Consider the following 72,089-nt stretch of genomic DNA (forward strand, 5'->3'; position numbering starts at 1 on the left):
CAGGAACACACCATCTCCCATCAAAACGAACACTCCCATCTGGATGAATAGAAAACCTGGAAGCCGTTCCACTCTCTACCTTTGACTTCCACTCCTGAATCTTAGGATCAAGCTCTTGCTTACTTTTGATGTTCTCATACAACTCTGGCTCGATCGTCAAATCCCCGATGGTATCCCCCTCTCGAATCATAAAGATCCCCAAACTAGACATCTCATCCCTCAACTTCAGCAAGGACATAGCTGTACATAGCGAATGAACGCTCTTCCTACTCAATGCATCTGCAACAACATTAGCCTTACCCTCGTGATAGATGATCTCCATATCATAATCTCCAATCAGCTCCATCCACCGTCTCTGTCGCATGTTAAGCTCCTTCTGAGTGTAGATATACTTTAGACTCTTATGATCAAAGAACACCTTAAAAGTTGCTCCATAAAGGTAGTGTCTCCAAATCTTAAGAGCGAACACAACCGCACCTGACTCCGGATCGTGAGTAGGGTAGTTCTCCTCATATTGCTTCACTGTCTCAAGCATAGGCTATGACCTTCCTCCCTGCATCAAAACACAACCAAGACCATTCTTTGAAGCGTCGGTATATACCTCAAAGTTCTCACAACCCTCTGGCAAGGCTAGGATAGGAGCTGTGGTCAAGCGTTCATTTAGGGTTTGAAACGCCATCTCACAACTCTCATCCCAAACAAATCTGACTTTCTTCCTCATCAAGGATGTCATAGGTCGCGCTATGGTAGAGAAATCTTTCACAAATCTTCTGTAGTAGCCTGCAAGGCCTAAGAAACTTCGAATCTCAAAGAACATTCTTTGGCGATTCCCACTTGGTAACGGCCTCAATCTTACTAGGATCCACGGATACCCCCTTCTTAGATATGACATGGCCGGAAAAGCCACCTTCTCTAACAGAACTCACACTTGGATAGCTTGGCATAAAGCGATTATCTCTCAAAGTCTGAGAACTATCCTCAAATGCTCCTCATGCTCTTCCTTAGTCTTAGAATAGACTAAGATATCGTCGATGAAAACAACCATAAACCTATCCAAAAACGGTGTAAAGATCTGATTCATCAAGTCCATAAAAAGCTCGCGGCGCATTGGTCAACCCAAAAGGCATCACCACGTACTCGTAGTGACCATATCGAGATCGAACGCTGTTTTGGGAATATCCTCATCCGCTATCCTCGGTGGTGATACCCGACCTCGAACAATCTTGGAAAACACACCGCTCCACTTGGTGATCAAACAAGTCATCAATCCTCGCGAACGGATACTTGTTCTTCATCGTGACACGATTGAGCTCTCGGTAATCAATGCACAATCGCATACTTCCATCTTTCATCTTTACAAAAAGAACTGGAGCTCCCCACGGTGACACACTAGGCCTGATGTAACCCTTGCCTAGCAACTCATGTATCTGCTTTTTCAACTCTGCCAACTCCTTAGGTGCCATACGGTAAGGTGCTTTAGATATAGGACCCGCTCCCGGCTTAAGCTCCACGCTGAAATCAACATCCCTCTTGGGAGGCAAACTCGGTATTTCCTCGGAAACACATCTTCAAACTCTCCCACCACAGATATCTCGGAAGGCATCGGTGACTCTACTCGGTGATCTCTCACATGACAAAGAATCAAGGGGCACTTCTTCCTCAAACATGACTTTAAAGTCATCACAGCTATGAACCTACACTTAAGCTTTACCACAAACCCTATATAGGACACTCTAACACCCTTGGGACCCTTTAAGGACACCCTCTTTTGCCGACAATCTATCCTGGCATCATACTTACCCAGCCAATCCATCCCGACAATCACCTCGAACCCATCCAAAGGAAACTCTAACAGGTCTATTGGTAAATCTACCCCTCCAACTACCATGGATACCCCTTATACGAGTTTGAGACAGACACGAGACTCCCCTGAAGGTATGAATACATCATCTTTTACAACCTCAAACTTTCCCAAACCCATAGACAAGACATGACTCTTAGACACAAACGAATGTGTAGCCCCAGGAATCAAACAAAACAAAGAACGGTACATTATGAACAAGAAAGGTACCGGTAACTACATGAGCATCATCCTGTGCTTCCTGCTTGTCCATCATGAAGAGCTTTCCCTTTTTTTCTGTCCTCCACCCGAATCTGAAGCATTGGAGGTACTCGGCTTGGGCCGCAGAATCCGAGTGACGCTATTGTTCGCGCGATAAGATCCACCACCACCGCGGTTGAACCGCCCGGTTGCCCTGTCCACTTCTGTTGCCCCATGAACCTCCCGGTCGGTTACTAGCGAAACTCGAGTCGGCCCCGAGAAAAATTCCCGACCGAGCTCTGAACCATTCGGGCTTGTAACTCGTGCATTCCCGTCTTTTGTGGCCTATCCCACCACGGTTGAAGCAAGTAAGGTTGGTGTTGTCACTCACAGCCCGACCCCCATTCTTTCCCCAGCCACGAGATCCTCCCGAGAAACCACTCCACGGAAAAAGCCTTAGCATGGTTAAAATTCCCTTTCTTGTTGGTTGGCTGACTGTTGTTTCCACCATCATCCTTCCTCTTTTCTGCAGCAGTCCTCTCATCGATCTCTCTTGAGAGATCTACCATTCTCTCAGCTTGACCCGCTCTCAAGTACACTTCCTTGAGGTCAGTAGCAACCCCGGCTGGCATACGACTCACGATCTTAGCAGATAAACCCCTCTCAAAACGGAGAGCCAAACCTCTCTGTCCTAGCTGCATATCTTCAACATAACGAGATAGCTCCAAAAACCGATGATAGTAATCGTGATGTCATCTCCTCGGTCATGGTGAAGGAATCAAAGTCGGATCTCATCTTGTGTCGGATATGCTCCGGCACAAACCGCTTCTCTCATAGCACTCTTCAACCGGACAAGGAATAGCTCCTTCCGCACGGTAGTAAGCTCTAGCATCTTCCTTGACATTTTGCCACCAAACTGCGCAGACTTCACCTCTTAGGTAGTACACTACCTGCTCAACAATCATGTCCTCGGGGCACTTAACCATTTCCATGAGAGCTTCAATCTCACGGTGCCACTTCTCGAGTAGCTTTGGTTCACCTACCCCGTCATATGTGGGAGGGTGGAAACGAGCAATGTTGATGCTAAGTTGTGTTGCATCCATCGACTTCTCGTTCCCTTTTCCCACATTTTCGAGAGCTTCAAGGAGAGCCTCTTGTTGCTCAATCATGCGAGCAACCTCATCAAGAGTCATCTCTGAAGCTTGGATCTGCGGGGAGTTATTTTGGGCGCATCTTGAATCGACAAGAAACACGGAAACGTAAACACAAAAGCCTACCACTCAAAACGTAGTAACCTCCGCCAAAAGAACACTCGGCCGAGTATACAAACATACTCGGTCGAGTATCCTAGATACTCGGTCGAGTATTTCGACTCCAGAAGCGAACTTCAAAAACTCAAAAACAACACTCGGACGGGTAAAACAACACTCGGCCGAGTAGACACTACTCGGTCGAGTATACCTCTTACTCGGTCGAGTGGTCACAAACAGTAGCTACTGCTACTCACTGTAAATCAATACTCGGTCGAACTCTTGGTTACTCGGCCGAGTGCTCCCTACTCGGTCGAGTACCTGCCCTGCTTGGCCGAGTTACAAAATAGACGGGTATACAGTATAAAGTTCCCCTATCATGCTCACTATTCCCCGCAGCAAACGCATAATATTACGAGTTTAAATGCCATGTTATAATCACATCAGCATGCAATTCATATATCAAGAACTTTAATGCCACATTAGAATCATATCAGCATACAATTCGTACATATGCTAAATCCAACATGACCAACATTCACAACCCGTCTCATCTACCATTCCTCCCATCACAACATTTAGGAACTTCAACACACATACTTTCAACTATCAACTTTTACCAACATGCATCTTCACATACATGCACATACAAAACCTAGCTCTCATCACACTTCCCCATGTTACCGGCTCGAGTTAGTGAGGGCCAATTTGCGACTCCGGGACGTCTCCCGAGTCTTTGCAGTAGCTCCAAACAACTTTCCCCGGGTTCATTTTACTTAGACTCCTTAGGTTCATTATATTCATTTGTTTAGGTGCCGAAATCTTCGGCTCTGATACCACTTTGTAACACTCCCTCATACCAAGGTGCCTTACCAGGACCACCCTACCATGAAAGTGTGTTACCATCTCGGTTGCCCGAGGTTAGTATATATATCAAAAGCGTCTGAACAGAGCACATTTATTAAAGTACTGTAAAGTGTAAAGCTTACATCATCCAAACTCAAATACTGTTTTAAACAAAATACAACTTCAAAGTCTGTCAAATAAAGAAATCCAACTAAGACTCGGACGGTGATGCTATGACTCGTGATTGCACTCCTCCCACGCCAGTCCCCAAGCTCACACTAGCAATACCTGTCAAGCCTGCTCACCATCCCCGAATGGATCACCGCAGATTCCACAAACAACAACGGGGTCAGTATTACTCAACAATATAAGACAGACAAACGATACAATCAAGTGATCATCTTCCAATTCCAATCTTTGTTCCCATACTGTAACCGACTACATACCAAAGTGTGTAGCCCTGCCAGATTACCCATCGCAACAGGTAATCCTCGCCGCCAGTGGGTGACCGCAGCCGATCCCACCTAGTCCAGCTCCTCAAGGAGCGACAAACAATCCCTGTCCCTTAATGTGCACATCCCCTCCCGTGGCGGGTTCCACGGAGGGCGAACTAGGATGTGAAGCCACTCCCGCAAGTGACTCCACCACAATCACAATCACAAGATATCACAGCCATCTCAACACCCTTACACCAACATCATCACCACAAACTCCATACTCCGATGATCAACAGATAACAATAAACACAACAACATGTCTTACAATAATAAGAATGGCGAGTAGGAAACCCTACCTTAGAAATCAACAAAGTGGAAATGAACTTGCACACTCAGAAAGGCTCCTCTACGAAGTCTTCTCATATATCATAATCATATCACACAATTACACATTGCACAACCCCCATATTCCCAATTCCATAATTATAAAGAACCCCAACGAATACAACAACATAGAATAAAACTTACCAAGTGAGGGATGAGGGATTGTACGTAAGGACTCCGAAGGTTTCGCAAACAACAAAGCAATTGGGTGATTAAGGAGTGATTAAGGAGAGATTAGGGTTAACGTAAAATGATGAAGTAGAAATGATGTTTTGAAAACTGACGCGGGATATAAAATAAATCTTAAAGGCTCCCTAATCAAACCGTCAAAATAATACTCGCCAGACCGAATACTCGGTCGAGTAAAGTTATACTCGGCCGAGTATCCTCTACTCGGTCGAGTATTCACTATACTCGGCCGAGTATTCATCGGCAGAACCAAAACAACTCATAACAATAGCACTACTCGGCCGAGTAGGCTCTACTCGGTCGAGTAGTCACCAAAGAAAATCCGTAGTGTCACACCTAAGGAGTCCACCAAAGGGTTGGCTAGTACTTAAGCTGACCACATACTTCTAATAGTACGTCAGGAGGTCATGCCCTAACTTGGATATAAACCCACCAAGCTAAGACACAAAGGCTATTAAGCCGCAAACATATACTCGTCAAAGACTATAATGGCCTATCTATGACGAAGGCCGAAATACTCACCTAGGACCTAGTCCCAGCTTGATTACTTTAGCCCACATCACAACAAGACAAGTAGGACACCTAATTAACCATAAGAGGGGCAAAGAGTCCAAACTTGCACACACAAAAGATCATACACACCTTATCATATGAAAGGCTACGCAAGAGCATATTCGGCTGACAATCCAACAATATCTCCAATATCAATAATAATCCAAATTCCATCTAACCAACAGTACCATAATCCATGAGAACAAGCTAAAATGGCAAAGAGGCAAGAAGACTCAAATATAAGGCAACCAATTCATCCAACAACCAAAATATGAAAAGACTATCATACTCAAGGACAAATCCTCGACCCTAGTCCCGCGATGGGTCATCGGTCAAATCGAGGCTGACCCGTTTAAACCTAGTTTGACCAAACTCGTTCGGTCAATCTGGCCCAGCTCAGAGTCTTGGCCTACTTTGGCCCAAATCACAAAATTCATCACGATATCATTCTCATGCCATTTCCAATTTCTATCATGTGAAAAACTATCAACATAAGGAAATATATTCCAACTTACAAAATATCCAATTCAATTAAATTCTCGCGTAATAATGATTACCCACATGCCAAAAATACCAAAATACATAAATACGCAAACAAAAGACCCAAAACATCAAACAATAGACCCAAGACCCGACCCAAAGTGACGGGTCAAAGTCCGGGCCGGACCCACCGGGCCTACCGGGCTTGTCGGGCTGTTTTGGGCGGCTTTTCCGCCCCTTTTCCCTTTTTCCTACCAAAATCCGTTTCAAGCTCAATTTAATACCATCTCAAGCAACAATCAACAATACCCATTTCGTTTCAATACTTAAACATGTGAAAAACAACATATTCAACAAACTTTAACAACAACAATTCATGTGAAAATTAAAGTTAACATGTTATTAATCACATAAGCATCCAACACATCATAAACAACACTAATGTGACATTAAATCGTCGAGTAACTCGGAATAGTTACCTTAAGCTAGCAAAGAGACAAGTAATAACTTGAGAAAGCTTTTAAAACCCAAAATTATGCATCATCTTCCACAATATATGAGTCTCCTAACTCATCTTCAAATTCTTCACCTATAAGAACAACAAAAACACAATTATTAAGCTTAAATTCGAAACTCTAAAACAATGTGTCTTAAACAAAAATTGGAGGAAATGAAAATAAAGCTTACTAGTAGATGAGGATTGAAGAGAGGATTCCAAATATATAAGTTTTATGCAAATTGGTGGAGAAATGAAGGATTTATGGAGGATTTAGGGTTTGTAAGGAGGATTTTTAGTGGGTTTTTGGTGTTTGAGAGGAGGAGATAGATTGAGAATGGAGGAAAATAAAAATTGAAAGAGGGGACAAATGGGGGTAGGTGGTCGGTCCAAATGGTCATGGGAAGTGGTCAATTGTTTACGTTTTGGGTTTGCTTCGACGGTAATTAGAAATATTCGTCGAACGCGATTTCCGATAATATTAAAGTTCTTAAACACGATTTTACTAAAAGATTAAGTACTCATATGCCCAATATCCAAACTCGTTTACCCAACGACCGTAAGAAATGGGAAAATCCCAATTTTACGACTTTTATCCGAAATCTATTTTATCAAAGGAAAAGATTTAAATATAGTTTAAATCACTTTTAAACATTTCTAAACTATCAAAAATAATTACATTTCTTCAAAATAAAATAAGATTATATTTTATCAAATAAATTTTATTTCAAATAAATTAATATTAAATTAAAATAGATTAAAATATTACTTTTAAAATATAATAAAGGACTTCAAATTTACGGGGTGTTATTACACTAATAATTATTACATTACTGAAAAATTTAGCAACTTATACTTTATAATTTAATATCAATTTTATTTTATTTTAATGAAAAAATCATAATTATGAATTTATTTAAAAAATTAGAGTTTATTTATACAAATATATTCATTGAAAAGATAATAATGTAATGAAAGAAAAATTTATTTATTACCTTATTTAGCTAGATGCTTTTTAGAGGGAAAACTAAGAGAATTTTTATTCTCTTAGTAGTAGGGGGATTACCTTATTTAGCTAGATGCTTTTTGGAGTAAAAACTAAGAGAATTTTTATTCTTTTAGTAGTACGGGGGATGAGTTTTGATGGGAAATGAAAATGAATTATAATCATGGACAAGTTTTACCTTAATTATTTAAATTTAATATCAAATACTTTTATAAAAATAAAATCGAATATTTATAACTATAAAATATATATTTTTTATTAAATTTATATAACGTGTCACGTGTCCTAAATTTCATGGGATGCCGTGTTACGTGTCCGTGTCGTGTCCGTGTCCGTTTTGGTGCTACCTAGTTTACTAGCTCAACACTACTATCTGTGATTCATTTGAGCATTAATCTCCAATCCTCCACATTCCCCATTTTTACACCTTAAACCCTAAAACCCCTCTTTCATCACACAACACCATGAAAAACCTCTCATCACATATTTCTCGCCGCCTTCTCCGCCACCTCTCCACCACCGCAACAACCGCCGCCGCACCATCATCAGCAATAACTATACACAAAGCAAAACATAAGCTACAAAAAGAACACGATCCAGATAAAGCCTTAGAAATCTACTCCTCTGTTTCCAACAACTCTACTTCTCCACTCTCGTCTCGCTACGCTCAACAACTCACCGTTCAACGTCTTGCCAAAGCCCGTCGTTTTGATGACATTGAAACCCTAATTGAATCCCTCAAAAATGACCCCAAAATAACCCAAGAACCCTATTTTTGTACCCTGATTCGTTGTTATGGTAAAGCTGGTATGTTTGATAATGCCATTAAGTTGTATGATCAAATGGAGGAACTGGGTACGCCTCGATCTTGTCTTTCTTTCAATGCTTTGCTTGCTGCAGGGAATAATTCTCTGGTTTTCGACCGTGTTCACCAAGTGTTTGATGAAATGCCTGAGAAATATGGGTTTGATCCGGATAAAATTTCTTATGGGATTTTGGTTAAGGCGTGTTGTGAGAAGGGGGAACCTGAAATGGGGTTGAAAATTATTGAGGAGATGGAGGGGAAAGGGGTTGAGGTTACGGCTGTGACGTTTACCACTGTGTTGGATTCGTTGTATAGGATTGGGAAAGTGGATAAGGCCGAAAGGGTTTGGGGTGAAATGGTGGAGAAAGGGTGTGTCCCTGATGTCGCGGCGTGGAATGTTAAGATTGGTCATGCTCATGCTGGTGAGCCTGAGGGGGTGATGGGGTTGATTGTGGAAATGGAAGGGGCCGGGTTGAAGCCGGATACCATTAGTTATAATTACTTGTTGGCTTGTTATTGTAGGAATGATAGGTTAGATGAGGCTATGAAGGTTTATGAGGACTTGGCGAAAGGTGGGTTTAGGCTGAAAGCGGCTACGTTTAGGACATTGATATCGTATTTGTGTAAGAAAGAGGACTATGCGAAGGGGTATGATGTGTTTAAGAGGAGTGTGTTTCATAATAAGATTCCGGATTTTGGGACTCTGAAGGTTTTGGTGGAAGGTTTGGTGAAGAAGAAGAGGAAGAAGGATGCAAAGGGTTTGATTCGCACTGTGAAGAAGAGGTTTCCACCTAGTTTTACGAATGCTTGGAAGAAGGTTGAGGCTGAACTTGGTTTGCTTAATGAGGAGGGTTCGGCCATTGACGATGCTCCTGCAGTGTAAGAGGTGCATGATAGGGCTCCTCATTAGAAGCTGAGGACAAGGAATCACTGGAGTAGATACGAATGCGAATGTTTGCATCGTTATGTTTTATGATTTCAGGCTTATATTTTTCTGAAGTCCAGGAGAAAAATAAGTGATAAATGTCCCTGTCATCAAGTTATGTTTAATTTTCCTGCATTTGAATTTTGATGTTCAGTTCTAAGTTATCTGTTTTAACAATTTTGCTCCTCAGTGCTCACCAAGAGCAGGAACGTGAAAAATATTGTGACAGACGGTCGCATTCAGAGAATTTGGTGTTGTGCAAAGGATATTGAGCCAAGGACTTCGCGCCTTTGCCATGAATAAGAGATTCTGTCTTAGTGAAAAGCTGATATGTAGACTGTAGTAAATCGTTTTTTGTTCCTTTTGCTGTTTGATTTTTTGGCATAACTAATCTTTGATGCATATTGTTGCTCTGCTTTGTTCTTAATGCCCATTTTCTTTGTGTTGATTGATTGATTTTTTGTGCGATCTATCATACACAGGTCCTCTGTCTGTACAGTTAGGCAGGCTAGGACATCTTCGGTGTTATCGCTGTGGATGTTCACCTTCCCAATATCGGTACTCTAATTTTTTTGGCTGATGTCTGCCTCTTTTGCTTGTTCTGACTGTCTCTGTCGGTTTAGATTTTACTGTTTTCATGCCTTTGTCCTACCAATTAAAATTCAGTCTCCAGCATTTCTCTGCTGTACAGAGTTCTGAACTACCGTTAACAAAAAAAATCGCGGTGCTTCAGAATGTTTCAGGCTTTAGTGCTTTACAAACACTTGTAGTGAACTGTTGTCAATTTGTCATGCCTGAGTGACAAAGAAAGAAATCATAATCAGAATGCTGCATTTTGAGGGTTAAATAGTTTCAATCTTTCCGAATCTCAGAATGGCAAGAGGCTTGCCCAGCACTTCTGTACAACTTCATTCAGCAATCTCGCATGAACAACAAAAGCCAATATTTGTGAGTCAAATCACTTTTGGTTTCGAAACCATTGATTTATCACCACTGACCGCTAGATCCCATTAATTATTTCGAACCACCGCCACCTCTGGAGATCTTGTATGTGTCACGTGAAGGTATGCCTGGGTGGGTTGTCGGTGTGCGGTTGTCGCGAGGAGAAGCGAGGCTGTAATAGAAGTAAAAAATGGTGGTGGTAAACTGGTTGTGGGGTTGGCTTGCTTTGGTGGTAGTGAGGGTGGTGTAGGTGGTGGTACGGATGTGACTTAAGGTGAGGGAGAAGATGGGTAATGCCAAGATGGTAGGAAAGGTGGGTGAAGGCCAGAATTAAAGTTAAGGAGCAATTTAGAGCTGGCAAGCCTAACCCGATCCGAACCCGAGCAAACCCGGTAAGACCCGAAAATATTGCAACCCGAAACCGACCCGACCCGAACCGATGACGACTCATAACCTGACACGACCCGATTATCAGTGACCCGAACCCGACCCAGACCCGAACCGATATTGAACCGACCTGATGCTGACCCGATTAAATTGATGACCCGACAATTACTAAGCTTAATTTGATCAAAATGAAAATGATTTTGTGTTTAGATTGATCTGTTTGACTTAGTAATGAAGTAATTAAATCAAATAATATGTTAAAAACTAAGTTTAATGGTAAAAAATTGTAGCAATGCGATTAAGTAACCGGACCCAATAATGACCCGACCCAAACCTGACACATTATTTGACCCGAAATGACCCGACGCAATAACGACCCGGACCCGACTCGACCCGAAAAGGCATGCTGACCCGATATGACCCGACCCTCTCAAACCCGACCCGACTAACCTGATTGCCACCTGAGCATATTAGTAATAAGGGTAACTTGGTCTTTCCACGACTTACAACATATCCAAAATTAGAAACGTAAACAATCAAGTAGAACAATCTAAAATAGAATACGTAAACAATTCAATGGAACGGAATAGGTATGATCCAAACTCATCATCATTAATTTCTCTAATGCAATAGCCAAATCTGTTGACATGGCATTCTAATGTATTAGCACTGTCCTATGTGGCGGCTAATTAGCCCCTTTAGTAAAAAAAAATAAAAAAATTGCTAATTGCTGATGCTAATCGTCCAGCGTAAGGAATGGTATATGGAATATTCCATCCATATCCTCCCATAATCAATTGCTACGGAGTAAAAAAAGAAGTAAATAACGACTGAGTGCGAAATTTCGGGAAGTAATATATGGAGCAACGGCTAAAATAGTAAGTTTTAACCAAGGATAATTTTCTATTATTTATGTATTTATTTGATTTCATCCATCAAAATTCTTGGAGATTAAAATTAAGTCAATTAAATCTTTTGCAAATTATATATAGACTGATATGCACCCAAAAATATAGCCAAATTGATATCCTTCCAAAAATATAGCAAAATTAATATCCTAGGAGAATCACTATAAAATCCACATGAAACAGAGTCATCTCCATCTTCCTCATTCATAATTCCCAAAAAATCGAAAACAATTTTAAGAATAACGTTATGGCTTTCCTTCAAACAACATTCAACAATTACAACTCTTCAACAATCCTATTCATTAAAAGAACAACCACAGTGCTGAGTTGTCAGCACGTGGTTGTTCCTTTGACTTTTCAAAGCAAATTTATTCTCCTTAATTTCAGGGACCACTAACTCATCTGATTTAATTACAGAGCAACATTCATTTGATTTGATTACATAGCAACGTACAATAATCTATATACAATACAAATTGTAAAGAGAAGCATCTGAACTACAAATATAATAATTACCCACCAAAGTAAAATTTTTAATTTAAAAAATTAAAAAATAAAAATTACAGCAACATAATTAAATATTATTACAAATTACAAATTCATAACCAATCACACCAAATACAAAAAATCGAATTCCAATTTCAGCAAGTATCATGCAAGACACATCTCAACCATATTTTACTAGGCCTTAAATTTTAGTATGCAATATAATTTATGTATGAATAATATTCCATGAAATTCCGATAAACTTAATATAATATATATAATAATAATATAAAATTACATATATATAATATAATATTAAAATAAATGTCCCCTCAGATCTGGATAGAGAGCCAATCATCATCGGGTATTACTCGGAGCAAAAAATACGGCAACAACTATCAAACAACAACCCGCTTTCGGATTGTAGCAATGACAGGCTACCCGGTATTCTCTACTACTACAAGTAAAAGTTTATGGCCCAATATCGTCATAAAAAAATTAGATCCAAATCGGAGAATGCAAATTAGTTTAAGTCCAAATTGGAATCAGAATGGACCCAAATCCAACTATGGGTAACAGGCAAAAATATCCATCCCATAAAATATGGGTGATCCATTACCAAAAAACCCTAACCAAGCCTCACGTTTTAGGCAGTTGAGCAGGAATCCACAACCCCTGAAACTGCCCCCATAACTCTTCCCACTTTCTTTTCAACCACCATTTATATATTATTTTATATATTATAGATATATATCTTGCTTCTTCATTTCATCTGCCAAAACAAAAACGTGAAACTTATCAAAAAAAAAAAGGAAAATACAATGGCAACAACTATGGTACCAACATGTGTGAAAAAGATGGAATTATACAAAAAGACATATGAAGTCACGGTTCGAGTTCTTAGAAAATGGATTCGGGATTCAGATGAAAAAGATGTTACAAAAAGAACAGTGTACGGGATGGAGTTCATTTGTATTGACAGTGAGGTAAATTCCTTTTGCAATTACAATTTTTTTTCATTTCCTATATATAATATCAAACACGGTCTAACAAATTTTAATCCGTGTAGGGTGAATTAATTCAAGCAACTGTGGCAAACACGCTTGTGCGGATTTTCAAACCACTTATGCACGAAGGAAAAATTTACACCATTTCAAAGTTTCTGACGGAAAAAAATCTAGGAAAAGATAGAGCAACATTTCACAAATGCAGGATTGCAATGCAGTTTACAACAAGAGTGAAAGAAGTTTTTGGCCACGAAATTCCAACTCAAGCATTTACATTCGTAAGTATCGAAGATATTATTCATGGGAATGTGGAAGATGAATATTACATAGGTGAGCAGATTCACTACTTTTTAAATTATGCCATCAAAAAAATTTAATTAAGAAGAATAACTAATGCTTATCTTATTTTCATGTGAAGATGTCATCGGTGTAATAACTCAATTTCACGAGTTTGAAGAAAAGAAGGGATACAAGAAAATGTGCATTGACCTAATGGACGAACAGTGAGTTATTTCTTACCATAATTCACTTTATTTACATTATATTTTTTAATTAGTTCTCATTTTTTAAATTGCAAACATTTGAAAGGAAAAGGAGGCTACAGCTAACGGTTTGGGAACGGTACTTTCCCGAGATAGCTAGGCTACAAGAACAATGCAAGTCCTTAGAAGAGAAACCAATTTTGGTCCTCAAATGTGTCCAAAGGAAGGAATGGTTTGGTAAGTATCAATTTCCTCAATTTCCAACAAAAGAATCAGCATGTATTTATAATTAAATTTCTTGCCCTATTGTCTTATAAATTCCTTATTTACAATAGGATACGTGTCTATTTCAACCACAAGAGGGGCGACAAAATTTGAAATCAATCCAAACATTCCAGAAGTAGAGGAGTTCAAAAACAGGTTGGTTACCTATTCTATTTATAAACAGTTTTTGCACTACATTAAGTTCTAAAAACATGCACTATATATCCATGTTTGCACTACATGTAAAATGTACATTAAATTTTATGAAAAACACGGGTTGCAATAAACAGATTGCATATATACTGTACTGTACATCTATTATAATTAGTGGCCATAGACTTCAAAAACGGGTTTCATATGCCATTTATAAACAGTTTTTGCACTACATTAAGTTCCTAAAACATGCACTATATACCCATGTTTGCACTACATGTAAAATGAACATTAAATAATACGAAAAAATGTAATGTACATGTATAATAATTAGTGGAATTAGATAGATTTTCCAATTTCCCATGAACAATTAAATGAAAAAACAGATATAAATAAATAGTCAGATGCACAAAAAATTTCCCATTTACTTGAATTAAATGGCTGCTCATAAACTACACTATGAACAGAATTTTGCACAAAATATATTAGTTGGAGACTTAGTTTTCGTCCCATACCTCATAATTAGTTTAATTTTGTAGAATCAAGGCCAATTCAAATGATGCTATTTCTGGTCCAATTGGGCCCCCATCAAAGGCGAGTAACATCCTCGCAGGTGCAAAAATAAAATCATTAGCTTCAATCCAGAAAACAAACAAGGTAAAGAATTTATTCCGAACTTCCCAAATTTATTACAAAGCTCACAAGTCGTGCCATTTTTCTAATTGATGACGCTAACATGAATTAACATGAATTTACAATTATAGGCCGGATATTATGTGACTTTGGTCTACATAGAAGAAATGAACTTATCTGTGCATTGGTATTTCAACTCATGCGGTAAATGCCTAGGAAAAGTTACTCAAGAAGCCGATCAGCTATGGTATTGCAAAAAACCTGGGTGTAAAGTTGAAAATATTGGGGTCCCCAAGGCATGCCCAAGGTAATTTAAAGACTCTCACGAAAATTTTGTTGCATCCAACAACAACTAATTTATTTTGGGGATGCAAAAAACAGGTACCAAATGAAAGTTGAGGCAACAGATGGAGGTCAAGTTAATGTTCAACTAATGTTGTGGGACGCCCCAATCTCCAAAATTGTTGGCAAGCAAGCATCAACAATATTAGAGGCACAAGAAAGGGTACATTATTATCAATATAAAATTCGTTTTTATTTTTTATCGCAAGAAATTGACTAACTCACAAGTGTACAAACAGGAAGGAGACAAAGATGCAGTGCCACTTGAATTTAGAGAAATAATGGATCGTGAGTTCATTGCCAAAATCTTTGTGGACCAAGAGTATAATATTCGACAAAAATCAATTTGCTACAAAGCAACCCAATTGTGTGGAGACAAAGACGTGATACAAAAATGGAAAGAACTTGCAGAATGCGCTCAGGTAAATTTTTTTATTAGCAGCAACGTTAACACAAAATTTTATGCCACTTTAAAATAATAAAACTAACGCCTAAAATTCTGATCGTGAAGGCAGCGGATAATAGCCAAAAAAATTCAGCAATAACTATTTCAGGAAGTGAGATCAGCAACACGGAGCTCATGTTATTAGTAAGTAAACCACTCATCATTATTTATTATATATTCTACACACTCGATAGATTACACCGATATGCTTTCACCAATTATAATGCTGATATTATTATTGTGCACTCAGGAAAACATGAGGACGCATAAAGAAGAAGAGAAAGAAAACACACCGATAAGCAAGTTGCCTCAAAAGCGAGCTTCCTTGGAATATGACGGCTTTGAAATAACTGAAGTAAGAGAAATGTCAGCAGATAAGGGGTCATCAAGCAAATCAAATATTCCAATCAAGAATATTAAGATCGAGAAATAATCTCTTTACGTCGATAGAAAGTCCTCATTTCGAACTATGCTCTTTATCTTAAATGTAATAGACTACGTTTAAAGACTTTTTAGAAGTTTTCGTATTTGTTTTCCGTATTTAAGTTTACATGTACTAGACTACGTTTTGAACAATCTCTACTACGTTATTATGATGTTGTTTGTATGTTTGTTTTTAGTAGTGTTGTTTACGGTGAATTCAAGAAATATTCAGATATAAAGAAGTTGTACTTATCTTAACAAATTTCAATCCAAGATATTCACTTGATTTGGTTTAACAATTACGAATAACCTGTAAGAAAAAAACAAAGGACAGTTAGGATTACAAGAAGATCAATATAAAAAGCTAAACAACGAAACTTACAAAGCAAGTGCAATCAATGAAAAAACGAAATAAAATCATTTATAATCAATTTATGACCTGAATTTCCAGTACCAACGTAAAAACGACAGAAAAATGACCAGACCAGACTTGGCGAGGAGAACCCAAATTATTAGCAATAAATTTTAGTTAAAGGTTCAAAAAATTCGGATTTATCGTGTACCAATTGTCAATATCTAAACTAAAAAGTTGATTTATAGGATAGCGATTTCATACTTAACTTAAATTCTAAATCTGATTTAATAACCAGTTCAGATTTGGTAGCTAAACAACGAAAAAACGACCGACAAAATGACAGATTCACAAGTGACTTGAATTTTAGTTTATCACTTATTGATTTATGCCCAGAATGTGCTGTCAGTTACACGGGTTTAAAACCACATTAAATGAGCAGATCAGACTTGGCTTAAATAATAAATAAACCGGAACTAGAAGCAGTAGTGCACCAGTTGTCAAATTCTGAACTAAAATGTGGATTTATAGTATAGCGATTTCATATTGAATTTAAATTCTAAATCTGAAATAATGTGAATTAAAATCTGAACTATTTTTTTCACTTTTATACCACGTGCAAAATCACATAAAACGTCTGAATTTACCACAAACTTTCAGAGCTGCATGTTATGCGCGTGGCTTGCTTGGAGATGATAAGGAGTACATTGATGCTATAGAGGAAGCAAGCCATTGGGGTTCCGGGTCTTATTTAAGAAACCTCTTTGTCACTTTATTGTTGTCTGCTGCTATAGCGATGCCAAGTAAAGTGTGGGAGAAAACTTGGAAGCATCTTTCAGATGACATCCTATATCAACAACGTAATGCGCTTCAAAACCAAGGTTAGTTGTTAAATGAGCATTTTGTGATTACTGTAAATTCATATAATATTATACTAACTCCCCTTTTATTTAAGCACTACCGTGTAATAATTGTTTAATATACTTTTAAAATGGTGTGCGCCTATTAAATTCACAGCGTTGCGATTAACGGAGGATGAACTTAAGAATTATGCATTGCTAGATATTGAAGCATGTCTTCAACGCAACGGCAGTAGCTTACGTAGGTTTGAAGACATGCCTTTTCCCGAATCATCCACACCTCATCCCGTGAACACGTTAGTATCCGACGAGCTATCTTATGACAGAGTTTCTTTAGGGGAAGAACATGTGCACCTTTTATCTTCCATGACTAACGAGCAAATGGCTGTCTACAATGAGATAATGGACGCAGTCCGTAATAATCGCGGAGGTGTTTTTTTTGTATATGGATATGGAGGGACGGGTAAAACTTTTATTTGGCGAACCTTATGTGCGGCATTGAGAAGTAGAGGACAGATTGTGCTTCCTGTAGCATCCAGCGGCATTGCAGCTACCTTACTTCCCGGTGGAATAACTGCTCATTCGAGACTTAGTATCCCACTCAATGTAGTTGAAAATTCTACGTGTTCAAGGATTAAACCAGGAAGTGATTTAGCCGAACTCTTAATTAGGACAAAGCTTATTATATGGGACGAAGCACCAATGACGCACAGATATGCTTTCGAGGCTGTTGACAGGAGTTTAAGAGATGTCATGCGTTTTTCGAACGACGGAGATATCAATCAACCATTTGGTGGTAAGGTTGTCGTATTTGGAGGTGATTTTCGACAAATACTTCCCGTTATCCCTAAAGGCAGCAGATCGGAAATCGTGAATGCGTCACTATGTTCTTCAAATTTGTGGTCTGCTTGCAAGGTACGAAAAAAAATGCACGTTTTGAATTAACTATTCTATATGTAACGGTTAAAAATTCATTTACTCCATATAACCTGATAAATTACATATTTTTTTATTCATACAAGGTGCTGAAATTGACAAAAAACATGCGCCTTCGAGGCGGAGATTCGTGTTCCGAACTTGCTCAGATAAAAGAGTTTTGAATGGATACTAAAAGTTGGAGACGGGAAGTGGAGATCCGAATGATGGGGAAGTTGAATTAGAGTTGCCGAATGACATTTTGATTCAAAGATCTTGGAGATCCTATCGCCCGATTGTAGATGCCATTTACCCATCCCTCGAGAATCAACTATCGAATCCCGAGTATCTGCAGGAGAGGGCCATCCTTGCACCTACACATGAGATCGTTGATTTGGTTAATGACTACGTATTATCTCGAATAGATGCAACAGAGAAAATTTACTTCAGCTCAGACGAGGTTAGTAAAGATGAGAGTAATATTGGGGTCCGTGATTTGTACACCATGAATTTCTTAACTCTATTAAGTGCTCGGGGCTTCCAAATCACGAATTAAAGCTGAAAGTTGGTGCTATAGTTATGCTTCTTCGAAACATTGACCAATCTCGCGGATTGTGCAATGGCACTCGACCGATAGTGATGATTTGGGATCACGTGTGATTAGAGCAAATGATTTTATCGGGTAGTCATAAGGGCGATAAAGTGCATATTGCCCGTATTACACTTACTCCATCCGATTCCAGTAAGTTCCGATGCATTGTGAGAAGACAATTCCCCTGTTGCGGTGTGTTTTGCAATGACGATAAATAAGAGCCAAGGACAGTCACTAGCACATGTTGGGCTTTATCTTCCAAGGTCGGTGTTTACGCACGGTCAGCTGTATGTCGCTATTTCAAGAGTGACGAGCAAAAAGGGATTGAAGGTTCTGATTTGCGATAATGATAAACGCGTGTCCAATAGAACAAACAACGTAGTGTATAAAGAAGTTTTTGAGAAGCTATAGTTCAATTAACTTATGATTGTACCCCATAACAGCTTTTTGTTGTACTTATTTCTTTGCAATTTGTCTACTTTTGTTAACTCTTATAATTTTGAGATCTTTTTTTTCTGTGATTCTAGAATTCCGAAATTAATACTACCATGAAAGAGCATCTCCTATGAACAACCCTACTTCTCAACCCGAAACGACAACCCCGTGCAATTTGCACGGGCATAAAACTAGTATTGGCCAAACCTCAAACCCCCTTAGTTCCATGTTAAAACACTTGACAGTCGTTCCTCACTAGACCGTCACCCTTCCAAACTACTTGCTCATCGTCTCTTGAATTTTCTCAATTTCTATGGAATGCGTTTTTCGGCAACTAGAGAATAAGGCTTAAAGATATGCAAAGTGACGACTTTATATATTTTTCTTTATAGAGAAATTACAATCTTTGTTATTATTAACCATATGCATCCAAAATTTTAAAAGCAGACCCGTGAATTTCACGGGTTGCAACCTAGTTTTATTAATTTTGGTGGCCAAAAAAGAAAGGAACAAAAGAGCCGAGGGAGTAAAAATAATACACATCTGAGACGACCATCATTGACTGATTGCCCTTTACTAAAACCCATGTGAAAAAAAATTCCCATGTTCACTCCGTCCATCTTCAATCAATTGGATTGGCAGCAAGATGAATATGAGCACACCATCTTCAAATAAATACATACCTCCAGAAGTGTTGATTCTAATTCTCGCAATATTACCAATCAAAAGTCTATTACGATTCAGGTGCGTATGCAAATCTTGGCGCTCCATTATTTACAGCCCCGATTTTGTTTCAAAACATCTTAAACTTTTCAACAATAACAAATCGAATTCGGGTAAATTATTAGCCCTCGAGAGGTTGGGATTCGGTCCATATGGAGATTGCTTTTTGAGACTTCGTGATGCAGACACTTTCCGAAATATTGCCGACATTTTTATGACATCTGAAAAATACGATCTTATTGGAACATGTGGTTCTTTGATTTTAATAAGCCGCTCTCAAAACGTTCTGTATAGAGATATGAGATTATGTAATCCGAGTATTAGAAAATCATTGCTACTCCCTCCTTGTCCCCTTCTTCCCTCTGATGGCTACACGCCTACCTTTGTTCTTGGTTTTGCAACTCGTATTTTGGATTATAAAATCATCGCAATTGCATTTAAACAATCTCAGGCTATTGTGGTTCCGGAGATGTGTGTTGTAGTTTACACACTTAGTGATCCACAATGGACTGTCAGGGTTAATGGCCTGAATATCGACTTTTTGTCGTTTAAGGATTTGTTTGGGCCATTTTATTTCTGTGAGGGGGCGGCTCACGGTCTTGGAAAGAATCCATATACGGATTCTAGTTATCATTTTGGTGAAACAACTCATCTTGTTTCCCTTGATTTTGATTCGGAAAATTTCACCTTTTTGGAATTGCCACCGGGGTTGGGTGAAGTAGGTACTACTTCAAGGGCGCTGTTTCTTCTTGGGGAGTCACTAGCGTTTTTCTGCATTTCTCCTGATAGTTTCAGAATATGGTTGCTGAAACAAGAGAGTAGAATTAGGGAGTGGAGTTTATGGTTTTTAGGTCGGTCGAGTAGTGATGGTCTTGATATGTTCGACTATATGGGATCAAAAACACAAAGAGTGTTATATTATGTGGGTGATGATGGTTGGTATCTCGTTTATGACAAGAAGTCTTATAATATTTTTACTAGCCAAGTACGGAAGCTTGGAAGATCTATACGCCATGAAGTAGAATTGGCAACGTATTCTGAGAGCTTGATGTTGTGCAATAAAGACGGAACTGAGGATATGGCGTAATTCCCCATATCGCTTGTGTAGATACCTCATTAAAGTAAATGTGAACTAACTTTAGTAACTGGTTTTGAAAGGAGCCATTGGGGGGAATTAAATCTGAGAGTTATCATTACAAGACCGCAGATTCTGTTTCGCCTTAGTGAATCACAGGCGATTTTCACTATTTCTGCTCTAAGTTGACATGGTAGCGGAAAAGGAATAAGGATATTGTGGTTTTCAGGACGTTTAAATCTTCAATTTTTTTTTTAGATCCTATGGGTGCTCATGTGTTATACAATGTGAGGCATTGCAGTAGCTATGTTATTTGGGGAAGATGTCGTATAATATTGCTTCTCACCATGTGCAAGAACATGAAAATTTATTTATGAGACCTCTTGTAGAATCAGAAATGCATTAGGTGAATTTGGTGTTGTGCAAAGGATATGGAGCCGTGATTATAATGTCTTTGCCATGAACAAGAGATGCTGTCTTTCCAACAAGCTTATATGTAGTGAATTACTTGTTCCTTTTGCTGTTAGATCTGTTAGATTTGTTACATAGCTATTATTCGTTGCATATTGTTGCACACTCGCACAACAAAACTTGCAGTTGTATGACTTCTGAACTACTCGTAATAAGAGTATGAGTTGCAAGAACTGCAGCAAAACTTTTGTAACTGGTTTTAAGTAGCCATTTTGGGGGAACTTTACAAGAGTGAGATTTCTGTTTTGTCTTAGTGTCACTAAGGATTCTCTCTATTTCTGCAGTAAGTTCCAGCATATGGGTGTTGAGACATGGTAGCGTAAAAGGAGTGTGGATGTTGTGGTCTTCACTCTTTAGGACGTTTACTATCACAAATTTATTTATGAGACGGTTTTTAAAATTGGAAACGCATTCAAAGGATTTGGTGTTGTGCAAAGGATATTGAGCCAAGGACTTCGCGTCTTTGCCATGAATAAGAGATCCTGTCTTAGTGAAAAGCTGATATGTAGATTGTAGTAAATCGTTTTTTTGTTCCTTTTGCTGTTTCATTTTCTGAAACAACTAATCTTTGATGCATATTGTTGTTGATTGATTGATTGATTTTTTGTTTTCTTTTCCGTGGTGCGGAGGAATGCGATCTATCATACGTAGGTCCTCAGTCTTTACAGTTAGGCAGGCTAGGACCTCTTCGGTGTTATCGCTGTGGATGTCCACCTTCCCAATGTCGGTATTAATTTTTTTTGGCTGATGATGTCCGCCTCTTTTGCTCCTTGTGACTGTCTTTGTCTGTTAAGATTTTACTGTTTTCATGCCTCTGTCCAGAGTTCTAAACAGAGTTCTGAACTACTGTTAACAAAAAAAATCGCGGTGCGTCAGAATGTTTCAGGCTTTACATACACTTGTAGTGAACTGTTGTTAATTTGTCATGTCTGAGTGACAAAGAAAGAAATCAGAATCAGAATGCTGTATTTTGAGGGTTAAAAAGTTCCGATCTTTCCGAATCTCAGGACTAAACAGTCAGAAATCTTATAAGGGGATTAGTAGGCCTAACACATGTGATTCTAAAGAAGTCACTAACTTAATCAGAATGGCAAGAGGCTTGCCCTGCACTTCTGTTAGTTCTGTACAACTTCATTCAGCAATCTCGCATGAAGAACAAAAGCCAATATTTGTGAGTCAAATCACTTGTGGTTTTGAAAAGAATTTGTTTGAATATATAAAAGAGTAAATTAAAAATAACTTCCTTTTAAAATCCAGTTTTTTAAAATTACTCCCTTATATACTTTTTTCCTAAAATTACTTCCTTAGATTACACTTTTCAAAAATTGCTTCAAAACCCAAATTTAGGCAACTTGTTCCATATGATTTTGAACTTATTCTCCATTGTTATACCTTCCAGAGCATAAATTGGCTTAGTTACAAACGGAATAATAAGTTCATAAATGTAGACATAAAAATATGTCTTACATTTTAAAATGGGGTCAAAATCAAACATTGACTCATATGAAAGTCTATCGTCTGAGAAATGGGTCGGTGGAATTTACCCGAAACAAATATGTCTATACTTGGTCCATTCTGCCAAGAAATAAAGGCGATCCACTTGAAAATGGATTGTGCTATATTTCTAATATTAAGTGTGGGGTGTAAATTATAAGTCCAAAAGTGATCATGTTAAGTCTAAATTGGACCTATATTTTTAGCAGCCCAAAGACGACGAGCCCGCGAAACCCTCGAAAGAAAGCAAGGCATGCGTTTACAAATTGACGAAGATAATTTTATCCGTATGCATAGATGATTATGGGATAATGATTGCTTTTTAATAAAGACTTGGTCATTAGTCAATAACTGCACAAATTTGTTCCATGAAATGTGGAGTACGTGCATGTGACTAGGGGCTAGTCAACCGAAAAGAGAAAAAGATGGCATCATTTGCATGCTAACGGTAAACAAAAAAGAAGATAAATATAGAGTGTTTTACTCTTATTTGGAAGTAATCATCCACAATTACATTTTTTCACAAAAATACTCTACAAACAAAACTCTCTACAAAACCTTCTCTAAAAATCTCTCCTAAGAGGAAAGTAAGAGAAAAAAGAAAAGACATTCAACTCTCTACAAAATCTCTCCTAAGAGAAAACTAGAGAAAAAGAAAGAACTATTCTTCAATCCGACGTCAAACATCAATTGCAGTCAATTGAAGAGAAGCAAGTCAAATTCATCAAAGGAGAATCAAGTCTTCAAATTCAAGACCCTCCTATTCATTCGAAGTGCGGAAATCGAATCAGTAGAATAACTAGTAGATTGTACCCGAAATCTTTTGAATTAATAAAATTATTATTTTGTTGCATTTGTTTGTGTTTTATCTCTTGTTTGCAGATTAACGCAAATTTGTTTGTTACAATAAACATGTGGAATAAGTTAATTCTCATCAAATTGATTTTTTTTATAAACTACAAAAATTAAAAACAATACTCGTTTCCCGATTTTAAATTATCTCATATCAATTTTTTTCCAAAATTTTTCAGATCGAACTGATTTCTTTGTAAAATACAGAACTTAAAGATTATACTCGTAATTTTTTTTTTGTATTTCCCGAAAAAAAAAATAGGGTAGAGGTAGGCGGATGCTTTTTTTTGAAGTTTTTATTAATATTTTTTAATTATAATTTTTATTTTGTAATTTATTAATTTGTAATTGTATAATGTATAGTTTTTAATTGTATAGTGTATAGTTTGGTGTGAATATTTAATCGGTAATTAAGTAAGAGTAAGATAAGAATGTGAGGGTAATTAAATCCACTAATGATAGTGGGGGCCCTACATTAGGAAAAAAAATCTTTTTTCCATTCTTAAAAACTCAACAATCACTAGAAATCCAGCAAATGACTCTGAGCTTTTATACCATGTAGATATCCATAAGATCGCTTTGAAGAGGCTTAACCTTAATCTTCTAAGAATATCATCTTAGTTTTAACCACTGTACTCCATGGTTGCGAACAAAAATAAAATTGAATTGAATTGAATTTGCGAGTTTACCTCGGCCCTTACTAATATGAGGTTTATTTGAGATTTGAGAAGCTACCAGTAGCACCAACACTTACACGGGAGTTGAGGCAAGAAAAATCAGATTAATAACTACGCAAGCAAGAAAAAATAAAAAGAGTGTTCTAGAGAAAGAAACAAACCAATTCCGTAATTCCCCCAAAACCCCAAAATCAAAGATTACGATTTCAGCATCAAACGAGCTCGGATTGCCGCCGAATTTTGGGAAGTCGTTCATATATCAAAGGGTAGGGTTTCTGCTAGACCTGTCAAAAATCGACCCGACCCGAAAACCCGACCCGCCCGACCCGTTTTTTTAGGGTCAAGGACCCGGTTTTTTCGACCCGTGACCCGATTGACCATAACCCGTTTTGACCCGTTAATTCCCGGGTCGGGTCGGGTCGGGTCCGGGTCGACCCGTCGGGTCAAGCATCAAAAAAAAAAAAGAAAAAAAAAATAGCGCGCAAAAGGCTGAAAAGGCTGAAACTAAAGTTTTCATTCTAATTTTCCCAAAATAACTTCACCCGCCTCTCTCTTTCTTCTCCCTCAAAATGCAAAACCCTAGCCTCCTTCTCCAGATCTCCTTTTCAATCAATTAATTTCCAGATTTTTGTGTCGGATCTTCGTTCTCTATTTAGTCGGCCTTTATTCCCTTTATAAGATGCGTCCAACCCCAACTCCAACTCCAACGAATCGGACTCGCCGTCGTAAGAATACCACCAGATCTCCGTCACCTCTAAGTCAGCAACCTTGGCATGGTACGCCGCCTGTATCAACCTCCCTATCAGCAGGTTAAGTCGTTCTCCTACTTGCAATTATCGCATTTTTTGGCTATGTTGTGATGTCGAATTGTTGATCTGTTTAAGCCGTCCTCCTACTTTCTTGGTGTTTATTATCGGGGTAATTGTTGTCATTTATGTGGTTTGTTTTGATGTGTTCGTAAGGTTTCAATTGAACTTTGTTTTATCACCTTCAATTTCTCGATCATTGTATTATTTCCTGGTTGATATCATGATTTATTTAGTCGTAAATTGAATTAGGTAATTCATCAAAGCTTGTAGAAAATCCTTTGTAATTTAAAAAAGAAAGTAGGAGGACAAGATATCATGATTATCTTTAGTCATTGCTATCCTGTATTAGTCATTGCTATATGTATATGTAGCTTTCTAAAAACTGTATCAGTTCTTTCTTTTCATTAAGCTGGTTCGGATCTCCTCATTTTTCTTTCTAGAACAAAATCTGTACGACTGTACGTAGTGCCATATAATTGATTATGGAGATAACTCAAATACTAACAAGCACATTGTGATTTGTCATGCCATATAACATATTATTGATTATTTATTGAGCAAGCACGTTAGATAAATTCATAAATGCATATTGATTGGAATAAGACACTTGAAAATGGTAAGAACAATATTATTGCTTCAGTCAGTCAAAGTAGAACCTACAATCCGATTAAGACTTGATTTCTTGTTGTGTGATGAAGGATATCTATCTTATCCGATTTCCTGCAATTTTATATATAGTTCAATGTTTATAACTTCGGACTATAATCGCTTCATGTATAGAGTGCTTTTCAAATGCACCTCACCCTGTAGTTTAACTAATGTGACAAGTTCTTACACATTTTTCTTACACATTTTTCTTACTTATGTAGGTAATTCATCATCAACTAATGTCAACGGTTTTGAGTTTGATTTGTCGGACTTATCGCATTTGACTATCAACCCCGAAGATGAAGAAGATGAGGGCAGTGATGAACTTGATTAATGACTTGGTTGTACAAAGTCACAATGAACATTTGTTGTAAATTGTAATCTTATGGGTTTTAATTTGTAAGTTAAGACTATATCGACTGTGTACGCACACGTCTTTTTTTGTCAATGATCAAGTACTTTGAGAGTGGTGCCTATTAATTTAAGGACTTGTTCAATTCAATGTCACCATAAACGCGAAATTAACGTCAAAACATCCATCTAAACCAAAAAATTATCATATTTAATCACAACTCAATTGTTAGTTTGGGAATTGGGAGTATTGCAAATTTACAATGTACTTATTCGATCGAACTTTGATGCGGGTAAACTTTTATTCCTCCTATTTTCGATTCACATGGCGGTAACAAACTAACAATTTTAAAAATAAAAGTTACCAAAAATGTACAAATGTTAAAAAAATGTAACAAGTAATAAAAAAGACGAATAAATATAAAAAAACGCTTGAAAAATGTAGAAATATACAAAAAAAAAGGCGTTAAACCAAAAGTAATCAGTTGTTTTGACACATCCTTTGACCCGTATTCTGACCCTAACCCGACCCGTAACCTGTATGACCCGACCCGTATCCGACCCGACCCGTATTCTGACCCGACCCGTATGACCCGACCCGGGACCCGACCCGCCCGACCCGTTTGACAGGTCTAGTTTCTGCTAAGTTTCGTTGATTTAGCTATTCTTTTTGGCTTGTTTATTTCCCAATTCCCATAGTATTACTGTCAATTTCATGTTGCAATTGCATTCCATTAATATCCCATCTTGCGACATGATATACCGACTTAATTTATCGTTTAATTCGATTCTTGTATATACCCGTTTTACAACAAACTTTTTGGATAAAATAAGAGAGTCCCCTAACAGCACAACAATAAAATTTTATCTAAATTTTTATTTATATACGGAGTACTTATTTATTTATATAAAAGATTGATTTATTGATTACAGAGTAAAAGACTTATCCCTATAGAGGCAAACGCTTTTTTAACTATGCCCGTCGAAAGCGAAAAGAGCTCGAAGAAGGCGAAATCATCATCATCAAACATACGCCATAGTTCCAAGTACTTACCCCTTGATGTGTGGGCAAGTATTATCGTCAATTTACCAGTGAAAACCTTGTTGAGATTCAGGTGCGTCTGTAAATCTTGGTGCTCCATTATTGATCACCCTGACTTTGCTTACACGAATCTTAAACTGCGGAAAATTGATTCGGAGAAAAGTAAAATAATTGCCCTTGAAGGATTTGGATACCAAGGTGGAGTACTCTACCAAGGTGCAAGAAGATGCTTGTTGACAGTTCGTCAGGGCGACACTCTTCGAAAAACTGCTCATATTTTCGAGAGTGATGACAGATACTATCTAGTAGGGAGATGTAATGAATTGTTGTTATTGAGGCGGTTTGTTTATCCAGGCGATTTCAACCCTGGTTATGAAAAAGAAATGAGACTGTGGAACCCTTCTATTCGCAAATCGTTGTTAATTCCCCCTTGCCCGCTTGTCAATGCTATCTACCTACTTGGGTTTGCCCCTCGCAGTAAGGATTATAAAATCATTGCGATTGATAATAATATTAATCGTCCAAAGAATTACTCGTATATTGCAGTTTATACCCTCAGCAATCAACAATGGTGTGTTAGAAATAATAATGACCCTCAGCGGATTTATGTCCCACCGACTGCTTTCTATTTCCAAGGGGCTGCACATTGGTTCGGAAAGGATCCACTTGTGGAGAACCAACATCAGTATGAACTAACTCATCTTGTTTCTTTTAACTTTGATTTGGAAAAATTCACGTTTTTGAAAATTCCAAGGGATTCGAAGGGAACTGATATCACGAGGTTTTTGTTTATTCTTGGGGAATCGCTGGCAATTTTTAGTGTTACTCGAGAAAGATCAAGAATATGGGTGCTGGATCAGGGGAGGAGCGGAAAGGGGGTATGGACTAAATGGTTTTCAGGACGTTCCAATAGTGATACTTATTATTTATTCAGTACCTCTTGGTCATATTCGCCACTCTTTTATGAAACTGATGGAGAAAGGTATTTTATTATTGGGAGGAAGTCTTATAATATTGATAGTGGACGAGTGAAAGAGCTCGGAAAATCTATGAGCGGTTATTTGGATTTGGGAATGTATATGGAGAGCTTGGTATTGTGGAAAGGATACGGAGCTGAGGATATGGCTTCTTTCCCATGAATAAGACTATTACTACTCGTATCACAATTATGGATGGTTATGGGAAGACCGTGTACTGGTAATTGGTAGACGATGAATACATGAATCGCTACTCGTCTGTTCTTTTAGCTTTGATTAATTAGCCAGAATAACTATTAGTTCAAGTTATAGTTGCTGTTGTTTAATGTTTAATTCATTATATGTTGGTTCTTTTTTTTTCCTGGAAACTTTGATGGTCACTTGAGTGACCTAATGCACAGGATGAGCAGTATGAAAATTTGATGTTACCTACTCACATCATCTGCACGGTTATGGTGTACTCATGGCATCTTAGGCTCTATGCAGCCAAGGGCATGGGAGCCAGGCCTCCGGTCTTGGTCACCAAATTTACAAGCTTTAATATTGATGAAATCCAATACACAGTCTCCAAGTATAGTACACTTGTGCTTTACATTTGAATCTACAAGCTTTAGTATAGTCACAATCTACAATGTGAATAGTCAAGATATGCATATGTATTATAAGTATTTCCATACTTCAAAAGTTACAATATCCTAATTTCATAGTTAATGAAGATTCCCTTACCTTTTTTTTTTATTTTATTTTTTTTTTATTATGTAGACCATGCGATTTAATCCGGATTCGAGTCGGGTAGGACCATTAGGGAGGTAAAGCTTTCCCTCATGTGTTTTAACACTGCTGCATTCCCAAGGCTCGAACACGAGATCTCTGATTAACTGAACAACCCTTTGTCAATTAATCTAAGTGCTCACGGGTAGATTCCCTTACCTGTTAAGCAACACTTAAACAGTGAGATAATAAAGGGTTAAAAACCACGCCAAAACAAACAAAATTATTAGTAGCTAGTCTTCTCCGTCTTGATATTAAAACGGGTTATATATCACCCCTCATGGGTATATAGGACAAACATGGATATTTTTTGGCCGGTTTTAAGCTTAAGAGGGATAATTTCGTACTTTCATCTTATACAATAATTCCTCTTAGAAGAAGTAAATAAATGACCAGGATATGTGGATGTAAATAAAAGTAAGAGAGGGAATGTGAGGTCACAAGTTATTATAACCACAAATGATAGACAAATAAAGAAAGTGAAAGATTTTTGTGAATTTGCCGTTTTAGAAAATGTTGAAGATGTTAGAGAATATGAGGGAGTACCAAGCAATGTGGTCGAACAAATATCAAAAGGTTTCTTTCAAATTTATATAGCCATGATTATCCGCTCTTAAAGTTTTAACAACATTAAACGGAACAGAAGTCAAAAAAGAAGAACTCAACAAATACATGCATATAGATAAAATAGGTGAAAAAAATGGAAGAAAGTGAATTAAGAAAAGGGTAATTTCGTCTTTTTGTCGGACGAAATTAGCAACGTAAGGTCGACAAAAAAAAACATTAACAACATCAAATAAAATGGAAGTTAAAAAGATGTTCCAACAAAGAACTCGGCAAATTTATGGTGAAAGTGTGTTTATATATTCATATTTGTTTAAGTAGAATCCCAAAATAGATGACTAAACTATATAAATCAAGCGAAGTAGTACCTTTTGCACTTCTTAAGTTTTTTTTTCTTATTTTTTTGGTATATGTTTTGTAGAACTGTTTGATTCTTCCCATTGTTTATGGCAATTTTATATATAAAAAAAAGTATTGTTTATGGCTATTGTTACTAATACAGAGTACTTTATAAGTTATTTTCTCCATTTATGAAGGTTTATACAAATCTTTAATTTCATTTAAATATTTTTTATTTTTCCAATTTGTACAACAAAGATGCAATAAAAAAAACAAAATCAATTAATTAATCATGAAGCTTTAAGTACAAGCAATTATTCTATGGTTAATGAAATATCAGGTGTGAGGCAATGCGAGCATAAAATAGATAGACTAAAATGTACATTTTTCAAACATTTTGAACTTTGATACAATATTTGTAAACTGTAAACTTTGTACGATAAAATTTAACAATTATGACTTTTGAAATTTGTTTAAAATATCTATCGATATCATGTTATTTGTTATCTCTTTTTTTTTTTAAATGAAAATATAGTTAACCTAAATTAGTTTATCAGCGAACCGATACCAGGTTGTGTTGTTTGACTGTAATTACCGAATCATTGTGAGTTGGAGTTTTTTGGGTTATGGGTTGTGGCAAGATCTATGAGTTTAGTCCTTGATAAAACGGGTCAGTCGGGCCAAGTAAAGTTTTAACCGATCATCTATTTGAAATTTTTTTATAATTCTGTATAAGGATTATTATATCTGTTACTGTTGGTTCATAAATGCGGGAAGTGCAAATTCACGTGAAGTAGAAAATCTTGGGAAATAAACTCCTTAGCCTAATTCATGAGAATTTCTAAAAGGTGTTTGGTTACCATGTCAGTACTTAATCCATGGGAATTTTCAAGTTACCAAGGGGGTGTTGGTAAGTTCCTACAATTTTGTAGGAAGTGAATTCCATGGAAGTTCTACTTCCCCCATTTTTGCAAAATTGAGTCAACCAAACAAGTTTCATTTTTGCAATTCATGGGATTCCCTCCATTTTTGCAAAATTGAGTCAACCAAACAATTTCATATTTGCAGTTCATGGAATTTTCCACTTCCATAATTTTACAAGGGCAACCAAACAACCCCTTATTTAAAATCAATTTTACTTGAGATTAATATTTAATCGTATTTATTATTTATATAAATATTAGTATCACAATTATATTGATAACTTTTTAAAACAAGTAACAATGTCTTTTTAAAAAAAAAATTATAGTTAACATAAATTTATCCTTGAAGTGATACCAGGTTATGTTTATTGACTCTATATTACTTAATCATTACGAGTTTGGGTTGTTGCACATTCTGGGTTGCGGGTGATATACGGACATAGACCTTGGTAAAATGGATCGATTGGCCAGTAAAGTTTAAATCCATCTAACTTAAAGTTCCATGTAATTCACATTTTTTTTATAGAATTATGTCATAATTGTTATAGAGTAATAACTAATTTGATTACAATTTTAGAAAATAGACGAGGTAGAGTAGTTGGAGGGCGTAGATAAGATATGGATTGTTGGGGGGGGGGGGGGGGGCTGTTGTCGTCCTAGCTGTATGTTGGGTGCAGTCACCACTACGGTGGAGTAGGGCAGAGTACGGATCGGGTATCTAATCCAAAGTACTAGTTCAGATCGGATATCCATATTATAAATCGTGAAATTAGATATCCAATATCCAAACCAAATGTTTCGGATATCCAATGTTCGGGTATCCAAAATAATCGAATCGGATGCGGATATCCATCGGATATCCATACTTTTTAATTTACTTTAAAATTAAGTTTGAAACACAATTATATTCAGTTTTACATGATGATTTTCTTTAGTATTCTTACTCCAATATTCTCGACATAAAATTTAAGTACCACTTAGTTCTTTCTCTAATATTTTAAACATTAATTAAGTTATTGTATCAAATAAAATTTTATTTTCTCGAAATTATACTAGAAAAGTATAGTTTCGGATCGGATCGGATATCCAAATGTTTTAATTCTAATGTCCATATCCAAACCAAAACCAAAGATTTCGGATCAGATATCCAAACCAAACTTAACTTTCGGATCGGATATCCAAAACTTCGGATCAGATTCAGATCGGATATCAGATCAGTTTGGATAATCGGATTTTTTGCTCAGCCCTACGGTGGAGGGTCTGCTGATAGATCTCGAGGTTGGTCAGTGATGACAGACGCTGCTTTCGGACGTCCAGGCGACGACGGTCGTGGGAGAGAAATGAGAGAGTAGGTAGAGAATTTAGACGAGAACAAACAAGAGGAGTAATATGATAAAAAAAACATACAATAATGAGTAACATTAAATGTATACCGCGTAAATAAACAAGTTATGAAATCTACAATAATTTTATATCCACTTTTCAGATTTCACTTATCATAAGTTAAAAAGTCGAGAAAAAAAGCCCATTACTTCGAATAAAATCAAGTATCATTAAACTTCTTATCAAAAGTGTAGGAGTAGACAAAGTAAAATTTTCTAAAATTTAGTTATTTTCTAAATTTAAGTATTTATAAGTTACTTTTAAAAATACTTTTCATTTCCACCCGTACAGTGCACGGGTTTAAAAACTAGTAATAATAATAATTAGATTCTTACCTTCCCTTTGAGGATTAAATCAACACATCAGCGTATTTTATATTTTTCTTTTGAGGAAATTCTTGGGTACATCGGGTGTAGAAAAATATCATATACCCTACCCAATAAGAATATTAGAATTGACTAAATTCTCCATAAATAATTAAACATAATCTTAATAAAATAAAAACTTAGGCATCAAATTGATTGAAGATTGATTCGATTTAATACTTCGGATGAAAACTAACCCTCGTTTAACTCTGCCCATCATCAATTTCGTGAGTATTACGGTTGAACTCAAATTCTATGGCGAAAGCGAATAGATGCAAGAGGGCGAAAACACTATCAAACATGTGTCATAGTTCCGAACTGGCGTACTTACCCCCCGAAGTTTGGAGACAAATTCTCGCAAATTTACCAGTGCAAACCCTATTGAGATTCAGATGCGTATGTAAATCTTGGTGTTCTGTTATCGATCACCCGGACTTCATTTACACGCATCTAACATGTCGAAAAGTCGATTCAAACAAGACAACAATATTTGCCCTCATGAGGATGGGACACCTTGGAAGTATAGGATGCTCGTTGACAGTTTGTCGAGGCAACATTCTTAAGAAAAGCGCTTACTTTTACAAGAGATCCCACGGGTTCAGTGTGATAGGGAGATGTAATGAGTTGATTTTAGTAACACGCAATGTTCGTCATAGGAACACTGGCTATCAAAAAGTAATGATATTATGTAACCCTTCTATTAGAAAATCACTGTTAATTCCACCTTGCCCAATTGGCGATTCTATGTATGTATTAGGATTTGCCCCTCGCAGTAAAGACTATAAAATCGTCGCAATATCAGTCGGACGAAACCAAGACGAAGAGCCTAGAAAGACGAGTGTTGTAGTATATACACTCAGTGACCAACAATGGAGGATAAGAAATAATGTCGTGGATATCAGCTGTTGGGAGATTAAAAGCCGCGTGCCAAAAGTGTTTTACTTTCAAGGAGCTGCACATTGGTTTGGAAACACAAACACTCATCTTGTTTCCCTTGACTTTGATTCGGAAAAAGTCACCTCTATGGAAATCCCGAATGCTTTGAACGAAACAAAAACTATGAGGTTTTTGTTTCTTCTTGGCAAGTCGCTAGCGATTTTCAGCATTTCTAAAGAACGGTCAGGAATATGGGTGCTGGAGCAGGGGAAGGGGCGGGTAAACGGGGTATGGACTAAATGGTTTTCAGGACAATCGAATTGTGATGCTTTTCATTTATTCAATAATCCTCGGCCATGTTCCAATGTAATCTATTATGAAAGTGATGATGGAAGATGTTTAATTTTGGGGAATACGTCGTATAATATTGTCACATGCCAAGTAAAGGAATTCGAAAAATCTCTGAACAATTTATTTTATTTGGGAACGTATATGGAGAGTTTGGTGTTGTTCAAAGGACGGAGTTGAGGATATGACATCTTACGGATTATTTTGGGAAGACTGGCTGCTGGACTTGCTGGTAAACGATGGATTTGTGAATAGCTGCTGGTTATTGTTGCTGTTTGATTAGCCAAAATAACTACTCCCTATGTTCGAGTGAATTGTTTACAATTGCTTTAGTTCGTGAGAGGGAAATAAAGAAAATGTAAACTATTAACTGGGACGGAGAGAGTAATAGTTCCAAGTTATAGCTAGTTTCTGCTGTTTAGTTTTTATTTCCATTATAGTTGCTACTTTACTATATATATCTTGGATGATAAAGAGACCTAATGCACTGGATGATCAGCAGTATGAAAATTAGATGTTACATCTTACAGGATTGTGTCACATACCTGAATCCACTGTCCTAGACAAGCTTTAACCTTGGCAAAATTCTCATCTAATATGGAAGTATCCGTCTTAAATACTAACCAACTTGTTTAGTTGTATAGGTAGGACAAATATCTTATTGTTCCCTACACATTTTTCTGTTGTCTTATGTAAAGTATTTGACCTGTTGTAACCTTAAGACAAATATATCCGTCTTACGTGTACCTTAGCTTAGTGCCGTCTTCAAAGAGAACTTGTGTTAACTTCTTTTTTTTGTTTTTTTTTTCCTGGGTGAAAGGTAAGTTTCCATTAAGCACAAACAAGGTTTAATACAAGTATACAACCTATCTAGTTTGAATAATTGAATACAACCTATTTCAGACTAGCCTAAGCTCTACTTACATAAATCAATACTCCTTAACCATATCTTATCATTGCCTAGAATTTGGTTACAATGAGCACCAATACGCATTTTAACAACCCTTCTAATCTGCTCCAGCAACACAGCAGGCCGCAGCAGACAACAATCATGACGGACTTGATTCCTTTGCATCCATATTTGATAATAGCAGGCCAGAAAGGAACATTGTGTTAACTTCATTAGTCATTAGTTTCTTCTTTCCTTTTTTTTTCACAAGAGAGAAAGAAATGAATTTGGAATATACAAAACGCACTTTCATACATGTACTTGAATTTGGATCACTCAAAGCTTCCAAAAAAGGAAAGAGGGAAAAAAAGATGAATAAAATGTTATTTAAAAATATAATAGTTGACCCGTGACCCAATTTTTAAGAGCCGAAGACCCGTAAATCTAGACATGTGACCCGAACCTAAAATGACCCGTTATTTTAGGGTCAAACACGACTAGTCCCGTTTAAAGGTAAATCAAAAATATTATTAATATTTTTATATGTTATTTGAAATAATAAATAGAAAAATAATGATTTTAATATTTTAAATAAAAAAACTAATTTAAAAATCAAAGTAATACTCCTATCATTTAATAATAAAATAATTTTATTTTTTTAAATTTTTTTTACTATAAATACGACATGTAATTAATATAATTACATTACGAATATTATTAAATATTATATAATTTAATTTTAATTACTATGTTTCTCGACTGAAAAATGTAAAATAGAAGACGTCATAAACTTTTATTTGACCCGTATTCTGACTTTAACCCAACATGTTACCCGATTCATATTTGACCCGACCTGTATCCGTTTGACAGGTCTATAAGTCCATTTCTTATTTGTCCGTATGATTTTTTTTAAGGATAAATTGACAGCAACAGTCCCACCTTTGCTTTGTCTTCCCAAAATAATCTCACCTTTCATTAATCCGGTAACAATCCAACCTTTTAACCCCATATTCTTAAAATGCACCTAAGTATGGGTGACCTGATAAACCCGTTGCTTACATTAGAGTTCTATCTTTTGACATACTCTCTTCGCACACAAGCCATACCCCCATTCACATTCATTCTCTTCTAATCATCTCCCCTTCATTGTCAACCTCTAACTCTCTCTTTGTACTCGATTTGCAACAAAAGAACCATCACCACCTAACTTTTTCTTGGAGGTTACTCTAATCTTACAAAGGTGAAGGCAAACATAATTACTCTCTTTTTACTCGATTTCCTAATTCCCGCGGTAAGAAAACCCATTGTTGGTACGGAAACTAGAGTTTTTCCTTGAATTTTTTTTGGGCACACCTTAAAAATGGGATATAAAAAAGAAATTAGGAGTACTAAACACTGGTCCCTAAGGATCAAATATATGAATAGTTTGTCCCATATGGTGGCAATTCGCCGGAGCTTCGATTTGCTTTATTGGACATGGCGATTATCTCCGATTTATTTTTCACTCTACGTACCTTTTTTTAAGGGGGAGGGTGTTTGATTCGGGATTTGCTTGGCCCTTGGCATCAAGTTTCGATTATTCGTGCATATGTGTGTTTTGGAGCTGACCGTTTTCTCATTTCTAGTTTGAGATTTGATGGCTAATTAAGTGAAAAGGTTTAGTCTTTTGTTCATTTGAGCAACATGAGTGTGGAAATTTCTGGAAAAATATAGTAGGTGGGATAAAAGAGATAGTGATGAACATTGACTTTCTTTAACCTTTACTTACAAGGTGATTGACTTTCAATAGCAGGTCACCAATTTGTAGGGTTTGTTTTAAGAAGATACCTATCAAAGGTGAGATTATTCTTAGATTAATGAAAGGTCGGATTGTTTTGGGAAGAGAGGTTAAAGGTCGGATTATTCTTGACAATTATTCCTTTTTTTTAATAGATTAAACATTTTTAGAAATATAAATTTTCTTATGGAGATAACTAAGAGTGTTGTTAAGGATTATAAGTAGAAAAGATGATGGTCAAAGTGTTGTTAAGGAGACCGGGGTATAAAGCAAAGGTGAGGAACAAATTACAAAAGGGAGGGTAATAAAATGTCGTATCAGCAGGTTCGCAGGTTTTGGGCAAATTTGTGAGCCGGGCCTTTGTAAATTTCGTAAAATACATTGTCCAAGCCCCGTTTGTTAGCGGGCGGGACGGGACGGGACGGGACTACCGTCCATGAAGACCTCTTTGCATTCGATGCTTTAATCAACACATCGCCGTTATATAGAAAACCCTCGTTTAACTCTGTTCATCATCAGATTTGGGAGTATTACGGCGGAACTCAAATTCTATGGCGGCGTACAGAGACGAAGCTTGGTTATGGCCAAATGGGCCATGGCCCGGGTGACATTTTCAAGGCTAAGTAATACTCCCTCCTATTCATTCATTTTGTCCCTCTTTCCTTATCGAAGCTAGTCGGATTTTTGTCCTTCTTTCCTTTTTTGGTAACTTTTGTGTGGTCCAAATTTAATTACATGTGGGGTAGAGTGGAATAGAGTGTTTTGTGTGGTCCAAAATCATTTTCTTAATTCTTGTGCAAAATAGAAGGGGGACAAAATGAATGAATAGGAGGGAGTATATAGTAGTAAATAGAACAATAGTTTGGCAGTAGCAAAATGGTATACAATTCCCACAGGCCTGTAGTACCTCTTTGAAAGTCACAGGTTCGACTCACAGATGCCTTGTTTTTAGCATTTTCTTTTATTATTTTTACCCCCATAAAATTTTATTATTTAGTAGCGAATCTGTCGATTATACTCCATCCCTTTACGACTCGACCTATTAAATTTTTAACGTTGATACTCAATAAGGGTTTTTGTAATGACAAAGTAGGGGGCCATTTTTATCATTGGAAATGGAAACAATAATATCATTGCTTCATTAGTGTGATAGTTTTACGACTTTAGTCCCGCCTTAATTTATAATGGAATCGTCTTAAAATAGGTTTATTATCATTTATGTTTGGATTTATTTCATAGGTCTATATATAAAATATGGAGTCAGTAGTCAGTTTACTTGAAAAACCAATGTATAATTTAATAGTTACATAAAAACAATTATTAATTTGTATGATCAAAAAAAAAATATCGAAGATGCTAAAACAATGATATAAAATCTATGTAAATGAGTATAGACATGAGACGAAGTGAAAATCGGCCCGGGTCATAATTTTACTCTAGCTTCGTCCCTGGCGGCGTATTTACCCCCCGAAGTTTGTAGACAAATTCTCGCAAATCTACCAGTGGAAACCCTATTGAGATTCAGATGCGTTTGTAAATCTTGGTGCTCTATTATAGATCACCCTGACTTCATTTACACGCATCTAACATGTCGAAAAGTCGATTCAAACAAGAGTACAATATTTGCCCACGAGAGGATGAAAAGCCAAGGAAGAAAAGTATGGTTGTTGACAGTTTACCGAGGCAACATTATTAAGAAAACTGTTATCTTTCTGAAGAGCTCCGAATCGTACTGTGTAATAGGAAGATGTAATGAGTTGGTTTTAATAAAACGCAATGTTCGTCGTAGCTCTGGTGATTATCAAACGCAAATGATGTTATGTAACCCTTCTATTAGAAAATCGTTGTTAATTCCCCGTTACCCAATTGGCGGTTTTATGTATGTATTAGGATTTGCCCCTCACAGTAAAGACTATAAAATTGTCGCAATATCAGCCGGACGAAACCTGGACGAAGAGCCTACAAAGGCGAGTATTGCAGTATATACACTCAGTGACCAACAATGGAGTATTAGAAATAATGTCGTGGATATTAGTTGTTGGGACATCGTCAAGCACGGGTTTTCTTATATTGCGCCAGTTGTGTTTTACTTTGAAGGCGCTGCACATTGGTTTGGAAAAGCTCGTCTTGTTTCTCTTAACTTTGATTCGGAAAAATTCACCTTTATGAAAATCCCGAAGGCTTTGAATAAACGAGAAAGGAATAGGTATTTGTTTCTTCTTGGGGATTCGTTAGCGATTTTCAGCATTTCTAAAGAAAGACCAGAAATATGGGTGATGGAGAAGGGGCAGGGAAACGGCGGGGTATGGACTAAATGGTTTTCAGGACGTTCGGATACTGATGCTTTTTATTTATTCAACTACGAGTGGGCGTGGTCACCTTCAAAGTTCAAATATAATCTATTATGAGAGTGATAATGGAAGATGTTTAATTTGGGGAAATTTGTTGTATAATATTGATACTCGCGGAGTGAATTTTTTCGAACAATATATGAGCGGTTTTTGCCCTTTTTGTGATTCGGGAATGTATATGGAGAGTTTGGTATTGTTCAAAGTAGACGGAGTTGAGGATATGACAGCTTCTCCATAAATTGAGAATAGAGAATACTTACTGCCAGGGGCGGATCCAGGAATCAAAAGTATGGTGGGCTAGATTTTAACATTACACTTGATGATCGAAAAAATTTGAGTTTTAAAAAGCATTAGAAGGCTTGAAGTTGATAATTTAATACGGAGCAGATACTTACGACCGATTTAAATAAGGTCTACTGATTAACGTATCCACCTGTAGCAACTATAAACACGAATTTCATTAGAGTACTTAACCATCGACTTAGAAATAACAACCAACATCAATCCTTCATCAAAAAGTATAAATGTTGTAATCCGTAAAATATTACTAATTTAGTAAGAGGCGGACTCTTACGAGACTTACTCATTAACAAATACTTTTCAAAATTAATTTAATACTTTTTCCGCCCTAATTAATAGCTATCATCTATGTATGATATAGTCATTGAAAAAAGCCAAATAAATAACTATTAACTGGAACGGAGAGGAATTGAGATTGAAAATAGCTTGGATTTGGGGCTAAAATATGCACACTTTTGTATATTTAAGCTACTTGAAAGAAGAAAATAATCTATAAGAAACAAAATAAAAAGAAAAACAGAATGTATACCTATTAACTTAGAATGATAGAAGTGTGTTTTGTGCGAGGTAAACTTTAATTAGAGGTATTTAGGAAAGTTGGTGTAAATTAAGGTAAAAATAATAAAGCATAAGAGAAAATGTTAATGGGAAGGATTGAACCCTGGCAAAGTGGCAAGGCGCACAACACAAAATTACAAAAGAGAAGAAACCACTAGACTCAACTGAATAGGCTGTATTAAGTTGGAAGAACATGTATATATTCTTTTCCTAGAAACAGGTTGGGCTTCAGCCCAACTAGCCCACTACCTGTATCCGTCCCTGCTTACTGCTTCGAAGCATCACTCAAAGGATGTTTTTAGGAAGACGGGTGCTGGTAAACAACGGATAATATGTGAATCGCATTCTTTTTGTTGTTCTTATGTATGGTTTTGCTGTTCAATTAGTTGAACTCGAGACATAAAAACTCTTTGATTGCATCTTGTCTATATTGAGAAAATTGTTTCTTTCAATACCACTTCTTGAAAATTTATTTAGATCTTCGTGGCTCGTATACATATTCCTTCCGGACTTCCTACTAAAGACGATTTTGACAAATGCGACTACTAATCAATTAGTTAGCCCGGGATGTCAATTGTATCACCGTTAATTGTTAGGACTTGCTCCTTAATAACTCCGACTATAGCAAGATTACAATTAGGGTGTTTTAAAACAAGTCACTTGTCATAACAAAAATTCTCATTACATTGATGTTAATACGTTTAATCTCTTTTACTTTAAAGTCCTTGTGTGAAGCTCATACCAAAGTACAAAGGTAGGCGTGTAGCCATAAGTAACAATTGTTTTTACATTAATATACATTGATGTCCTTCATATTTTTGACGCAAAGTGCGACAAGGAGTTAGAAAATGGTTGTACTCAAATTCGGTATCAATAAATGGAACATTGGCACCCGATCACTGGTAGTGATCCTGTCGACGTGTTTGGGAACTTGGATTTGGGAATTAATCCAAAAGTAGCCGAATTTTGATGTTTGGCTGTCTTTGGCAACCCTAAGGGTCCGTTTGGATTGAAGGAATTGGAGAGAAGGGGAGGGGAGGGAAAGGGAGGGATTTAATTTCCTTTGTTTAGATAAAAAATATGGGAGAAAAGAAATGGAAGGGGAGAGAAATGAGAGGACTTATTTTCCCTCCTATAGAACAAATTATAATCTTTCCAAGGGTGGCAAGATTTGGAAAGAAAACATTATTTGGACTCTAATTATACCACCAGCATCTTTCAATCCTCCATCCATTCTTCATCTCCCTCCTTCCTCCCTTTCCATTTCCCTTCATAATTTTTGTTATCCAAACACTCAAATCCCATTTGCCCTCCCCTTCTCTCCCCTCCCTTCACCTCCCCTCACTCCCCCTCCCCTCCCTTTCCCTCCTAAAATTGTATCCAAACGGACCCTAAAAGGGCCTAAATTTACTTATTAATTACAAAATTAATTAAAAGATCACTAGTTTAAGGTTACTTTCGTCTTTGATTCGTTGATTTCGGTGGCAGAATTGAAACGGTGGTGGCGGAAATAACAATGTTTGCAGAGGTTTTTTTTTTCTTGTTTCGTGAGCGGTCTTTTTAGTTTTAGAAAATTTTGAAATATTGTGGTTTATTTTGGGAATAATAGAGTGAGGGGAAAATTAGGAATTTCAGTATATATTGTCGAGGTTATTTAATAATTTCTTGACGTCAAGAACCAGCTCAGTTTATAAAACAGTCTTTTCTTCCAAAAACATACTCCCTCCAATTTCCTATTATCTTCCCTCTTTCTTTTTTCACACAAGTTTGATTATCTTCCCTCTCTCCTTTTTGGGCAAGTTTCATTCATTTTTTATTAATTTCTCTCTCCTAAAAAATCAACAACTCTCATTACTTTATCTATTCTTTATTTATCATTAATTCTTTATTATTTTCTCTCACCTATAAATTTCACAACTTACAATACTTTATTCTACTTTATTACTTCTTTCTTCCCATTTCTTAATTTTTGTGCCCAAAAGAAAGGGGAAGATATAAGGAAATAGGAGGGAGTATTTAACTCAAACCCGTAGGGTTTCTTTCCATCTCATAAAAAGAAAAAAAAAAAAAATCTTTTCACTCATCATCATCAATCAATTAAGCAAGATGAAGATTAGCAAAAGGCGTTCAAATAAATACATACCACCAGAAATATTGACTCTAATTCTCGCAAAATTGCAAGCCAAAACTCTATTAAGATTCAAGTGTGTATGTAAATCTTGGTGCTCTCTTATCAATCACTCGGATTTTATTTCAACGCATCTTAAACACTGTCAAAATAACAAATCAAATTCGGGTATATTATTAACCCTCGAGATATTGCGGTCCTGCGATCGACGTGAAGGATGCTTGTCACTTCGTGAGGCTGACACTTTTCGCAAACAAACTGACATTTTTAAAGTTTCTAAAAAGTGCTATCTTTATGGAACATGTCATTCTTTGCTTTTAATAAGCAACTCTCAAAACCACATGTCTAAAGGAATGAGATTATGTAATCCGAGTATTAGAAAATCATTGCTACTTCCTCCTTGTCCACTTCTTCCCTCTGATTGGCCCGCGCCTAAATTTGTACTTGGATTTGGGCTTCATAGTCAGGATTATAAAGTCGTTGCAATCGCATTTAAACGCATTAAGCGTGTAGAGGTTCGTGTGATGGGTGTTGCAGTTTACACACTTAGTAATCAACAATGGTTTGTCAGGGATAATGTCCTCAATATCGATTATTCGTCCATTAATAATTTGTATGGGGCCTACTACTTCTGTGAGGGCGCAGCTCACTGGCTTAGAGATGCTCCATTGACTCCAGATGAGGTTACTAGTTATCGGTTTTATAATCAGACTCATCTTGTTTCCTTTGATTTTGATTCGGAACATTTCACCTTTTTGGAATTGCCGATTCGTTGGATGAATTAGAAAATTATTCCGGGTCTCTATTTCTTCTCGGGGAATCACTAGCGCTTTTCTGCATTTCTCTTTTGAGTTTTAGAATATGGGTGTTGAAACAGGAGAATGGAAATAGACTATGGACTCTATGGTTTTCAGGTCCTTCAAGTCGTGAGGGTTATGAATTCTTCTACCATATGGGATCACCAACAAAAAGGGTATTATATTTTGAGGGTGATGGTGGCTATCTTGTTTATGGGAAGAAATCCTATAATATTGTTACTTGCCAAGTACGGGAGCTTGGAAAGTCTATGAGCTATGATTCAACCGACAACGTATTCGAGAGCTTGGTGTTGTGCAATCAATTCGAACCGTGAATATGGCATAATAATTCCAATATTTAACTGTCTTCAATTCTTCATATCTCTTTGTAAATTATAGAGAATAGCTTATGGCTAGAAATTTGGGAATGCCTTCCGGCTTATATGTGCTATTGAATTTGTAGTCATTGGCTGTTCAGAGTGGAGTGTTGTACTTTGGGCTTGTTTGGTTGCCCATAGGAAGATGAAGTTCCAAGGAAATAAAATTCACATGATTTTTCAATTCACATGAATTGAAAAAATGTTGTTTGGTTGGGATATGGGAACTCAATTCATGTGGGAAGTCTCACTTACCTAGGGGGGGCTAGGTAAATGACTTCCTACATTATGTAGGAATTGGAGTTCCATGGGAACTTCAACTTCCCATGAATTGGGTAACCAAACAAGACCTCATTTTTGCACTTCCTAGGAATTTCCAATTCACATGAATTTGGAAGGCAACCAAACAACCCCTTTATATCAGAGATTGTAGCGTGCCAGAATGTTTTGTGTTTGCTAGTTAAGAATTAAGTTAATCTCAGGATTATGACTCTTATGAGACGAGCCTTTTTGGTCTAAAATAATAAGACGGGATTTTGTAACATTTTACCGTTAAATGTGACCATTATTGAAAACCAGTTACCATAAGCTGTAACACTGCCTATACCATTGTGATTACATTTAACTATAAAATAGTCCCGTCTGAAACAGAGAATTTGTGTTGTATTATTACCCCAGATCCTAACTGACCTATAACAAATGACGAGATAAAATCGCATCCAAAATGACCTATATTATTATTGACTCGTTTGCAAAGTCTAGAGTGACGGCAAAGAAACCAAATTCAATGTCAAGGACGTTGACACGGCCCAAGCCATCCTAATAGAGGAAAAGAAACAGACACCTCCATATGAGGAATAAACTCTGATATTTGAGACGAATCCTAAAACTGTGTTACAAAAACCAATCTTATTTTTATTAATTCAACTCAATTCAGGGCGTGTCACGTCATTAATTCAACTTTTTTTTTTGAAATACATGTTATTGTGGGACCCGTTAGTGTGCAATGTATTTATTTCTTCAGAATTTTGTCTTAGAACAAATACTATGAAATAATACTATGAAATAATTTTATACATTTAAAATAAATGAAATTAATGGCATATAAGCGAAATGAATTACAAATTGGAATAAATGAAACTAATTACATATAAATGAATTACATAATTTTTAAAAATAATAATAATAATAATAATAATAATAATAATAATAATAATAATAATAATAATAATAATAATAATAAAATTACATAATTACGAGATGGAATTACATTTAATTACGGGATTGAATTACATATAATGCGAATAAATTACATGCATAATTTTTAAAAACTAGATAGTACGATATATTTTTTAAAAAAATATCCTTTGTTATTTCCTCTTAAAACATTGCGTACTGTTTGTAATCACAGATTGATATTAGCGAAGCATTGGTCAAGTAGATTATAAATGATGATTGTATTGAGTTTGACTAGTATATTTCAATTAGCGATTTAGTAAAAGTGTTTGGTATTTAGCGATTTTGGTTAATAGATTGTTGTATTTATGTGTAAATTGTTGACGGATTCATATTTCACAATCTACTAATGTGAATATGCTAGGTAGAGCAAAGATATTAGAAAACTTGAAGAGATTGAGCTCCAATCTACTCTTTCAATATGCCATTTACCAAACACTCAAAATAGTAGATTGGTAAGTCAAACATGCTAAAAGCCTTGAATATGCCGAAAATTCCCCAATCCGCCGTTTACCAAACACCCCCTGCATGTGAACACGTATTTGTAACAAGTTTAAACATTAATTATGTAGATCGCTGATTTAGACCAACTAGATAAGTACAATAGAAATGCAAAAAAAAAAAAAAAAAAAAAAAAAAAAAAAACATTAATACCGGCCCAAATACATACCCGTGCAATTTTGCACGGGTTTAAAAGTGGTTCATGTTAATAATAGCATACAGTTATAAATTCAATTACCACCCGGGATGAATGGATGATCCTAATCAACCCAAATATCTTTAATTTTAATATTTTAATTCTATCTTTGTGTAAATCCGTCTTACAACAATTTTTTGGTGGATAGAATAAGAGAGTCCTTTAACAATGACAACTGTAAACTTTTATCTTCTAATAGTTCTCTCCTTTCTGTTAAGTCTTCTGAAACAATTTGGAATCGAAAATATTTTATTTCTATTTTTTTGTATAAATATTTCAATTATATATTGATGTTAGGTTCATTGATTAGACTCATCTCTTCAGAAGAAAACCTAATATTAACTATGCCCATAATCAATCTCAATGGCGAAAGCGAAAAGAAGGGGGAGAAAGCGTCAAACATTTGCCACGCTTCCAAATTAAAGTACTTACCCCCTGAGCTGTGGGCTTCTATTATAATAAATTTACCGGTGAAGACACTATTAAGATTCAGGTGCGTCTGTAAATCTTGGTGCTCCATTATTGATCAACCCGACTTTGCTTACACGAATCTTAAACTATGCAAAATTGATTCCAACGAAACTAAAATCGTTGCCCTCGAGAGATTAGGAGAATCCGGGACAGAAGGATGCGCCCTGACAATTCGTCAGGGCAACACTCTTGAAGAAACTGCTCATATTTTCAAGAGTTCCGATTCATACGCTCTAATAAGCAGATGTAATGAATTGTTGTTATTGAACCGCTACGTTCATTACCCTGATAGGCCTGCTGATTTAAAAGAGATGAGACTGTGGAACCCTTCTGTACGCAAATCGTTGTTAATTCCCGCTTGCCCGCTTGTTGATGCTAAGTATTTACTTGGATTTTCCCCTCGCTGTAAGGACTATAAAATTGTGGCAATGCTAAGTAATCATTCAAAGATTCATGTCGCGGTTTATACCCTCCGTGAAAAAACATGGAGTGTTAGAAATAATTGCCTCGATGTCATCAGTAGCTACGTGGAGCTTATGTTTACAGCAAGGTTTTATCATCGAGAAGCTGCTTTTTATTTTCAAGGCGCTGTATATTGGTTTGGAATAGATCAGCGTGGATCTCATCTCGCGGTTTTGACCCTTACTGAACAAAATTATCTTATTTCTTTCAACTTTGATTCGGAAAAATTCACCCTTTTGGAAATTCCGCAGGAAACGAAGGGAATAGGAACAAGGTCATATTATAGGAGGTATTTGTTTATTCTTGGGGAATCGCTGGCAATTTTTAGTATTACTAAAGAAAAATCGGGAATATGGGTGCTGAAGCAGGGGAGCGGAAAGGGGGTATGGACTAAATGGTTTTCAGGACATTCGACAAGTCATGCTTATGATTTTTTTAGTCTCTCTTGTTCATGTTCACCACTATCACCATTACTCTATTATGAGAGTGATGGCGATAGCTATTTCTTTTTTGGGAAGAATTCTTATAATATTGCTACTGGACAAGTGACAAAGCTCGGAAAATCTAGGTATAACTTTTTGGATTTGGGAACGTATATGGAGAGCTTGTTATTGTGGAAAGGATACGGAGCTGAGGACATGGCGTCTTTCCCTTGATTAAGAGAATATAACCACTACTGTCTACACATATCACAATTATGGATGGTTTTGGGAAGACCGTGTACTGGTAAAGGTCGGATACATGAATTGTTACTCGTCTGTTCTTTTAGCTCTTCAATTAGCCAGAATAATTCAATATAGCTTGGTTTATGTCATTTTTGTTCTGAATATAGCTTGGTTTATGTCATTTTTGTTCTGATTTGATTTTGCTATTTTACTGCAGTTGACCTAATTTCGTCGAACTAGTGACTGAATCCAATTCATTGATCAATAAACTTTAAAACACGAATGGGGATGATAGCTGAAAATACTCGTAGCTAAATCGGAATTGTTCTGTTCTTATTTACTGAGCTCTAACGTCAAAATCTCAAGCACAAAACATTCTACGTTACATTACACGACTATTATAAGTGCACGAAATTTGGATGTTTCAACATCTAATGGCATGCCCAATTACTACTCCTAATTTCGTAAAAGGCATAAGCTATTCCGCTTGAAAAAACAAAAAGTCATTTTCAACAAATTAAGCCAAACATGTTTTAGATCAGACGTAGGGAACAGAAAACAAGAAGAGCAATAAGTAGAGATGGACTTATCCTTTATTTACGAGCGGAGGGTCTTCCTAAAATAATTCATAAGAGATTCACCCTCGGTCTTCACATATAGTATGTTTTTTTAGGTTTGTTTATGTGCCAACCAAAACGGGGAATGAAGACGTCATATCATCAGCTTCATATCCTTTGCCCAAAACCAAGCTCTCGGAATATGTTTCCAATTCAACATAATGGCTCAGAGATTTTGCAATCGACTGAACTTGGCAAGTAGAGATATTATAGGACTTGTTCCCATAAATAAGACAACCGCCATCACCTTTATAATACAATACCCTTTTCCTAGGACCCGAATGATAGAACATACCAAATCCATCATTACTCGAAGGACCTGCAAACCATAGAGTCCACCCTGTGTTTCCGCTCTCTTGTTTCAGCACCCATATTTTGAGACTATCAGGAGAAATGCAGAAAAACGCTAGCGACTCCCCAAGAAGAAACAGAGACCTTATAGTAGTATGTACTTCATCCAAGGCATGCGGCACTTTCAAAAAGGTGAAACTTTCCGTGTCAAAATCAAGGGAAATAAGATGAGTCGGTTTACCATCTTCATTACTACTCGGACTATCCTCACGTGGATCATTTCCAAGCCAGTGAGCTGCGCCCTCAGAGAAATAGTAGGGTCCAAACAATTGCGCATTGGACAAAAAGTCAAAGTTGACGCTATTATCGCTAACAGCCTGTTTTCTAACAGCCCATTTTTTATCACTAAGTGTGTAAACTGCGACACCAAAATCCTTAAATGAGATCGCAATGACTTTAAAATCTTTAATGCGAGGCACGAATCCAAGAAGATGGATAGTGTCGCGTACTAAACATTGAAAAAGAGGACAAAGGGGGAGGTAACAATGATTTTCTAATACTAGGATTACATAATCTCATCCCTTTACACACGACGTTTTGACAGCGGCTTATTAAAAGTAAAGAATTACAACTCCCATGGAGAAAGTGGCTCTCAGACCACTTAAAAATAAGACCAGTTTTAAGGAGAGAGTCCGTCTCGAGAAGTGTCAACAAGCATCCCTTTTGCCCATCGAGTCCCAAACCCTCGAGCGATAATAATTTATCCGAATTAATCTTTTTGTTGTTACAAAATTGAAGATGCATGTTAACGAAATCAGGATCATCGATAATGGAGCACCAAGATTTACATACGTACCTAAATCTTAGTAAGGATTTTGCTGGCAAATTTACGAGGATTTGAGTTAACACTTCAGGGGGTATGTATTTAATTGGAGTTGATTTCGTTCTCTTCATTTTTTCTCCGGCTGATAGGCGAAGGGATTTCTCACCTGGGATTAATCAACTGATGTAACGAAACCCTAGTTTTTACCGATTTGTAAGGTTTTATGTCTGGAGTTTGGACAATTCGGTTTTATAATAAAAAATAGAGATGATTTGGTTACATAAATTGGACACTGTTTACAGAAAAAAAACTCGAGAAAGACGGTCTCTCAATAAAGTTATTTGAGAGACTTCTCACTGTCTCACATGATGGGGTGAGGGACCCACCAAATTTCTTTTTTCCCTATTAGAGCATTAGCAATGGAAGAACCAAAAACGGGTTTGTCCTTTGACACATCATCGCCATCTCATTAAATAACAAACTCGAGTTTTAAGAACTAATTTTAACAATGGACAAACGATTTTTCTGGTTCTAAAATGGGTCCGATAGTCTACCTCTAATAAAATATTATTTTTAATAAAAAACACCAAAACTGGCATGAAAGGGGTTGAATAGGCAAATTAATTGCGAGTGGGGGCCACCATCATCCCACTAGTATTGTATTATTATGCTGCGTGTATTTCACGCTTATTTTTCTCTATGTAATTTTACGCCGTTTCCTTCACGCTCTCTCCCCTTCACTTTTCCCATGTGAGTTTTGCTGTTCACTTCTTCAACACAAACCAAGTTCGTCTGCAAGAACCATTTTGGACGAACGAACTGAAAATTACTTCCAACAATGGCGTTTAGTTCGTTCTTATATAAGAACTCTCTCACAAACGACCATTGCTAATGCTCTTATGTCTCCCACTAAATTAGTGGGAGACGGTTTCTCATGAGACCTATTGCACTTTTTATATGGTCGTTGGACACGGTTTTTATATGATTGTTGGACAAATCTTTTTTACACCCTCCGTCTTAGTCAATAGTTTATACTCCCTCCTAGTCAATAGTTTATACTCCCTCCTAGTCAAATAAACTTCTCTATTTTCTTTTCCGTTTATTCACAAACAAAGTCTGTTGAGCGGACTTGGTACTTCCGACCAACTTGGTTCGTACACGACCCAGAACTTGACTCGTTATGTGACACCAGGGAAAGTAGCATGCTCCGACCACTGCATAGGCGTACGGAATGAGACACATGGACCTGCCACGTGCGTACCCTTAACCGTACAAGTACACCCTATAAATATACGGCATTGTTCACTAATGAAGGTAATTATTCCTCCACTCTCTAGCTATTCACTTTATCTCAGTACAATTCAGCAAATTTCATTTCGAGTCATTCAATACAGTAACAGCCTCTCTGTATTGTTGGCACAAAGGGTAACGCTCCAAAGCTACATACATCGGGCCCCCTTACTCCGCAACTACTAGTAGATATCCTTTAGATATTGAGGAGATGTTGTTGGCAGCAAATTTACAGTCGCCGGTTTTTTGCAAATATTTTTCTATTTTTCCTCTCGCCTCTAATGCTCTTTGCTCATGTTTTCAAGTTTGACATAAAACCATACAAACTTAGTTTTATCATTGAATATAAACGGCTTGGAATTCAAAGGACTAGAAAAATGAAAAACTCGAAATGCAAAATAAGGAGTTCAAAAGACTTTCAAGAAAATAATGTTCCAAATGTTATTTGACAGTGTACTTTAAGTTTGTCAATATAATTAAGATCAACAAAATTTCACGGTGATTTTGAAGTAGTTGTGAGAATCGGATAGAACAAGGTGTTACCCGAACTTATATTATAGTTATTAGAGCTAGTTTTGCGCAGGTAGGCTTCATCCTTGATAAAACTTGCTGAGTATACAACAAATAACATCATACTTCATTAGAAGAAACTAGAATTTTTTGATAAATTGGGGTTCTTTTACAAATTAATTTGCGATTTGGGGTCGGTTTCAAACTAATTTGGACCAATGGGTCCATGTCATCACTTATATTTTTTTTCGTGTTTTTATATGAAGCCGCTAAGATAGTTAGCGGCTTTGGTCTCTTATTTTTCAAAACATACTACAAGTATTAGAAAACATAAAAGGATAAGCCGCTAATATCCTTAGTGTTTTTAGCCCTTCATATTTTATTGAATACCCTGTAAGTGCTAAGCAAATGGCTGAAAATTTGTTGAAAATGTGACAAGCCGCCAATAACTTCAGCGGCTTATACTGTGTAATTTTTTTTTTCTTTTTCTTTTTTTAGTCTATTAGTCTTATGCAATGTTATGAAATAAGTAAAGCCGCTAATTTTCCTAGCGGCTTCATATAAAAAACATAAAAAAATACAAGTGATGACGTGGACCCATTGGTCCAAATTAGTTTGAAACCGACCCCAAATCACAAATTAATTTGTAAAAGCACCCCAATTTCCCAAAAAATTCAAGAAACTAGCTAAAATTGTACTCCCTCCGTCCCCGTCAATTGTTGTCCTTTGGTTTTGACACAAAGACCAAGGAAAAAGGAGAGGACCAATAACTAAATGACAAGTGGAACAAATTGAATGAGAATGATCAAATTACTCATCAAGTTCATTCTTAAAATAGAAAGGACAACAAATGACCGAGACACCCAAAAATGGAAAAGGACAACAAATGATCGGGACGGAGGGAGTAACTGACGAAAGTCGATCAATATCGGACCAAATTGACAAAATGCGGCTTTGGCATCGACAAGCTCAATTGTGTATGATGGCCTCCCAAGGATACAATGAAAAAAAAAAAAAAAAAAAAAAAAAAAAAACAGCCTGACAGTTGCACATTGAGGCATTAAGCATCCGCGCTTAGTCTTAAATTTATCTAACGCATTAAACAAAGTCAGAAACCTTGCATGTCGAGCATCTCATCGAGACGTTTTACTCTCTCGAACCCTTCACTTACCAAGTAACGAATCTGCTGTTTATCCTGACACCCCTTGTTAGTCTCCATTTCTTGCCTAATCGTTTGCTGCAATTCATCTGCAAATTCAATGGATGAACAAATAGCACTGTCAATGCAAGTGTGAATCATCAGATACATCGGGTAGCTCAAATTTGTCTCATTCCCGACTAGGGAAGCTCAGGATGATACAGGCTGACTGTGATTCATGAGACTGTCAGGTGAAGAATTAAGGCATACAAGTAGCATATTGTAAGCTTGAAGCATACTATCAGTTATAAAGATATATTTTTCAGAAGAGTTGGTTTTTATGTAAAAAATGTTTTAACTATGAGTCATGGTACTAGATGTAAGTTTCAATCTTGATATCCGAATCAGTTGTAACGTCTGACCAAAAAAAAAAAACTGAACCCAAAATGTTTTTGTTTTCCAGGGATACTTGTGACAAAGAAAGAAAAGGCATCAAATCTGAAATCGAAAAGGCATCAACTGAGTCAGAGCCTGACTGGGGGCCTGACAGAGGAAATAGGAAGATACCTCTAGAAGTGCCAGGGGCTCGCCTCGCAGTTCTTAATGCATGTCTGTACAGCTTCAGCACTCTTGCACGAAGAATAAAGTCCTGTAAATCCATGATCATGCTGCAATACCATTCTTCCGTCAATACAATATTACAACCAGCGCAACAAAAATCCAAGGAGCCTAAATAATGCACACAATTTTCTAGATAACAAAACACCGATGAAAACTAGGAATTTCATGCACGGAAATGACAAGCATAAAGCAACTTCAGTAATCAAGTGGCAGTCAGCACTTTTTTTTTCATTCACATCATCCTCCATTACATAGTTTCAGAATCTACGGGTTGGATCAGAAGAAAAGGGATAAAAACGCTACTATTATAATAATTAGATTATATCAGGACGATGAAATCTCTAATAATTAGTTAATGAGAACAACCAATAACTAGCTTTCCGAGTTTTTCAAGATCAAGAAGAAGGGACAGTGCTGCAGAATCCAGAGATCTTTTCTTATCAGCTTTTTCTTCTCCCATGGCCTCCATCACACCAAAGTCAGGTATGCACAGGGATATTTTCGACATAAAACTATTAAACCCTTTCTTCTTGTTTGGAACCTCACCAACATCAATCGGAGTTATCAACTGGCGTCCTGTAGTCTCAAAACTTGGCATTGGCCACTGCAATCTTTTACATAGATCATACAGTGAGCTCCTCGGCCCTCCTTTCTGTGCGTTAACAGATGAAATGACAGGAACGCCTCCAATAGGAACCTGAGCTACCTTTTGCTTTTTGTGAGGTACAATATCCAATGTGATCGTCCCATCTAATGAACACAGCGTAACGTCATGTGGTTCCCTTTTCCTCTTTTCTCCCACAACATGAGCAAATGAAATCCCTCGATCTTCTAGATCCTTTAACAAATGAAAAGCAGCTTCTCCTCTAGCGGCTTTCCTAGTTCTAGCAATTCCTTCTCCTATCAGTAAAATGTCAGTCAGTTGTAATTTAAGCTCCACAAATATTACTTGACTGTGATTGACACATTGTTCTTTGAAAAAGTAACCACGGCGATCACATAATTCATTTAGTTCTCGGATCGGTGCCAACTCAAGATTCTCAGGAGTCACTAAAGGAGACAACAATGGATAGAAAACTCTCCAAACTTCGTCGATTTGAAGCTTGGTGTCTATAAGTATAGCTCCAGCAATACTCTCCACCAAGTCACCAAGAGCCTTGGGACACTGCCTTCCTTGCAGTGTTTTGGTACCCTCGGCCTTCGTAATTAGATTCACATAATCTGTTACTTGTTCAGCAAGTAACGAAGAAGAGTGTAGAAGGTGCGGGAAGAGGTTGCGCCTCACAGCAACTTGAGCAAAATTCTCATTATTCACAGAAGCTGCCCGTAGATCGGTCAATTCTCCCGGGTCAATATCTTTATGGTTTTGATAAAGATGCCATGTCATCAGTACATCAAGCACAGCATCCCCAAGAAACTCAAGCCTCTCATAACAATATTTCAACCCGGCATTTTCATATGTGGAATGAGTAATAGCTTCAAGTAACAGCCCTTTGGTAGAAAAGTCGTATCCAAGTTTGGATTCTAGGGTTGTAATCTCATCAACTTTTTGGGCAAAAGGCCGAACAGATGCCACATCAACAGCCTTATCAACATAACCCATGTCCAACTTAGCTTCAATTCCCAGCCATGTCATCACGTGGATAGACGCCGCTAATCCACCAGCCACATAGTACGCCCCAATAACCGCCTCAACACAATCAGCTATATTTTTGGAGACCAACCACCTATGTCCCTTGTCACAATTCTTACCAAGCACAAGCTTTTCATCGATATTTTGGTATTTGCTATCTAAGGGCACTTTAGATGAGTCAATACCATGCAAACAAGAAGTGGGGTGAACAGAAAGCTGCCCAGGGGCCACCCAACGACGAGGTTCAAATGGGCTGTCACGTATATACTCTTGTAGGCCTCCCTTAATTCCCAAATAATGTAAGGTAGCGTTGCAAATAGCTTGCTGGCGACGAGCAGATAACTTTCCTTCCTGTTTTCCGGGATATGTTAGAAAAAGATGACAGCTCACTGAATATTTCAGCACTGAATCACCGAGTAACTCTAAACGCTCTGACGAAAAATCTTCCAAGCATCTCTGAGTTGTAAGTGCTTCCAAAAGAAGTAAACTTGGAATATTAAATTTGTCTATATTCAAGCCAATCTCTTCCCTGAGCTGGCAGGCCAACATCAGACATTCCAATCTGTGCATTACAGAGGGTATTAAATAAAATGCTCTAAGAACAGATAGAGGGACATCTATACTGACTACAAGTTCAGGGGGCATATGAACATGATTTTGTGGCCTTTGGTCAGTACCATCTGACAACATCTTTCGACGCAAGGCAGTAGCTTCACTATCAGACAGAAGATTAAAAGCGTTATGAGTCTGTTTTAGAAGCAACAGTGGTTGTTCCGGGTATAATAGCTCAATTTCATACTTTTTGGTAAAATAATCAGCAAAAGTAGAATACTTTGGCTTCCGAGATGCCTCAAAAGGGCTGTGAGCAGAGGTATCGACCAAGACGTCAAGAACATAGTATATCCTTCCAGTGTGAATAGATATAACAACAGTGTCTTTCAAGTTTCCGGTAGAAAATGTGCAATTTGCTAGATTGACATGGTTTTTACTAGCGCAATTTTCATCCAAACAAGAGGGTTTAGTTTTTCTTTGAGATAGTTCAGCAGTTAACCAACAAAAACTTTTCATATATTCTACCACAGTAACACAAGAGTCAACTGCCTTCCAGTTAATTCTCCAAGAAGCATGATCTTCGACATCCGAAGACTCAAGTGGTAAGATCAAATATGAAGTATCTGTACTCCACAGCCAAGCACTGTCTTTTTCAAGTAGAAATTCTCTTGGTGTACCCTCTGCTTTAGACCCTAGAAATAATTTACCGAATAATCCATTAAAGAGGAGTTCATGAAAGCGCATTCCACGCTTGATTTGGTCTGAATCCAAGTGTACTTCTCCAGATGGAGAAACGGACGATATTGCTGTTCTATCGAGCAAATAAAGGTCCATCTTGGCATTAGCAACATCATGATCTAAGTTTGACTCAGTCAAAAGTAAAAAACTAGAGAAGTCTTCACTGTCACAGGAGAAATCAATCCTGTAGGAATGAAGTACAGCCCCATGAGGCTTATCTCTCCACTTGCCCGATAAAGCACGTACCGGAACCATCCCATGTAACTCCTTCCTTTTTGTAGTTCCGGCACCAGGCAACTCGCTCTTACTCATATTCAGAAGACTTTCGATAGGCGTGACATCCATTGAGATAACAAACTTTTCACAAGGTTCAACTGACAAAGTTACTAACCAAAGGGTATTTGGAAAGCGACAAACTATTGTCCGAGATACTGGATTAGGACATTAGTAGTTATCTTACTATAAATCCACAATGCTTTCAATTATAAGAATCTAAACATAGGCATTCGATAAATCAACCTACACAAACAATGAAGAAATTCATAAGTACCTATAGAGCAGTTTGTCTATTCGAATTTATTGTGGCAAAAATATCTCTCCTCCACAAACATGTCAAACAAATTCAACAAATCACATAGAGATGAGCGCGAGAGTACAACCCTTTACATGTAACCAGGAAAGTTTGTATTATTACTTATGAAGAATGTTTCTATGATGTACATAGAGCTTCTGGCAAACCTTATTAACACAAGATTCACAATTGCAAATGATTAATTCGAGAATATATACTTATAGTCACAAGTGAAATCAAAATGAGGAAATCTCAATTCTCTCATCATGCAAGTACCAGAGTAACTCATTCCATTCATTTAAATCATAGTTGTTATATAATAGAACTACCTCTTCTTTAATCATACCCAACTAGAACTACCTGTGTATCGAGAGAGATATTTGTGATTGCGAACTCGACATTCACGAGTGTTATTTGACCCTTTTAAGACAGTACTTGTAAATGACTAACTATCTACTATTCCACTTCCTAAGATCCTGTTTTAGTATCTCAGTTAGCAGATAAGAATACCCCGATCACTCTCAGAGTGTCAGCTTACTAGCTTTAGAAATAACTGTAGATTGTTTTTATCAGATAAGAAATCACGCAAAGCAGACAGCAAAATGTAGAACTTCCTCAATAACATGAGAGGAAAAACATATATCATGAGTTCTAGCAGAACTGAATGTAAGCGTAAAGCATGTCTATTCATTGCCAAAATCACCCCATTCAAGAACTACAATTCAGTACATAACTAGGATCCTCACTGGTATGCTATAAACATAGGATTTCACACAAGAACTACAACTAGTCAACACCCTTCTAATAAGGAGACATCAGTGATTCACCATTGCTCCGTTAAGTGACCTAAACTTGAATTTGTTACTTTTTAAAAGACCAAATGTAGGACAACAATTAACAACTCAGACTCTCAGGGTGTGTGTTTGGATTGAGAGATTTGGAGGGAAAGTAAGGGGAGGGAATTGGAAGGATGGGAAATCCATTGTTTGGTTAGCAAAATGAAGGTAGAGGGATTTGGAGGGGAGGGAAAATGGATCCCTCCATTTCCCTCCTACAAGGCAAATTATTTCCCCACCAACATAGGCAAGATTTGGAGGGAAAATCATCTCCTCCATTCTCCCTCCCCTCCCCTTCCCTTCTTTTCTCTTCCCTCCTCCTCCCTCCCCTTCTTTTCCCTCCTTTTTTTCTATCCAAACAAGGCCTCAGGGTGTGTTTGGATACTAAAATAGGAGGGAAAGGAAGGGGAGGGGGAAAGAGGGAAGGGAAAGGGAGGGGAGGGAAGGGGAGAGGGAATGAGATGTGGGTGTTTGGATACAATTTCCCTCTAAATCTTGCCTATTGTGGAGAGATTTTGATTAGGCTTGAAGGAGGGAAATTGGATCCCTCCAAATCACTCCCCCTCCATTTCCCTCCACCCTTATTTGCTATCCAAACAAGGGAATTTAAATTCCCTACTCTCCCTCCCTTCCTTTTCCCTCCAAATCATTCAATCCAAACATACCCTCAAAGTCCATCAACTGCTAAAGAGGCAAAAGGGCAATCACACTCCATCTCACTTACAAAGTTCACCATAACGCACATCTGCGAGAGTAACCCTTCTTTATTATCTTTCCGTATCTCCTTCCTTATTACATACACCCTCTTCCTATATTACCAACCTCGTTTCATCTTCTTCCTTCAAATCACATCAAGATTCATAACTTAACTCTCACATATCACAAAGAGAATATAATCCCTCTGCTACCTATAATTTCCATACAATCTTTCCCAAAAACGCCCAAATGTTTGCAAACATTACGCCGGATTAAGAATTCCCAATTCACAAATTTTGATCAGCAAATAACACTTCCTTAAATCAACCCATCACATCTCACAAGGAAAATAATATTTTAAATACAATGTACTTGAATATTCTCTCTTTTTCATCCTTCAAATTCATATCATATGCATCCCAAATCCCAATTAACTCACAAATTGATGATTTAACATGGGTAATTCTAAAAAAATCATTATAATCAATTTCTATCCTCAATTCATATTCTTTTTCATCATTAAAATTAATTTACATCCCAAATTATCTATGATTTGACATGGGTAATTCTAAAAAATAATCATCATCAATTTCTCAACCCCAATTCATATTCTTTTTGTTGCAGATTATTAATTAACTAACAATACCAACTAAAACAAGACCAGTAATTGAAATTAGAAGAATTCAAGAAATAGAATGAAGACAAATACAAAAGATGAATAAACATTAAAAGTAAAGCATTATCAATTGAAGTAATGATGGAAGAAAGCATGGTTAAACTGTGAACAAACATACCTGAAGTAGTAAATAATAAGATGCTGTTTCAATTGAGAAAGGAGATTGAGTGTTGTTACTTGTTGTCAGTTTGTGTGTTTTAATGTGAGTTTTAACTTCTGTGTGTTAAACTGAACTGTTGGGGAGTTGAGGTTCGTACTTTATAGTACCGTCGATGGTTGAACATTCAATGTGTGTGTTTAAAAATCCGTCACACAGTCAAAAGGGTTTCATTATAAAATAACACAACTTGTTTATTAGCACTAAATAAATATATTTTTTTATAAAAAAAGATCGTCTCATGGTGTAGGAACATCTTATTCTAAAATTTGAGTCTAAAAAATTGGAATCATCCTTGGAGTTAGTAATAACTTTAAAATGCTCGAATATTTGGCAAATTCTCATTTAAAAAGGATACATTCATTTTACGTTTAGACGAATAAAAGGTGTTTATATAGAATGAATAAAACAAAAACAGAATGCATACGGAGAAATAAAAGATTTGTCGTCTATGTCGATGTTATTTAACCCGTTTTAAAATCAAGACGAATACATCCGTCTTAAAAAAAACTAGCGGATGATATTTAGGGGGTGTTTGGTAATGGTACGCTGGAAGATTTATCCGTACACTACTACAAATCCAGGCAAACTACAACGACCCTTTAACAACGCTTATTCACGAAAATCACCATAAGACGTTGTAGAATGGATGGCGCGAATTTTACTAAACTTAATTACAACGGTTATGTATTGTTAACCGTTGTTATTGGTTTTAACAACAGGTCAAACTTGCACAACCGTTGTTAATATAAAAACTAATAACAACGGTTTACTGTAATACATTATAACCGTTGTTAATAACTTGACGCAAAATTAGTGAAACTTTATTACAACAGTTATATTAGTACCCGTTGTTATTAGGTTTTAACAACGGTTGTAGACGCAATAACCGTTGTTATTGAAGTTATGAAGATCTAAAGAACAACAGATCGCTTTATTCTGCTATACGCTACAAAACACAAACACAAGCTAATACTGCTACACAAATATCATCCTCCATTCCTCCTTGATCGTCTCTCTCTGTCTTCATCTTCATCATTGTCTCTCCCTCATCGTGTTTATCAATCAGGTATATATGTTTCTTAGCTTATTAACTATTTCTTATTAAGATTTTCAAGCTATATATAGATATAGGATTGTTCAATTTCCTTGCCTATGAATGTCGATTATTTGTGATTTTGTGAATTTGTTGGGTTAATATCTAATTTGTTGATAATTTAGCTTAATTGATTTCCTGAATTTCGTTTATTTGTTTGCCTATTATTGGATTTTCTAAATTAGTTGCCTATATATTACGAATGTAGAAAATGACTCGAACTTGGATGATTGCTGCAAATATGAGTGACCCCAACTATAAGGATGGTTTAGCTGAATTTTATGAAGTCGTTGCGAATAATTTGAAAGGTTCTTCTAGTATTCCATGTCCTTATGAAAGATGTGGTAATATTAGGTGTATGGCTTTTCCAGACGTTAAAATACACCTAGAAAAGTGGAGATTTAGTCGATCCTATACACGTTGGATTTTTCATGGGGAACCATCAGAGGACGAGAATTGTAACACCCCCGCACACCAGGATGCCTTACCAATGACCATTCTAGTGTAAGACGGTGTTACCATCTCGGTTTCCCGAGGGAGTAGATCAAATTAGACAACTAAAGAACATTCATCCATTATTAACATGTCTTATAATATACAGCTTACTACAACGTCTTTATAATAAAGGTACAACCATGACACTAATGACACTGCCTCTCTAGAATGGTAGCGTGATGACTCGATCCCTCCAATCCTAGCTGCCACAATCAACAAAACCTGCTAAGCCACTGCTCACCATCCCCGAATGGATCACCGCAGGTTTCACAAAATAACAACAACGGGGTCAGTACTGGCTAATCAAAAGTAAGACGGAATAACAACATAAATAGTCGATCATCCCTATCCGGTCTCACAACCACGCACGATAATCGACTACGCCCGAAGGGTGTAGCCCCGCCGATTACCCATCGCAAGGTAATCCTCGCCGCTTGATGGGTGACCGCAGCCCATCCCACCTAGTCCAGCTCATCAACGAGCGACTAATAATCCTTGTCCCTTAATGTGCACATCCCCTCCTGTGGCGGGTTCCACGGAGGGCGAACTAGGGTGTGAAGTCACTCCCGCAAGTGGCTCCACTACCATCACAACACACACAGCCTTATCGCTGTCACAACACCACAACAACGCCACCATCACCGCTAAACCCATACTCCGATGATCAGCAGATGACAATCATACACAATACAATTACAATCTTAATTCAATTAACGAAGAACCGAGTAGGGAAACCCTACCTCATCGCAAAGCATGCAAGACTCCCATTTACAGCCACGCACGACTCCAACAAGCGTCCTAACAATGATAACCATCTCCTATTACACAACTATACTCAAAGAATCACTCATAAGAACACAAGGCAGAAACTTACCTACATTGCACATCGACGGTGACATAGACGACCACCACATCCGTCATCCTTTCTCGGCGAATCCCGTCACTCCCATGGTAGGGTTTAGGCTAATTTCATTAGAGTGTGAAGATATGGGGTGATAGGGGAGAGAGATAGACTAGGGTTAGAGAAAGAGGAACTGTCGAAGAAATGAGAAATGAAATGAATCTTGCGAACTTGCGTTTATATTAACATGTCGACAGCAGCCATACTCGGTCGAGTATCGGGGATACTCGGCCGAGTAGCCTCGGCTAGGTCGAGTAAGCAATCCTGTAAACCTCATGATACAAGTCTGATCCCTCACCATTCATCCTTAAGGTCTGTTTGGTCAACATTACCGGTCAACAATGTTCTTAAATATCCTGGGTGTTACAATCTTCCCCCCTTAAAAAGAACTTCGTCCCCGAAGTTCAACCCACACGACCCTCTCCTCAGGTTTACGTACCGTGACATAGACCACCCACACCAAGGTGCACAAATTTACACCATCCTGACATCATCATCACACCAACTTACTCAAACAATAATCACCTATCACCAACTTCCACATACTCTTACAGAAATTAATGAACTCACATGCATTCTTTTGCCAGACGCGACACCACTATTATCAACTACACACAGAAACGAAACAATACTCAAAACAGCACTCAACCATACCATCATAGCAATATACAAATGCAAACTATATACAAATGTGAACTACCACGATCAATTATCATAAGATTGAGTTGAGACATCCGTGCACAGTATAACCTTCATATTACTTGAATACAACATAGCTACAGCTTCAAGGAAACATGAACATAAATTCCGAATGTTAACGTGCCTAACATACATGTGATTCCAAGATCATAGGTATAACTACATACATATTTCACGTAATTAAATGCTTAATTCTCCGCGACATTACTCTTCCCCTCTTAAAGGAACTTCGTCCCCGAAGTTCACCACTAGCCAATTCCGTGCCCAAGGCCAACAAGTACATCCTGACGGCACACGCTACTATAAGACAAAGCAAAACACTACACCACAAGACTATGCTAATCACGTATAACAGCACCAAAGAGTTATAGCAGTCGTCACAAAAGTCGTTTACCCCGCCTCAAAACCAAACAACTAACCAAAACGAAACACCACCGCGACCATCCCCCTCTTTTAGCACAACTTACTTTATGACATTACACACTTGTGGCTTATAAAGACAAAATGTTTCAGCAACCAATTAGTGTATAACAAAAAAAAATATGGAATTAATAAGAAATAGCAGCTTGATGCGTAACCCGTTGAGGTGATTATCATTGTAACCAAATATATGGATATACGTATAAAACTTGTTACAGCTACCCCGCTATATGAGTAGGGTATTACCTTTCATATGCTTTAATGACGCAGATTATTCCCCCCAAGTAATATAAGATTCTAGTCACGCACCAATGTTATACCACGAAACATCCACTAACTCCTAGCCTATTCCAACAATCACGTATCCGTGAGACAGTCATAATCCATCTCTGGAACATGTTATAGTATAAAATAGCAAGATAAGGTATTAACAATTCATTCATTCATTATCACATAACTTACAATTCTCTGTTTCAGCAATATTCGGCCGAGTATAAAAGGCTACTCGGTCGAGTAAGCTCTACTCGGTCGAGTATATGTGTATACTCGGCCGAGTAAGCTTTACTCGGTCGAGTAGTATCTATGCTCGGTCGAATTTTCACATCCAGAGAGCCTTTGAAGACATTACTTAGAGCATTTACCGTCAACCTGCATCAAATTCTTTACAGCAATATTAAACACAACCAAATCCTAACATACACAACATTCAACATGTCTCCGTACGATAATTAAGTAATTAAACGGCCTTATGGCCGAGTACAGTTATCCAGCAATGGATAATAAATCCCGAAAGAAATACCCAAAATAAAAGTACGAAATCCAACACAACAAAACAAATCCATCACAACCAAATAAATCCAACCTCAAAGAAATCAAACCAAATAGTCTAACAACATAAGATCAATGACGGGGACCCTCCTCCATGTCATCATCACCACCTGCGCCCGAAGTACCTGCACCTGAACTCCCTGCTCCTGGAAAGCCTGCTGCTGCTGCTGAGTAGTCCCCTCCTAACTGACTGCCAGGGTTGGCTCCCCACGGTCCCGCGAGGTAGCCAAACTCAGTCTCCTCCGGAGGTCTCCAGTAACTCGGGTCAACTCCGTAGCTGTGAAATACCCCCGTATCCACCCCCGGTCCTCTCCACCAGACAGGCTGTGCTAACTGAGTCCCTATGCCCTGGTTAAGGGTCATCTCATGTAGGTTGCGGAGCACCAAAGTAGAGGAGATCCGCTCAGCCAATTCATGCGGCTGCATCCTAGGGTCATGCACTGTGGGGTAGGGCGAATACTGGTAAGGGTAGCAAGGATAGGAGTCAAGAGTAGAGTAAGAGGGCTCAGATACAACCGGGTCTGCCCTAGACTGCCTCACTCCGCGACGCTCCCGAGGTGGGGGAGGTGCCTGCTGCTGTCCCTGAGGTACGGTGACAGGCTCAGGTAGGTCCAGGATAATCCGTGGGTCAATCAGGTAGGACTGGGGCTCAGGTCTAGGAATGCCACAAGGCTCCCACTCAGCCAAATGATCAACAACAGGGAGATGAGCTGGGTCCGGAAGCACCATCCACATAGTTCCCTTCACTCTCCAGGCATACGACCCATCATCCATCTTCCTCAACCATCGGTTCTGACACCAGTACTGAGCGTCCATGGTAGGCACAATCTCTACATACTCATTCCTCTCAGGAGGTGGGGCCTCAAAATCTGTCAGGCGCTGGGCTAGGCGGGTCACTATGGCCCCGCAAGCAATGTGTCGGGTCTCGGACTGTGCCATACGCTCCAGACTAGAGCACACTACACCAGGGGCACTGCAGTAGAATGGTTTCTGACGGTGGAGGTTGAGGTAAGACATAAGCAACATGACCTCATGGGAATTAAGCTTGCTCACATCATCTCTCGAGTATAACAAACAGGTCATCATCCTCAAAAACATACGAAGGGAAACGTGCTGAACATCATTAATATGCATGGCACTGGCACTAGGGGCAGGTCTACCAGTCAAATAAGGAAGGTAAAGGGGTGCACCACTATTCTTGGCCACATCACTAAGGTAGTCATCCTCCTCGGCCTCTAAACCCAAATGGTCAGCCAACTCGTCCAGGGTAAGCTCATGATCCTCATTCATGAGACGAAAAGAGACGGTCTTTCCCTTCTTATCATAAACAAAAGAGCTCAAAAACTCTAAGGTCAAGTGGGGGTAGGATTTCTTTCTCAAGTGATACAACCCCTCCATGCCCAAAATCTTGAAAATGTGAACTATGTCCTCCTTGATCCCCAAAGTCTCAAGGATACTAGGGTAAACACAGCGGGTGGGGCGAAAAGGACGACGCATAAGAGCCACAAAAGCCTTTCGATGGTTGAAATCAGAGAAAATTACCGATGGGTGTGCTTCCACCGGCGGAACTATCGGTTCAGTGCTTGACTGACCAGCCTCAAGCTGGACATTAGTACGAGTTCGTTTGTTGGGTAAGCCTCTGGTTTTCACCATCGCAATGAAACAATGCTTTAACAGGGGATTGACACAAAATCCTTAGCTCAAAAGACGGACTGTTTTCAATTGTATATCGATTTATAAAACCATCCTTTTAATACAATTTTGTCAGAAAATCACCAACTACCTTACAATTTATATGGTTACCAGCCTTAATTTGTTTCAAATTAGAGAATAATCATCAACAACCAAAAGATTTCAGAAACAATTCGTTTTTGTTAACCCTAAATTTCAGAAATTGAGTTTATAAACCACGAAATTAATCAATTAAGGCATACACAAGATTGATATACAATTGAATCCAAGAATCAACAAATTAAAGACTGAATATCAATTGTTTTAACAAGGAAATCAAGATATAACATGCGATTATACCATAACTTTGAAAGCAAGTGAGAAAATTGAGTTTGAACCTTACCTTAAACTGGTTTGAGACGAGCAAGGACAAGTAAAATACCCAAGTCTTACCCAAAAGCTTGAGGGAGGTAGGTTATGGAGTTTTTAGAGAGAAGGAAAGGAAAGGTTGGAGGCAGAAATAAGGAAGAAAGGAACGAAAATAGGGTTTTTGTATAACCTGCATAAGTCCCGCTACAGCAATACTCGGTCGAGTATTGGGAATACTCGGCTGAGTGTCGACTACTCGGTCGAGTATTTAGGATACTCGGCCGAGTGTTTACTACTCGGTCGAGTACCTTTCTTACTCGATCGAGTTCTGAAGAACAGAAGCGATTAATATTATCACAAAACGGGCACTCGGTTGTGTAGCTTAATACTCGGCCGAGTGTGGTCTACTCGGTCGAGTATACTCATCTACTCGGTCGAGTTTTCCGAAAACAAGGAAGAAGTCGCAACTTTTCATTATTCCTGCAAAATAAGATAATATCGTTCGGAGTTCCGTGCATCCGGCTCGTCACTGTTAAAGCTGATTTCTATCACATAAGCACGTAAACACATAACAACATCACATCCGTCACCGGAATGATCATTACTCCTACCCTTCATTCCTCACCTTGCCATGAAATTATTATATTCTAGCCTACTCAACAATCTAACTACAGCACCTGCAAGGTTTAACTATCATGTCACATCATCTCTAATTCCGTTAAATCACCAGTTATACAATATAGTCACATTTGCAACGTAGCAGTCCAACACACAACACATTCATCGTGAAACAATAAGTTAACTTGTCCCCGATCTCCCATTGCGACAATTCCATCGCTCATTTCAACCTTTCCACACATACATCAAACACGTATCACCCTAATAATAGATACACACATCAATCATTACCAAGCAATCAACAACTCTCACTAGCTACCCTTTTCCCGTGTCTGGCTTAAGTCCGATGGGGCCATGATTTTGAAATGAGGGCGCCTACTCACCCAAAATCTAGCATCGGCTGGGGCTCCCAACGTACATACACCAGGTTCATTTTAATTGACACCCTATATTCATTAGGTTCATTGGTTTAGGTTCCAAAATCGTCGGCTCTGATACCACTTTGTAACACCCCCGCACACCAGGATGCCTTACCAAGGACCATTCTAGTGTAAGACGGTGTTACCATCTCGGTTTCCCGAGGGAGTAGATCAAATTAGACAACTAAAGAACATTCATCCATTATTAACATGTCTTATAATATACAGCTTACTACAACGTCTTTATAATAAAGGTACAGCCATGACACTAATGACACTGCCTCTCTAGAACGGTAGCGTGATGACTCGATCCCTCCAATCCTAGCTGCCACAATCAACAAAACCTGCTAAGCCACTGCTCACCATCCCCGAATGGATCACCGCAAGTTTCACAAAATAACAACAACGGGGTCAGTACTGGCTAATCAAAAGTAAGACGGAATAACAACATAAATAGCTGATCATCCCCTATCCCAGTCTCACAACCACGCACTATAACTGACTACGCCCCGAAGGGTGTAGCCCTGCTGATAGGTAGGAATTTGTCGTCACTTCCCAATCAAAAACAATTTATAAGAACCCAAATTAAGTAGTATAATTAGGGTGTCGAACACGAAGATGGCGGGGGTGTATACTTGGTTTGTTTAAGTCCTATTTTAGCCTAATAATGAAAGAGGTTTGATTTATGATAAACTAAGATGCAAATAAGGAATAAAATTAAACTAAATGCAATTGTAATTGATCAATATGAGAAAGACTAGAGCTTTCGGGTTCACTCGGGTCATTGGGCATGAAACAAGACAAATAAGGGGAATAGGTGATTCAATTAGTCAAGAAATTATGCCTAATGTCTTAGGGCACCTAGAATTCGTTAACCCACTTTCATGTGATTAACTAAAACCCGTCACACACATACACAAAGATCATCCAATAGTCTACACACCAAGATTGTTCATCCATTAGTATAGACACCAAGACAACTAAACATGTGAGAAAATACTCAAACTTTCATAGGAGCAATTCTACAAACACTTCATGTGCAAGAAAGTGACAACCAATAAAACACCCTATTCCTTATAATTCTAACCCAAAATCGTACCCATTATAGACCCGAGATCCCCCTAAGCCCTAGAGGAGAACTACTCACACATGTTTAAGGATGAAAAACTAACAATAAAATGGAACAAAATACAAACAAGTATGGTAAACATAATAAAGATAGAAACTTTGAATGAAAACATTAAGTAAAGAACATAAATGTAAACAAATGAAAATAAATGCAAACAAAAGGTGAGAATTGTACCAACAAAGAGGAAAGTAACAATCTTGGGCAAATATGGAAGAATGAATTTCTTCTAATCTTCAAATACAACCCAAAATACTAATAGTATACTAATGAGAAAGGAAGAACTTGCATAAACAAAGGAAGATTTAAACTAATAACTAAAGAAAGATTACAACTTTTTATTGAGTGAAAATGAGGGAGGAAATATTAGGGTTCTACAATATTTGAGAGGAGAGAGAATTAACTAGTCTAATTTTCTATTCTAATTGATAGTTTTTAAGGTGGTGTCTAAATAATGTGAGTGAGCCTTTTATACTAGTCTAATAATATTACTAATATAATAATATTAATAATAATACTAATAATAATAATAATAATCTCCAAAAATTGACACCAAGGCACGATACACAGCTCCACCCAAAACACAATCCCCAGCTTCCCTTTTCTTTGTCTTCTTCCACCAAAAGCAAAAAGACTTCCTCCGAGATTGTACCCGACCGGGTAACATTACACCCGACCGGGCATCACTTTCACCCGACCGGGCGTAATTACGCCCCTCGGCAGCACGATTCACCCGGTAGAATTAATTGAATCCTCTACTTGATTGCTTATTCCTTCTTCCTTAAAACTTAAAAGCATCGACTGCAATTCAACTCGGGTTCGATTCAAAGGTAATGTCAGATCAATGTTTGCTCAATTCCAGCGCAAGATCGAAAGTGGAGGTCTAATTGATGTTGCTCGTTGTTGTTTGAGGTTGAACGGATCACCGAGGTCGTGGGGTGGCGATCGCGGTGGTTGTTCTTTGTTGAGATGCGTCGGAATTGGTGTGGGGATGGTGATGATGCGTGGTTGCTGGATGTAGGAGGATTGAACGGAGATGGTGGTTTGATTGGCGGATGCAGGATGGTGGTGGGCCGAGAATCAAGAACGGTGATGATCGATGACGACTTGAATGGTGTCGGGTTTCGGGTTGTTCTTTCTTTGAGATGTCGCAGGTGGAGGTGAATAGAATGACGAAGGTGGAGGGAGTTGTTAATGGTGGTAATTGGGTTTGTGGTTATGGAGTCGGGTTGCAGCTATGGTGTTGGTGTATGAAGGAGCAGATGCGTGATGAAGCTTGATTGATGGCGGGTTTGTTGTGGTTAATGGCGGAATGCAGCAATGGTGGTTGATTGGTTATGGAAATTGGAAATGCAGGGATCAAGTCTGAAGTTCATTGACAGGGACGAGTGAACAACTCGTGAATTTGTGATTTTGGTAAAGTCAACTGCCAAGCTTGACTTTGTCTAATACAAGTTATTTCATTTTCTTCAATTAACTCGTCCTTCATCCGTCTTATTTCCGTCTCGACCCAATTTGCTCCTCAATTTCCGTGTCAATTTGCCTCCTTGCCTACATATTATTGTAATAAAGTAATATTAATATTAATATTGAGTAAACATCCGACTAATTAATAAACATGACTACGACGGCTAATTATTATAATTAGTAAATAAAATGAGCTATAAAGTCATTTAACGCACACAAAATCGAGTTGAATAAGAGTAAAAGCGCGGGGTAAAAGCTACCAAAATACTACTCATCAAATCTCCCCACACTTAAACCTTACTCGTCCTCGAGTAAGCTCATTTAATTAAACTAAGACCCGTAATATAAAAGACTAGCTAAAATAATAATATCCGATGAAAGGCAATTAACGGGCCTTCTCCGTCCCTTCAACTCGCACCGAAACACAATGAGGTATGCATTCCGATGCAAGGCAAGTGGGGGCTTGCAGAAAATTTTGACACATCCAACATTTAAGCACGAATCAAGATATAAGATGCATCACAAAAAAGTCAAACCACTTTCCTCATCTAAGCGGCCGTTTTGTTTTGAAAGATTAAAGGTTTTGGTCGGGAGATACCGTCTCATAGTCTTGGCGGGGTGTCAATGCCCTAATGGTGGCTCAAGCAACCTCAATGTGACAATCAAATGCCTAAGAAACAAATTCAAAGGCGGGAAAGAGGGAAGCAAAGCCTAACCTTCAAGATTTACATGACACACGCAAGATTCAACCAAATTGACCCATGACTAAGGGGACCAAGACTACCGACTTCCTCACGGTTTTCACTAGTCTCTCATTTTCTTTTTAGAACGGGTGATTTTTGTGCAAAAAGTAACCAAAATCACTCAACTACTCGACTCGTGAGACATGCCCGCAATCTAACATGGAATCCTCTCCTACAAGACCATTCATGAGATGCAAAAAAAAAAAAAAAAAAAAAAAGGAAAATATGCATAAAGAGAAACAAGGGTTGTAACGGGGCTAGGTGACGGGACGAAACGGGGTTGGTGCAAGCACCATTTTGGAAAAATGTGGAGGTACAAATCAAGAAGTTGCCAAAATTCCATTTCTTCCACTTTATTACAACAAATGAGTAACGTCTACACCCTAACAAAAATTGGTTTCCCGAATTTATGCAAACATTGTGCAAACCCGACTCACTTTGGAAAAATACAAAAATCATCACCTTATTGCAACCAATGAGTAACGTCTACACCCTAACAAGAAATTGGCTTGCCAAAATCAAGCAAAAAATGTGTAAACCCGACTCACTTAGGAAAAACATCAAGTGCCCCTTTATTCTTGCAACGCCTTTTTCTACTCCATTGATGAAGGAGTGTTGCTTGGCTTTTTTCTCATCAAACAAAGTATTAGTGCAAACCTCTTTTTTTTTCTTTTTCATTACATTTTTCCCCTTTTCTATTTTCTTTTCTTTTCTTTTTTCAAAACCTCTTTATTCAAAGCAAACCAAACTAAACCATCATTCCGACTCAAGTGGATTGTGCACATCCACTAAACCAAGATTCAAATCCCCTTGCTTCATACTACCAAAACTCATAGACAACTTTCTTGATCAAGGTCAGTTGTTTTTGGGTTGTAGTTAGTATCGTAGGTATCAAATGAAAGGTCAAGGCTCAAAAGGGGTAAACAAAATCGGTCCTAGTCTAAAGGGTCGAAAAATTAGGCTTATTTGGCAATGTGAGGCTCAAAAAATAAAATAAAATGCAACTTGCTGTTTCAAAATATGCACATAAATGAACATCTCATGGTCTAAAAGGAAAGGACGCCATGCTTGTGCGTCGTGATGTGACATGCCACGCGAGGAGCCTACTCACACCTAAAGGGGGACCGGGTATGGGTGTACCGATCTCAAGGAGGCTCTAAATCTCACATGTAAGTAGCTATGTCGAAATCTAGGCCTAGTCTACGGTCTTGGTCTCACATGGTGGTCAAAACTTTCCGGTCTAGCCTCATTTCCCGGGTATTTGCAAGCAAACACCCTAACAAGGAGGTCACTAGGTGCAAGCCACTAAGAGGGGAAAGACACAGCTTAGACAATATCATCATAGAGGGTATCATACTCCCTTCCTAGACCAAATTTTGTTCAAAAATTTATATACAAACTCGATGCAAAATGTAAATAAAGCAACAAACACATATTCACAATATACGAAATGCATTTCTAAGTACTAGCAACATAAATAAACATGCAACAATTATCTAAACCTAGCAGCACGTAAGCAACACACACCAAGTTCCAAAATGGAACATCCTCATCAACATAGCTCATCCTCCTCCATATATCCAACAATATAAAGGAAAAGAATAGTAAAGGAGAAAGAGATAGGAAAGATTAAACCGAGCGGTCTTCTAGTCTCCTAATGCCTCAAATGTCCCGTATGTGCCTGCGCCACTTGTTAGACAAACATATATATACAATGCAATATTTTTGGAATTTTTGAATTTTTTCGATTTTTAGGCATTTTTTGAATTTTTATCAAATTTAAAGGTATATACAAATATAAACAAATATTCACAAAGTGGATATTTCCCTCCCCACACTTAAAATTTACATTGTCCTCAATGGAACAAAGTATAGGGAGAGAAAAGGTAAAAGAAAGGAACATATTTTTGGATTTTCAATTTTTTTGAAAAGAAACAACATATTTTTGGTATTTTTATATTTTGAAAATTAAAATGCATGTTTTTGGTTTTTTTTTAGGCCCTCCCCACACTTATTCATTTACATGGGAGGGCAAGTTGGAAAAATAGAAGAACTTGTTTTTGGATTTTTTGAATATTTGAAAAGAAATAACATGTTTTTGTATTTTTAAATTGGTGGAATTTCCTCCCCACGCTTATTTATTTACATAATTCCGATGGAAATAATTGTGTGGAGGAAATTCGAAATTGAAATACGTGTTTTTGGTGATTTTTGATTTTTCAATAAGCATGTAATGCATGATCTAATCTATATGCAATATTGAAATACGATGCAAGCTACACTATATGAATGCATTAACTAAATGTGACAATATATTACAAATTTGAAATCTAATGCAATCCTACATGAATGCAATTATATGAATTTCTAACTAAATGCATGCGAAAAATTAAACATGAATGAGAGGATTTGGATTAAGGGAAGGGGCATACTCGTCATTTTGGATTGAAAGGGAGGGAGTGGAGCCCTCATTACTAGGCTCTACTCATGCTCTTCATCACCATCACCATCACCGTCTCCATCTCCATCATCCGTCCAAAATTCCTCATTTCCTACCTAGAATGCATGCTATATACAAATGGTGGTTCTTGAGGAACTCCACCAAACCGAGCTTCTTTCAAGAGTTTCAATTTGTCCTCTCCTCGGGGAGGGGTTCCCCGAGATAGAGCACTTCAATGAGACCTTTGTTATCACCGTCATAGTAGCGCTTGATTCTTTGACCATTGACCGTAAACGTTCCTCCTTCTTCACTCCAAAGCTCGAAAGCACCATAAGGAAATACTTTCATCACTTTAAAGGGTCCGGACCATCGTGATTTGAGCTTGCCCGGAAACACCTTGATTTTGGAGTTAAAAAGGAGAACAAGGTCTCCAACACTTACCTCTTTCTTCATGATCTTGGCATCATGCCATTTCTTCGTTTGGTCTTTGTAGATTTTGGAGCTCTCATAAGCCTCCAATCTCAATTCCTCAAGCTCATTCATTTGGAGAAAGCGCACCTCTCCGGCGGCATCAAAGTCAAAATTCATCTCTTTAAGAGCCCACCAAGCTTTGTGCTCCAACTCAACCGGCAAATGGCAAGCTTTCCCGTACACAAGCTTATACGGGGTGGTGCCAAGGGGTGTCTTGAAGGCGGTTCTCAATGCCCATAAGACATCCGGGAGCTTTTGGGACCAATCTTTCCGGCTCTTGTTGGTGACTTTCTCCAAAATGGCTTTAATTTGGCGGTTAGAAACCTCCACTTGCCCACTAGTTTGAGGGTGGTAGGCAAGTGCGGTTTTGTGCCGCACTCCATGTGATTCAAGTAGAGCTTTGAAGGTACTCTTGCGGAAATGAGATCCGCCATCACTTATGACTACTCTTGGGGTTCCGAACCTTGGGAAAATCGTGCCTTTGAAAAGCTTCATCACAACCTTGCTATCATTGGTGGGGGAGGCAACCGCTTCAATCCATTTGGATACATAGTCCACCGCAACCAAGATGTATTCATTTCCACAAGAGTTGGGAAAGGGTCCCATGAAGTCTATGCCCCAACAATCAAAAAGCTCAATCTCCAATATGTTAGTCAAGGGCATCTCACTTCTCTTCCCAATGTTCCCAACCCTTTGGCAAGCATCACAAGATTTAACCAAGTAGTGAATGTCTTTGAACATGGA

The 72,089-nt window shown here is 37.6% G+C and overlaps 7 protein-coding genes and 2 long non-coding RNA genes across 10 annotated transcripts; 8 read left to right on the forward strand and 1 right to left on the reverse strand.

Moving 5' to 3' along the window:
• The first annotated feature begins 8,092 nt into the window (after positions 1-8,092).
• Positions 8,093-9,829, forward strand: LOC141611402 (small ribosomal subunit protein mL103 (rPPR7)-like). The gene has a single exon (XM_074429933.1). It carries the CDS (start codon positions 8,146-8,148, stop codon positions 9,367-9,369), a length of 1,224 nt encoding a protein of 407 aa, XP_074286034.1. The 5' UTR covers positions 8,093-8,145; the 3' UTR covers positions 9,370-9,829.
• A 3,126-nt stretch (positions 9,830-12,955) lies between these two features.
• LOC141587123 (uncharacterized) lies at positions 12,956-13,648 on the forward strand. The gene is made up of 3 exons (XM_074408556.1): positions 12,956-13,120; positions 13,204-13,471; positions 13,560-13,648. Exons 1-3 carry the CDS (start codon positions 12,956-12,958, stop codon positions 13,646-13,648), a joined length of 522 nt encoding a protein of 173 aa, XP_074264657.1.
• A 913-nt stretch (positions 13,649-14,561) lies between these two features.
• Positions 14,562-15,608, forward strand: LOC141609898 (uncharacterized). The gene is made up of 3 exons (XR_012527851.1): positions 14,562-15,178; positions 15,255-15,437; positions 15,527-15,608. It is a non-coding gene; the product is annotated as an uncharacterized LOC141609898 (long non-coding RNA).
• Positions 15,609-24,849: 9,241 nt separating this feature from the next.
• LOC141610005 (uncharacterized) lies at positions 24,850-26,288 on the forward strand. The gene is made up of 2 exons (XR_012527952.1): positions 24,850-25,138; positions 26,008-26,288. It is a non-coding gene; the product is annotated as an uncharacterized LOC141610005 (long non-coding RNA).
• An 824-nt stretch (positions 26,289-27,112) lies between these two features.
• LOC141587130 (F-box only protein 8-like) lies at positions 27,113-28,318 on the forward strand. Its single transcript, XM_074408566.1, has one exon. It carries the CDS (start codon positions 27,113-27,115, stop codon positions 28,316-28,318), a length of 1,206 nt encoding a protein of 401 aa, XP_074264667.1.
• A 4,687-nt stretch (positions 28,319-33,005) lies between these two features.
• Positions 33,006-34,004, forward strand: LOC141587140 (uncharacterized). Its single transcript, XM_074408578.1, has 2 exons — positions 33,006-33,656; positions 33,981-34,004. The coding sequence occupies exons 1-2, from the start codon at positions 33,006-33,008 to the stop codon at positions 34,002-34,004; spliced, it is 675 nt and encodes a 224-aa protein (XP_074264679.1).
• A 4,024-nt stretch (positions 34,005-38,028) lies between these two features.
• Positions 38,029-38,799, forward strand: LOC141587148 (uncharacterized). The gene has a single exon (XM_074408590.1). It carries the CDS (start codon positions 38,029-38,031, stop codon positions 38,797-38,799), a length of 771 nt encoding a protein of 256 aa, XP_074264691.1.
• Positions 38,800-45,179: 6,380 nt separating this feature from the next.
• On the forward strand, positions 45,180-46,424 carry LOC141587155 (F-box/kelch-repeat protein At3g06240-like). Its single transcript, XM_074408599.1, has one exon. It carries the CDS (start codon positions 45,180-45,182, stop codon positions 46,422-46,424), a length of 1,245 nt encoding a protein of 414 aa, XP_074264700.1.
• A 4,445-nt stretch (positions 46,425-50,869) lies between these two features.
• LOC141611414 (endoribonuclease Dicer homolog 3-like) lies at positions 50,870-57,726 on the reverse strand. Of its 2 annotated transcripts, XM_074429953.1 has the most exons (3): positions 57,544-57,697; positions 51,670-51,770; positions 50,870-51,212 (listed from the first exon to the last, which is right to left on the reverse strand). In XM_074429953.1, exons 2-3 carry the CDS (start codon positions 51,767-51,769, stop codon positions 51,073-51,075), a joined length of 240 nt encoding a protein of 79 aa, XP_074286054.1. In that variant the 5' UTR covers position 51,770; positions 57,544-57,697; the 3' UTR covers positions 50,870-51,072. The 2 variants fall into 2 exon arrangements, with proteins under 2 accessions (XP_074286054.1, XP_074286046.1); XM_074429945.1 differs by lacking the exons at positions 50,870-51,212; positions 51,670-51,770 and adding an exon at positions 51,870-55,165 and having other exon boundaries at positions 57,544-57,726.
• Positions 57,727-72,089: the final 14,363 nt, after the last annotated feature.

This window comes from Silene latifolia, chromosome 1 (assembly GCF_048544455.1).
Source record: "Silene latifolia isolate original U9 population chromosome 1, ASM4854445v1, whole genome shotgun sequence".
NCBI classification, from domain to species: domain Eukaryota; kingdom Viridiplantae; phylum Streptophyta; class Magnoliopsida; order Caryophyllales; family Caryophyllaceae; genus Silene; species Silene latifolia.

Bases quoted from the DNA above. Each gene is read 5' to 3' on its own strand.
- LOC141587123 (XM_074408556.1), top strand. From the start codon at position 12,956: ATGGCAACAACTATGGTACCAACATGTGTGAAAAAGATGGAATTATAC. The intron at 13,121-13,203 runs GTAAATTCCTTT...TAATCCGTGTAG, and splicing joins TCATTTGTATTGACAGTGAG to GGTGAATTAATTCAAGCAAC. The intron at 13,472-13,559 runs GTGAGCAGATTC...TTTCATGTGAAG, and splicing joins GGAAGATGAATATTACATAG to ATGTCATCGGTGTAATAACT.
- LOC141587148 (XM_074408590.1), top strand. From the start codon at position 38,029: ATGAAAAGCCAAGGAAGAAAAGTATGGTTGTTGACAGTTTACCGAGGC.
- LOC141611414 (XM_074429945.1), bottom strand. From the start codon at position 54,991: ATGGATGTCACGCCTATCGAAAGTCTTCTGAATATGAGTAAGAGCGAG.
- LOC141611402 (XM_074429933.1), top strand. From the start codon at position 8,146: ATGAAAAACCTCTCATCACATATTTCTCGCCGCCTTCTCCGCCACCTC.
- LOC141587155 (XM_074408599.1), top strand. From the start codon at position 45,180: ATGCCCATAATCAATCTCAATGGCGAAAGCGAAAAGAAGGGGGAGAAA.
- LOC141587140 (XM_074408578.1), top strand. From the start codon at position 33,006: ATGGGACACCTTGGAAGTATAGGATGCTCGTTGACAGTTTGTCGAGGC. The intron at 33,657-33,980 runs GTAAACGGGGTA...ATTTGTGAATAG, and splicing joins TGGAGCAGGGGAAGGGGCGG to CTGCTGGTTATTGTTGCTGT.
- LOC141587130 (XM_074408566.1), top strand. From the start codon at position 27,113: ATGCCCGTCGAAAGCGAAAAGAGCTCGAAGAAGGCGAAATCATCATCA.